This window comes from Pinus tabuliformis, chromosome 2_2, assembly GCF_031772625.1.
Source record: "Pinus tabuliformis cultivar Carrire ecotype Pingquan chromosome 2_2, CPIR1, whole genome shotgun sequence".
In the NCBI taxonomy this organism is placed as follows: Eukaryota; Viridiplantae; Streptophyta; class Pinopsida; order Pinales; family Pinaceae; genus Pinus; species Pinus tabuliformis.
Window position 1 is genome coordinate 597,040,364 of NC_142300.1, and position 72,089 is coordinate 597,112,452.

General features: G+C 38.2%; 1 protein-coding gene across 1 annotated transcript; it reads left to right on the forward strand.

The window, feature by feature from the left end:
* The first annotated feature begins 12,023 nt into the window (after positions 1-12,023).
* On the forward strand, positions 12,024-14,303 carry LOC149194063 (uncharacterized). The gene has a single exon (XM_089407531.1). The coding sequence runs from the start codon at positions 12,024-12,026 to the stop codon at positions 14,301-14,303; it is 2,280 nt and encodes a 759-aa protein (XP_089263657.1).
* Positions 14,304-72,089: the final 57,786 nt, after the last annotated feature.

A 72,089-nucleotide genomic window follows, 5' to 3' on the forward strand; every position in this document is an offset into this window, starting at 1 on the left:
CTTCATCATCAATATTTTTAGCACCTCAATCAAGATAACAACCTCCATTATATCTAGTGCTTCAATATTTCTTCCAAAGCTATGACATACCCTACTACAATATATTTCAAACCCTAGAAGAAATTCAAATGAATATAGTTCTACAATGCATCCAACAACATTAGAACTTATATGTTAGACTTCCAATAGGATTTAGTCTAAGATCCTAGATTTCATACATGAGCCATTAAGTGTCAGCAATCAACACCAATCACAACTCAATTTCATATTACAAAAATATTTCATAAATTTTAGATTATCAAATTGTCATCATATATTAGAGATTTGAACGTCTACTAAGATTTAGTTGCAAAACCCTAGAATTCACAAACATTATCATCCTAGAGAATCAAACTTCGACTAGGGCTTAGTTCCAAACCCTAGGACTTATGACCATCAGCAATTAGGTCAACACATATATCTATGATTCCATCATAATGCACAAACATAACAACATATGTTTGTCATACCCAACGACATAAACACATTCAGATATATAACATATTTGATTACATGGACAAGCATATGCCTATGGTTTTATTCCTATGACATTATCTAAAATGAGGGTCTTTCTCATAAACCCTACCAAACCCTAAAGATATAGGGTTTCAACACATAAGACAACAAACCCTAATTTACCAAAACTTCAAAGGTTTGAGATTTTAGTCATCACCATTCAACCCTAAAAAGTTAGGGTTTTCATAACCCTACCAAAACCCCAAACATGACATCATTAAACATTTTCTTTAGAATTCATCAATAACCCTAAATAGGCTAGGGTTTCACATAGTATCATCGACATACCTTCAAGTTATGCTTCTTACAAAGAATTTTTTTAGGGTTCCATAAGAATAATCAAAGATATGAGGAGGGTAGATTTATCTAAAGATTAATCACCCAATCAAGAATATTTATGATTCGGAAGATCTAGGCACAACAATGTTAATAATGTAGAATAAATTTCCAAAACTAATGAATACATATTTATCATGAAGAGAACAATATTTGTGGTTTAAGGCATACCTTTGTTCCTTAACAAACCTTGTAATTCCAATGCTTTGTCTTGTGAGGTCTTTTTTATAACCCTTGATCATTTAGCAAGTCTTTCCTAAACAAGGAAAATGTGAATATAAATGCGATTAGTATTTAATGCAAACAAACTTAGATAAGTAAGGAAAACCAAAAATAAACGGGTAATACGAGGAATAAGATACTTATATTTGGAATTTTGTGAGAGCTCCCTCCAAGCTCGAGGGATACCTACAACCTTATAAAACAATTCAAAAATGTTTTTCCAAAATATGTTAAACCTACAAATACTAATAATCAAAAATTAAACAACTAAATATTAGAGCAAAGGACTTAGTAGTGTAATTCCCTTATATCTAATTCTTAGGCTTTATTCTTCTTTGGAGATCCTTCTTCAAAAATATTAGCTTGGTCCCTCTCCCTTTTCTTATTCTTGAAATTTTCAAGATAGTCACTTTTATAGTGACCGATTTTATGACATTTGTAGCATTCTATTTTGGGCATGTCTAACTTCCTTCTTGGCCCTTTTGACTTCATGAATTTTCCTTTCTTGTCATAAGCAGAGTATGCATTTGAAACTTTCTCTTCTTCATTGTTGGTTACTAATGATATTCACATCTCTTCTTGGCTGCAGGCATTCCATAAGTGTTCAAATGGTGGAGTTTCTTTCTAGTTGTTGAGTCCTAAAGCAAAAGCACTCCATGTAGGTGGAAATCCTAATAATGCGGTAATCACTAGCTCTTTTTCCGGTACAATTTTGGCTATGTCTATAAGGTCATCTATAATTATATTTATCCTTACAAAGAAGGAAGCTACGGTGTCATCTTTTGTCAGTTTTTGGTCTTTAATTCATTCTTAATACTTGCTAATTGACTGATGTTCTTGATAGTGAACAATTTTGATAAGGCTTCATACATTTCTTGAGCATGGTCTATGTTGGAAATGTATGGGACAAGATTTTCCTTTATACTTTCTACCATTAGTTTCATAGCCAACATTTTTCTCTCTCTAAAATTCACTTTATCTGCATCACTAGATCCTTCAGTTGGTTTCTTCACTTTTCCTTTGACCAAATCTAAGACTTTTTTCTTTTCAATAATGAGGTCAATTATTTTCTTCCATAGCCTGTAATTTGATGCTCCTTCTAAGTTGTTCTCTCCCTTTATTGTGTTAGACATTTTCCTTGAAGGTATTAAGATTCTTTCCTTATAATATCTCCTTTTATGATCCTTTTCTCAACCTTTTGAGGTTTCTTATACTCCTTTTAGGATATCCTTAAACTGCCTTTTTCCTTCTTCACCTTAGCTCTAATACCATGTTACAAAATCAGAAAGGCAGGAATATTTTCTTATATAGATAATTACTTGTGATTCTTTTATCTTTATGTTCTTCTTTTATCTTTTAGTTCATTTAGAAATTATCAAAACAATATCACAAGGACCACAGACACCAGATATAGGCAGACAACCAGGGAAAAACCCATATCTAGGGGAAAACCCAATCAAAAACTCTTCCTTAATAACTTCTTGAGATAATACAAGAATCTTGACATAGACCTAGACTTCCTCCACTCCAATTCAGCCCTTTCTTCCTTCTTGAAAATGATAACCCTTCAATAGCAACTTCGACCTAGCAGCAACAACTTGTAGCAATAGATTTGACCCAAAAAATGGCAACAACAAAAATGTTGACATGATAAGAAATACTTCAATCTTCTAGAGGAATCCACACAGAAGATAGATATATAGCCAAAATTTTCAATTTTCTCTTTTTCTTCTTCTTTCTCCAACTTCGCACTCATTTTTCCTTCCTTTCTTACTTTGCACTTTTCCAAGTCTTTCTTCTAGATATCAAACTTGTGTGTGAGAGAGTGAATGCTCCAAATGAATTCGAACTACTCCAATATATAGGCTTTTAGTGAGGTCGAATTACCTAGTTTGAGGTTGACTTGATCTCCTTGAGGATGACTTGGTGTGGATGGGACAAATAGCATATTTGACTCAATATTAATTCTTATTACATGATTCAAAAGCCCAAAAGGGGTCTCTTTAGATGGACAATGATTCTAATGACTCGGAATAAATCCTAGAAGTCCTCAACAGGGACATTGACCTAAAACATGATGAGCCAAGCATGAAACCCATGCTTTGATAAGTCATATTAATAATAATTATAATAAAATCTTCTTCATTCTTTTGATAAATACATTTCATTATGACAAACACAGTTTATGAAGACTGAACCTAGTTACATTCTTCAACAAGAATAACCCCTTTCTTCAGCGCCAAGAATGGCAATGGTTGTGACCATCATTGCAGTAGGGTTGCACAAGTACCGGGGAAACCAAATGCTCAGTTATTGGACCCCTCCACAAAACACAACAAATGGAAACCCTAAACTTCCCAACTCCCATCAACATCTATTGTAGAATTTCCCAACATGTGGCCATGTGAAATGGAGACGTATCGTACAACCACTGTGGATGTCTACATGCCATTTGGAGGGGTCCAAAGGGGGGCGTTCAACTACTACCGTCCCTCCCCTACTTTGCATTAATTTCAACATTTTCTTCCACATTTTCCATAACTTTGTAGGTGTCGTGAAAAAAATTACTTTCAGAACAACTTCTCCATGACTTTGTACCATATAATACAATGATTTCTTCCTTATTTTCCATATTTATCGACTTTGTACCAATGAATACAATGTATTTAGGCTTTCAACCTACTTTATATCCTCAATGACTCTATAATACCTGGAATATTTATATGTATGTTTGGAAACAAGGGAACTTACATGCAAGTCTTTAAAATTGTTAAATTTGGGATAGAGAGAAAAATGGAGGAAGGTGTTGTGTCTATGATGATACTAGTGTGGATTTTGTGCCTAGAAACTACAACACATTCGACAATGTTACTACAACAACTATTAGTTATTCCATGAAGCCATATCATTCCTCACATGTTCATAGGAACCATGGTTTACACCATGATCATCTTTATGACAACACGATTCGTGGAAGTGCTTCTCTTCAATCCATGATTTTTATTTTAACGAAGATGGAGGCAATGTGGAGAAAGATAAATTCACATCATCATCATCCACGGATGCTGAGGATAGAAGAGATGTATAGGCCCTTTTGTCATTTATACAGGCACTCAAATTTGATCGAGATGGATCATTGCTCAACTGGACCAGAGAAAACTCTGATAGCGTGTGCTCCTGGAATGGAATTTTGTGTAGAAAGCGCAATAAACAAGTGGTTTCCATAATACTACCTAGATTGGGATTGCAAGGTGCCATTTCACCATATCTTGGCAACCTCTCATTATTACACATTCTGAATCTTTCTCAGAATAATTTGACAGGAATAATTCCAACATAATTTGGGTAGTTAAAGGCATTGAGCGTACTCGACCTCAACTTTAATTTGCTCCGTGGTTATCTTCCAAAAGTGGTGTAATTGTACAAAGTTGTAATGGATTGTATTTTCAATAAACATATTGATAGGGACTATACCAACAGAAATTGGTCATCTAGTCCAGTAGGAACAGCTTCGCTTGGAAAATAATAGTCTTAGCAGAAATATTCCAACTTCTCTAAGCAACTGCACTTCTCTCCAAGGTTCGTCCCTTCAATTCAACAATCTCACTAGTCGAATCCCTTCAGTTTTGGGTTTGATCATAAATTTATCTCTCCTATACTTTTAAGAAAACTCACTAAGTGGAACTATTCCAAATTCCCTTAGCAACTACACTTCTCTCCGGGTGTTGTCCATTGGATACAACAATCTCATTGGTCCAATATCTTCAGTTTTTGGTTTGATTAAAAATTTATCTTATCTATACTTTTAAGGATACTCACTAAGGGGTTGCATACCTCCAGATCTTGGTAATTGTCCTCATCTACACTACATTTCTTTTTCTCACAACAAGTTTAGTGGAAAGGTTCTGACTAAATTGGAATTATTACAAGATTTACAGTACTAGTATATACAATAAAAAAAGTTGGAGAGCACCATTCCTCAGTCTCTAGGAAATTTATCTTCTCTTGAAATTTTATTTTTGGGATACAATTGGGAATTATGAGGTAATATCCCAGTTCAATTTGGTCATTTGAGAGAGCTTGGTCAACTATTGATTTATGGCCCGTGTAATATTTTAGGTTCTATCCCTTCTAAGATATGAAACTGCAACAGTATTGCATGGCTGGATTTAGGGGACAATGAAATTCAAAGCTGCCTATTTACGAGTTTATTTGGGCTTCCCCTCTCTACCCCTAAATATACCTTAAAATAGTAGGATAGATAGCATAACTGGAGCTATTGGCAATTTGAGAGGGCTCATCTACCTAAATCTTGGTCAAAATAACTTCATTGATAGCATACCTGAAACCATTCAAAATTGAGAGAGTTGACCACCTTAAATTAAGGGGAAAATAATCTAACTGGAAAATTAGCTTAAGGCATTGCCACATTGAATAATCTTGAACAACGTTTTCTAAATAACAACTATTTTATGTCTACAATTCCAAAAGGTATATGAAAGATTCATTTTCTTACAAAATTATTTTTTAATTCAAACAACATTTTTGGGAGCATTCCTGAAAGTATAAACGATTTGGTTTCATTTCAACAAATATATATATATCAAAACAATCTAGAGGGACCAATCCTGGTCATATTGGCTGATATGTAGGATTATAAATATTAGATCTGTTCAAAAACAAGTTGAGCGGAAATATTCCTCCATTTTTAAGGAATTGTAAATCTATGAGGAATTTATTACTGCAATAGAACTTCTTGTCAGAGATAATACCACCAACTTTAAGTATATGAACTGCTTTACATGGAATTTATTACTGAAGCAGAGCTTCTTATCGGGGATAATACCACCAACTTTAAATAAATGAACTTCTTTACAAAGGTTGAAGGGGTTCGAAAACAAACTCAATAGAACTATAGAAATAAGATTCCCAATTTATATGGAAGTTCTCTTTGCTTATGCTACTAAATTTGTGGGGACAATGCCCACTTGTTTGGCCCAATGTGTCAAGCTTTGACTATTAGATTTAAGTAAGAATAAATTTACAGGTTAGTTACCTAGCTACCTTGTAACTTTATATGAATTGATATTTTTGAGTGTTGGTGGTGGCATTCCTTTTCACATCACAAATCTTGTCAAATTACAAGTATTGTATTTGTCCAACAATAGAATTAGTGGAAGCATACCATCCAATCTAGAGAGACTCATGGGATTCAAAACCCTTGGATCTTCCAAATTCAGTAGTAATACATTGAATGAGGATCTTGAAATTTTCATCAAGGGATATGACTATACAGTAACATATGTTTTGGCTACAAACATGATATTGGACTTGTTTGGAAATAATGTTATAGGAGAAAACCTCAAAGCATAGGGAATTTGACTAGCTTCATATTGTTGAATTTATCAAGTAATTGGAGGGGAAAATACCCGTGTCTCTTGGGCATATATCTACTTGTTTGGAACAATTGGACTTAGCCAAAAATGTTTTGGGTGGAGATATTCCTCAAGAGCTCTTTATCCTATCCATGCTAGCATATTTGGATGTTTCATCCAACAGATTTTATGGGAGAATCCCACTTGGAACACAAGTAAACACTTTCAATGTTACTTCAACTCAAGGAAATGTGTTTATGTGGTTTACCTCTACAAGCATGTAAAGAAAAACAAAAACAAGCCAAGAAAAGCATAGATGGAGGTGTTAGCCAAGGATGGTTGAACCAATTGGAAAAATATATGTCATTGAATGTGGTGGATTGAGGAGTGGGAAATGGATTTTGGGGAGTTGTCAGTGTGATGATATTATGGAAAAAAATTAGAGTCACACTATGAAAAAAATTTAGATATTTGATGATGCCTCCAAGAACAAAACCATTTTATGGATTGTACAAATTTCATAAATAATATGCACTAGGCCAATGTAGCATCAATGGTGTGTACTAATTCGTTCCACCCAATTCAGCATCAATTTTTGGGATGAAAGATAGAGTAAAAGTATAAAAGAAACATTTGTTTGTATTGTTAAACAATGTCCTTAGTATTCTTATATTATAAAGTATTTTTTCTACTCAGGACATTTGTTTGTATTGTTAAACAATGTCCGTGGAAGATCCACTCAATATAAGAAAACATTCCATTTATTTTGGATGATGGAGAGCCTTATGGCTAAAGCCTTGGAGCAATTTCCACCTGACATGCATTTTCCTCCCATGGAAATTTGGATTAAACTAAAGAGTTTCAAAAGATTCAGATTAAATTAAAACAGCAGAATGGATGCCTCAACAGCATAGAGAAGCACATTCCTTGTATTCCCCACACAGAGCTGCCAGGTTCCACAGTGAAGGACCCTACTCCGGTGGATTCAGTTGATGATGAGTAGAGTGGCAATGCACCCCTGGTTATAGTTTTGTATGAAGAAATTTCAATTTTTTAGGCATATTATCAACTATGTTTATAGGTATCTAGCTAGTAGGAAGAACAAAGACTCTCAGACATATATAGTGTGGCTTGTAAGACTTATTATTTTTTGTTTCTGTATGGCTTATTTTGATGTTAGGTGGCCAATAGACTTGGTTTCCCTCAGGGCAGGTTGAGGCCACCTAACCTTTAGTTATATGGATGCAACTTGGTTTTTGATAGAAAATTAATGAAAATGTCCTACCAAGCTTACAAAAAAAAACATAGTAACCATTTATTCAAACCTTGATTATGAGCCTAGATGTGTGATCCAAAAAATTAAATGGTCATTGCTTATGATGCATTGTTGAAGTTGATCAATTTTATTTTTGGGTAAAGTGAACTACACACACAAACTAAACCAGTAAAAACATTCCAAAAACATTTCTAAAACTAAACCCTAGAATCTTATTTCAAATCTTCCCAAAAATATGGGAAAGAAATTTAAAAGGAGAATAAAAAACATAACGAAAAAAAAGTGAAATAATTTGATAAGAAGATTACCTTTTAAATTTTAATGGCTCTAATAATATCTATAAAAATATTTGAAAACATTAATAACCTAAACATAATAATATTATAAAATATTATTTCCATGACCAATTAAAAAGATAATTTTCTCGAGATCTTATACGTAACCACAAGGGTTTCTAGAAGGAGCCGAGAGCATGCAGGGGGTTTTTTTGAAAAAAACATCCCGCACGGCCTTCCATGGCGGCCATGACTGAGTTCCTGGAGTTAGTTGTTGTGGGACCGAAGGCGATAGCATTTAGGGAAGTTGATTTTTCTGTCTGGAAAAGATGGCTTCGTTTTAGGTGAAGCGCGGGTGTGCTTTTTTCAAAAGGAGTCGTTGGACATCAATCCGACACCCGAAGACCTCCTCACCTGTTGGGGTCTGGAAGAATCAGAGGAGAACCTGCATCATTTCTTCCCGATACAGGCAATGATGTCAGTAAGTGTGGAAAGGTCAGCGGATGCGGGAGTTAAGGTAACAGATGTTATCGCCCGGAGCTCTGGGGGAACTATAATGCGGGAAGGGCGGCTATCTAGCTCTGCTCGGCCCTCGACGTTTGAAAAGCCGGGAAGAGATGTAAAAGTTTCAGGAGAAGAAGGTCAAAATCTAAGTTATCTGGTAGGATCGGTGGGTGGGGGTTCCAGGAGGGCTGAGGAGCCAAATGAAGGCATCTATCTACAGACTGATAAGCATTCTGAGTCTTTCGAGGCTGTAGAGGGAGGAGATAAGCCGGAGGATCTGGGTGGAAAGAGGAAGAAGCCCAAAATTTGCAGGAAAAAGGCGGCAAGACCCAGTTGTGTCTTCGGAGTGGATATCCACATAGACAGGGCTTTGGAAGCATCGGAAACCCTTCTTGTCGGCAGAGTTGGTGGAAGGAAGTTCTCGGTGGCCTTCATTAAGAAATGGGCACTGGCAGAATGGAAAGAAGCTCTGGGACAACCAGAAGAGGTCAAGATGCTTGACAGAGGCTGGTTCTGTCTTCGTTTTGGGCAAAAGGAGCATGTCGAATGGGTGTTGTCAAAGCACTGGAGCCTAGGGAAGAGGCCTATCTTATTCAGGAAATGGACGCCTCTCTTTGATGCCCAGAAAGAAACATCAGAGGAGTTTCCAGTCTGGGTCAAACTAATGGGACTTCTTATTCATTTCTGCACTGACTCGGTTTTTTCCTCAATCGGAAATACTCTGCGTAAGTTCCTTGATGCTGAAAAATCCTATTTACATTCTCATGACTGGAGCGCAGCCCTCCTTATGGTAAGTTTAAGTCTAAAAGAAGTTTTGGCGGATGATATACTTTTAAAGTATCGCAGCCAAGAGTTCATCCAGACCCTGGACTACGAAAACCTCTCGTTCAGATGTCACCGGTGCAAAGTATATGGTCACCTGGCTCGGGATTGCCCTCGTGGTCATCGTAGACGTCGAAGGCAGAGGAAAAATGGGTTTAAGACAGAGGAAAAGGAAAAAATGAAGATCACTGCTCAGAAGGAAGAGTTTCAGTCCAAGGAGGCCGAAGCTCTGGCAAATGTCCAGGAGTTAGGACCGGAACCTATGGAGGGCATTGGAATATCTCAGTCTGAGGTGACAACGAGTGCTGTTGTTTCAAATCAGCTCTCTGCAGCTGGTTTCTCAGCAGTCATTGCAATGGAAGAATTGAATCAGGCTTGTCCTCCCCCCCTAAATACTCCTCCCCTCTCTTATCAAGCGCTTTGCATGTGTCGTGTAGTGGTGAGTTAGATCGTTTATGCCAACTCTCAAAAGATATGACAGACACGAAGATGGGACTAAACACAACTGACAGTGTTCTAATGTCGGTTCCATTCCCCCCCTCCTCTTGCTCCTACGCATTCCGGAGATGGAGGACGTGAATCTCATTACAATCTAAGGCCTTTAGCTACCAGAAAAGGAAAAGAGCCGGTAGCAGGCGGTTTGGCAATGGATGAGGTGTCCATAGGTCCAAAGAAGTTAAGAGGGAGGAAGTCGGACTTATCGAAAGCCAAGCTGAAGGCTATCATTGATATTGCTGGAGGAAAACAATTGTCACTGCCAGGGGTGCTTAGAGCAAAGCAATCACCTCCCGAAGATTTTAAATGATCATTTTATCTTTCAATTGCAGGGGTCTTGCTAGTACCCCCAAAAAACTAGCTCTGAAGGATCTGGTCAAGGCTAACAAACCTGATATCCTCTTTCTTCAGGAAATGCTTGGGAAAGGAGATGATATTATAGGCTGTCTGCAAAATCTTTTGCCGGGATGGAGTTTTCACGCAGTGGATGCTAATGGGCATTCTAGAGCTGCGGCTCTGGGGTTTAATGTGAAGGTAGCACGTGAAATCTCATCATGGGGAGCAGAAAACGTTTTGGCAGTGGAACTCTATTCCAATGAACTTTGTATTCATTTTCTTTTTCTGAATATCTATGGTCCTAATTCGGAGCAGGAGAAGTTCTGGAACTCTTTCTTCGCGAAGTCCTTTTTGGCGCATCCAAATCTTATTATTGGTGGAGACTTCAATTTTTCGTTGGGCCTGACTGAATCCTGGGGGGTTAATGCTAGAGCGGATCCCCTCTCTGCTTTCATTCATCAGAAATTGGCCTTGTCGCCTCTTGTCGATGTTAACCCATCAAAGATGCGCCCCTCTTGGAGCAATCGCAGGATTGGCGATGACTGGATTGGGAAGAAATTAGACCGCTTCTTAATAAGCGATATGCTGGCGGAGAAACTACAGGCGTTCAGGCATTGGGTTGGAGATGGTGGCCTCTCTGATCATTTCCCGGTTCTTCTGGAGGTGAAAGGTGATTTAACTAAGCCAGGTATCCCTTTCAAGTTTAACTCCTCTTGGCTTTTGGATGCATCTTACATTAGTCTTTTTCATAAAACTTGGAGGAAAGCCGTGGTAAATGAGAATGAGAACCGAAGTCAGCTGTTTATGGAAAACTTATTAAGGATGAAGGCCGCTTCAAAATGCTGGGCTCTTCAAAAGAAGCTAAAGGAGGAAGAAATAATGCAAGCGGTGATCTCAGAACTTGCCCTTCTCGAGGATCCAGACAGTCAGGGCTATGGCTCAGGTGCATCTCGATCGAGGATACATGAGTTGGAAATGGAAAGAAGGAGAATTCTGCAGCTCAGGGAGCAAAGTTGGCATCTAAAAAGTAGAGCGATCTGGTTACAGGCAGGGGACGAAAATTCCAAGTTTTTCCAAAATTATGACAAAGGGAGAAAAAACACAAATACAATATGGGAAATGAAGAAAGAAAACGGTGACTTAGCGCTCTCTTTCAAAGATTTGGCTATTGAAGGGGTAAACTATTTCAAACACCTCTTTAAAGCCCCAAGTGAAGCCATAATCGCAGAATTTATAAGGGTTGCCCAGATTTTTCCTCGGTTCATAGAGGAGGAAGACAATGAATTTCTCATGGCACCTATTTCTAAAGAGGAGGTTGCAAGTGTCCTCAAATCGATGCAAAAAGAAAAAAGTCCCAGCCTGGATGGCTGGACTGTTGAATTCTTCCAACATTTCTTTGAATTCATTGGTGATGAGTTAGTGGAGGTGGTGGAAGAATCCAGACTTTCAGATTCTATCTATCAACCCTTTAATGCTACATTTTTAACTCTCATTCCCAAGTCTAATATCCTAGGTTCTTTTGCCGATTTCAGGCCCATTTCTTTGTGTACCTGTGTTTACAAACTTATTGCTAAAATCATTGCTGTCAGGCTAAAACCCTTCCTTTCTAAAAAATTTTCCCCGAAATAGTTTGGCTTTTTAGATGGCAGGAAAATACATGAAGCTGTGGGAGTTGCTCAAGAAACGCTCCACAATCTCAAAGTTGGAAAGAAAAAAGGAGTCATTGTTAAGATAGATTTATCGAAATCTTATGATAGAATCAGCTAGCTGTACCTAAGACTCTTGCTAACTCATCTGGGCTTTAGTTTTGAACTTGTAAGAAGGATTATGAGTTGTGTCTCGTCTTCTTCCATAGCTATTCTGATCAATGGAGTAGCCTCCAGTTTCTTCATTCCTGAACATGGCCTGCGCCAAGGCTGCCCTCTATCTCCCCTCTTGTTCTTGCTGGCAGTAGACGGAATCAGTCGTTTGATCCATGAAGCAAAAAGTCAAGGTTTGTTTAAAGGAATAGAAGTTGCTCCAAATTTCTGGGTCACTCACCTTCTCTTTGTGGATGATATTATACTCTTCAGCAATGGCAACCTTGATGATTGCAGGATGCTTAAGAGGATCTTAGACCTCTTTTTGAAAGCGACTAGCCTCTGTATAAATGAGAGAAAATCTACTATTACCTGTTCTGGTCTGGCTAGAGAGGAGGTGCGTAGGGTGACCTTGGTTCTGAACTTTGAAGTTAAATCGCTTGAGGATTCTTTCAAATATCTGGGGTTCTATTTGAAACCAGATAATTACAGGGTAAAATATTGGCAGTGGATCCTTGTAAAATTGGAATCGAAATTGAAACATTGGAGCCACAAGTGGGTCTCCAGGGCAGGTAGGCTTGTTTTAATAAAATCTGTTTTAATGGCAATTCCAATGTATTGGGCGAGCTTGACTTGGGTGCCCAAAGGTATTATAAAATCAATTGAGAAACTTTGCAGCAGCTTTATGTGGGCGGGGTCAAAGTCTGAGAGAGTTACCCCGTGGATCGCATGGGATAAAATTACTTGCCCTAAAGAGTGGGGGGGCTGGGGTATAAAAAACCTTGCTAATTTCTCCCAATCCCTTGCAGCAAAGTTGGCTTGGAGGATCATTACAGCGGAAAATCTATGGACTACAGTGACTAAAAGGAAATATATAGATCCATTATCAACGCTAGATTGGATCAGACTGCCGCAAAAGTCGTCCAAAAATTCCTCGGTGGTCTGGAAAGCAGTGGTCGCTTCCGTTCACATCATTGAGAAGGGGTTGGCATGGTATGTAGGAGATGGAACTCAGATCCGCTTGGGGCGCGATCCTTGGATTGGCTGTTCTGAGGGGTTTAATCTATCTCAAGGTTTGGTTGCAGTTTTAAAAGACAGAGGTTTATTCACTTTAAACCAGGTAGCTGATCCCCGAGCCTCTTCCATTTGGAATCAGGGGTGGCTTAAAGGACGAGACTTAGATTTGACCGAAGACAGGTTGGAGGAATGGGACAGGTACACAAGGGATCTCGTCAACTCTTCGGTGAGACTTTCTGACTCTCTGTATGAGTTAAAATGGGTTTTTGCTCAGAATGGCTTTTATTCCCCAAAGGAAGGTTACAAATGGATGATGTCTCAAAAGGGTTGGGAAATTCCGGACTGGTGGGCTAAACCGTTATGGAAGTTAAAAGGACCAGCTAAAACGAAATTGTTCTTCTGGTGTGTCCTTTTCCAGAAAGTTCCTACGTGGGATTTCCTTCAAAGAAGAGGCAGAATTGGTCCTGGTAGATGTCCTCTGTGTAAAGACAGCGCCGAAACTGTTCAGCATTTATTTCTGTTTTTCCCTTTCAATTCTAGTCTTTGGGCAGCAATGCTAAGCTTAATAAATGTTCCTCATAGATGGGAAGGGCAGGGACTCTTAGAGGCCTGGCAGAGTTGGTGGAACATTTCATTAAACGAAAGGGAACGATCCATTCCTTTACTCATTACATGGGGGACTTGGCTGGCCAGAAATCAAGCTATTTTCAAGGACTCCGCTTTCCCTATTGGAAGACTTGCCGCTGAGGGAGCGGCCATCTATGAAAGCATTCCTATCCCACAAGCTCCTAATTCCTCCAAAGCTGTTTGTGAAGAAGTCATTAGACACTCTATGCCGTGGGCTTATTTTGATGGGGCTTCGGATATTAATGGTCGGTGTGGGGATGGCTTGATCATACATTTTTCAGAAGAGAATATTGTTAAAGCCTTAGTAGGTCTGGGACAGGGTTCAAATAATTTTGCCGAATTGAAAGCACTTCATCTCCTCCTCTGCTGGCTTATTCTCCGTAATGTGCGAGAAGTTCAGCTTTTTGGGGATTCCATGAATGTGTTGCAATGGTTCAACAGAGCTCATCACTGCTACAATCTTACTCCGCTTCCTCTGTTTAGAGAAGTTTCTCGACTCAGGAATCGTTTCATGGAGATTTCTCTTAGTCATATATACCGAGAAAGGAATTATGAAGCGGACCGTCTTTCTAAAGAAGGAGTAGACTGTGAGATGGGGTCGTGGGTTGTCTCAGAGGTTGATAATGGGTTTGTTCGGCCTGTTGAACAACCCATCTTCGCTTAATCTTTCTTCACGTTTCCTCTATTCCTGTAAATAAATGTGTGTGTTTGTGTTTTTTCCATGTCTCCATCTCTCTTATTTTCTCCCCTGCCGAATTTCTTGGGCGTTTTGCCCTTTTTGTGGATGCCCGGGTAGTGGTTCCAGTATTTTCGCAGCGGCTTCCAAATCCTCAATGATATTGTGGATTTTTATTGTGGATCCGCGTGGTCTTTTATTCCAATGTTGCTGGTGGTTTTGGAGGCTTTGTTCCCCTTGCGGTGGCTCTTCTTTGATTATCTGCGGGCCATTAGGGCTATGCTCAAATGTTTTGAGCGGTTTGGGAGGTTTCTTCCCACCTGCGACGAGTGTTCTGTCAGCGAGCAGTTTTGCTAGCTGAGTCTCACCCTGTTTGCTGGCAGTTTCAGGCTTGGCGTCTTACTTACATATTTTATGTAACCCTTTTTATTAATAAAAGGTTGGAATTTTTCTGTGGAAAAAAAAAAGATAATTTTCTCACACTTGAATTTTATATTTAAATTTATAATTTTTTTCTAGGTTGCAGTTCAAAATGGAGACAATTATAAAAACATATAAAATGATAAAAATGTTTAACATTAATTTTTTTTATGTATTGATAACATTCTTCATATATCAATAACACTAAAGTACTAATTGTTATCACTTTGAATGCAAACATAGTCATCATTGATTCAAAATTTGGTCATGAGCCTAGATGCATGGTCCAAAAAGATTAAATAGTCATTATTGATGATGCATTATTGAAAGTGAAATAATATATACACAGACTAAATCCAAAAAACCATTCCACAAATATGCCTATAATTGAACCCTAAATCATATTCCAAATATGCCCAAATATCTAGTAGAAGAAGTCTAAAAGGAGAGTAAAAACATAGAGATCTAATAAACTTGTGCCTATGCAATCATTTCCTCCAGACAACCTGCAAACTTTTTCCATTATGTGTATCCTTTCGAGCTTGACTTTGTGTATTGCTTTTGACTTTGGCCCGTGTTGATGCTTTAAACTTAATATGTAGTTCTTTAACCCTAATTTATAGGTATAAATTATATATTATAATAAAAAATTATATATTAAATAATATTTACCCTAACATAGTTGTAAATTATAAAATATTATATTAAAAAATATATGATGATTTAAACGAAACTTATAGCGCTTTAACCCTAACCTCTGATTATAAATTATACATTACAATAAATGTTTTGTATGTTAAATTAGATTATCCATAAGACACTTGTAAATTATAAAATATTATATTAAAAAATATTAAATTAAGAATATTATAATTTCAACCCGCTTAGAAATATGATAAAAAATGTTGATATACATACTTTCTTATTTTCTTACATTATACTTACACATATCCCTATAAACCAGGTATATATTATATGTAGTTAAACTAAAAATATATGTATATATTATATCAAATAAATAAAAATAAATAAAATGTTATAGTTAAAGCATTTCAAGTAGTCTTACTATTCTACACTTTGGCCCTTTTTGAGGCATAAATTTTGGTCAATTTTCTCTAAAATCTAGGGAAAATTTGTTGCATGGTTGCATCTATAAACTATGCATAAGCCTCCCTTCAATTACCTTTGTAAAGTAGTGCTATGCCATCTCCCTTTGGGTCTCGTCCTCCTTCATTTTGTTGAAAATTGTAACTAGGTTTGGTCTTCATAATTATCATTGTACTTATGTTATTATATATATTTTATGTAAAAAGAAAAAAGAGAAAAAGAAATATTATTTTTCAAGCATGGGTTTCATGCTCAAGTCAAATTATTTTCTAGGTAAAGCATGTTCTTCATGCTTCTAGGGTTTATTGAGTCTAAAGATTATCTTTTCATGAGCCAAAGTTCCTTTTGGGAAAAATTTAATCAAAAGATAATATTATTTTTGAGTCTAAAAGTGTGTTTGTGACACCTAAGACCGTGTTGTCCCTATAAGAAGAATTCATCCTAGAAATGTCTAATTTGACCACAGGAAAGGCTATATAAAGGGAAATACTTTATCCTCATTTGCACATCAAGCAAAAATTCGATCTCTAAGCAAGAAAGGAAGAAGAAAAAAGTGTGGAGGCCAAAGAAGAAGAAGAAAACCAAGGAAGGAAAGAAACTTCTGATTTTTTTCTTGATCTAGTCCACAGGTGTGATCTTCTATGGCAACCATATGAACTGCAGGACCGAAAATTGCAAGGTTAAAATTCTGAGTTGGAGTCGATTTAACTATTGTTGACTTTGTTGAATTTGACCATCTTGAATAAGGTTCAAAGGAAGGCTAACGTTGTGCTTGAGGAGGTCTTGGTCTTGGTCTTTAGGTCTTGGATGTCTCACTTTGATTTGATTCTATAAGAAGAAAAATTATTTCTAGGTTTGCCCTTGGAGGGGTTTTTCTCTGGCTTGGAGCCTATATATATTGTGTTCTTTGTGTTCTTGTGATCTTCATGCATTTTATGCTTTTGGTAATTGTTAGATGAAGAAGATATAATAAAGTAATAAAAGGCCAAAAAATCTCACAATTAATTATCAAGTAAGAGGAATCAACCCTAATCTACAACAACATTGATTTCTCAACATGGTATCAGAGCTAAGGTGAAGGAAGGAAGTTGGAAGATCACATCTTGGTTGGCACTCTTGTTAAAAGGAATTTTTGAATCAGCCATCTATCTTTCCCTCTTCAATTTCAAGCTTTATGAATAAAGGTCTCAAGACTCTTAGGAGTCTCCTTATAACTATCAAAGATTGCATCATGAAGTACATCTCCACACTATCAAAAGAAGTCATGGATAAAATTTCCTTTTTTGCTCTTACAGGTACTTTTGATGATGATAGTATATGAGTAATTGATAGTGGAGCTTCAAGACATATGAAAGGGGAAAGCGGTCAACTCCAAACATTATCAAAAAGAAGCTCTTCTCATTCAGTTGAACTTGGAGACAAGAAAATCTACTCAGTAAAGGGAATGGATCTACTTCTATGGAGCTAGAAATCGGTGGCAACATTCATCTCAACAATATACTCATTGTTCCAGTTTGAAAAAAAAATACTTTCTATTTCTTGTCTAGAAGATAATGGTGATAAGGTTGCTTTCATTGATGGAAAAGTTATGGTATGGGGAAAGGGTTCTTGTATTGAACATGCTTAGACTATTGGGATTCGTGAGGGGAGTTTTTATAGGCTTCTAACACTTCTTCCTCAAGCTCTAATACATCTACAAATCAATCACTGTGAGCTATGGCATAGAATATATGTTCACCTTCATTATAATATATTCCCATCTTTGAATCATATGGTCAATGGTATCCCCAAATTGAAGGAAGATCATGAAGGATTTTGCAAAGGATGTGCTCTAGGAAATAATATGTAGAAACCCTTTGCAAAGAGTGACACTAGATCCAAGGAAATTATGGATCTCATACATTTTTATGTTTGTGGACCCATGGCAGAAAAGTCTCTTGGAGCTCATCAATACTATGTGACATTCATTGATGATCACTCTAGAAATACATGGATATATCTTCTTAAGTCTAAGGATGAAGTGTTTGAGAAATTTTAAGAGTTCAAGTCAGAAGTGGAAAGCTTGACAAAGAGGAAGATAAAAACCCTAAGATTTGATAATGGTGGAGGATACACTTCCAAAGAACTTATAGTTTTTTGTAAGGAAGTTGGAACTAAGAGCGAGCTAATAGCTCCCTACAATCCTCAACAAAATGGTGTGGTTGAAAGGAAAAACTAATCAATCGAAGAATTTGTTAGAGCCATGATACATGACCGAGACCTACCCAAATTATTATGGGGAGAATTAGTTGTAACAATTGTATATATAAAAAATCGAAAACCTCATAGAATTCTCAATGACATGACCCCAGAAGAAGATTTTACAGGGAAAAAGCCAAATGCAGACCAGCTTCGAATCTTTGGATGTCCTATATACATTCACATTCTCAAGGATAAAAGAAGGAAATTGGATCATGCATGTATGGAAAGCATCTTTGTTGCATATAGTACTTCATCAAAATCCCATAGAATTTACATCAAGGAAGATCAAAGAATTTAAGTTAGCGGAGATGTTATCTTTGAAGAAAACATTTCATACAAGAAATCCAAGGGCATTCCTATTGATTTTGATGAACAGGAAGAACCCATATTTTAGGAATTCTCAAAGAATGACAATTTTCAAGAATGTACTTCTAATCTTGAAGAAATGGAAGGACCAAGTGAACCTATGCAAAATATCATCATTCTAGAGAATCAAGGCTAGCTTGGTTGAGGACAACACTATAAGAAGTTGAAGGACATGCAACAGAAAAAAGAAATTTCAAAGAAAATAAGAAGCCTAAAAGATATTCAGGTTATGCAGCTTACATAGCAAAAATTATTGAAGCAAAACCCACCACTTATGACAAGGTAGTAGAAAATCAAGAATGGAAGAAGGCAATGTAGGAATAATATTAGTCTATAATGAAGAATGATGTCTGGGAAATTATTCATAGACCTAAAAACAAATTTGTTGTCAAATCCAAATGGGCATACAAGATCAAACATGTAGCTGATTGAATAATTGATCAATATAAAACAAGATTTGTGGTATGGTGTTTTTCTCAAAAGGAAGGAATCGATTATGAAGAAACATTTTCTGCAATAGCTAGGTATACTACCGTCAAATCACTTATCTCTTTCGTTGCTACTATGGGATGGAAAATTCATCAAATGGATGTTAAAAAACCCTTTCTGAATGGAACATTTGATGAAGAAGTATATATTGAGCAGCCTAAGGGATTCGAAGTTCATAATAAAGAGACACATGTATACATGTTAAAGAAGGCTTTGTATGGCTTAAAACAAGCCCATAAAGCATAGTATGCAAGGATGGATGCATACTTTCTAAGACTTGGTTTCATCAAGAGTTCTGTAGATCATAATATTTATATCAAGATAGTTAAAAATGAACCTGTGATTATACTATTATATGTGGATGACTTACTTGTTACAGGTGTAGAGCATCGTATTCAAGAATGCAAGAAGTAGTTGAAATTCAAATTTGACATGAAGAATCTTGGGCTTATGCACTACTACTTAGGATTGGAGCCGTGGAAAAAACTAGGTGAAATCTATCTTGGTCAAGGGAAATATATAATCAAGATATTGTAGAAGTTTTGCATGATGGAAAAAAAACCAATGACAACAAGGACTATTACTAATTTGAAGAAGTTAGGAAGTTCATAATCAATCCATGTTGACCCTTCTTGATACCAACAACTAATTATCTCCTTAATGTATCCTGTGAACACTCAACCTGATATATATGATGTAGGAAATGTTCTTAGTAAGTTTCAAATAGAACCAAGGCATGATCATTGGATAGCAACAAAACATATTTTAATATATATTTATTGAACCATACATCACTGCCTGAAATATGATAGTAAAGAGATACGGTTATTGGACTATACATTAAAAAATGGATGCAGTGAAACAGATGGAAGGAGCACTATAGGTGCATGTTTCATCTTGGGATCTTCTATGATATCTTGGATAAGTAGAAAGAAATATTCAATTGCATTAATTAGTGTTGAAGCTAAGTATAATATAGTTAGTGAAGTCAGTAGAGAAGTTGTTTGGATTAGGAAATTGTTATCATATTTGTTTGAAGGACCATTGGACCCTACCATCATACATTGTGACAATCAGAGTTGTATAAGATTGGCAGAGAACCCATTGTTTCATGCCAGGATGAAGAATACCAACAAAAAGTATCACTATATTTGAAGTCTAGTGTAGGATGGGATCGTGAAGCTACAATACATTCCCACAGACAAACAAGTATCTGACATATTAACAAAGTCTCTACCAAATAAGAAGCTTGAGTATTTGAGAAACAGGCTTGGATTTGTTGACATTTCCTCCTTGGTTGAGAGAGAGTGATAAGGGACATCGTATTCTCCATGTGTCATTCACTAGACCATGACTAGAAGTCATAAGCCTTAGTGAAGGAACTAGTATGGAGAATGGAGGATTGGATAAGCATCTGAGACCGATAGTTCTAAAGGATTTGGAATCCAACGAAGTAGTAGTCTCACTTACCCATACTCTTTGAGGATGAGGTAGCACATCCAAGATAAGAATAGTCAAAGAGGATACCCTTTAACGATAGATTAATCCAAGATGAGAGTAATACTTAAAGGACATACCTAGTGAACATTTATATGGGGTGTGTGCCTTGTGAGGCAATGATGGTGGTGTCTATAGTCATTGCCTCCCCAACATTGTGCTCTAATCTATGGATAGATAGAGCTTTTTAGTCAAGGCCTTGCTGACAACGTTGGTTATGATGCTTAAGATGGCTTATCAATCTAAATTTTCTTATGAGAATATTTCAAATTGAGTATCCATGTACCTTGTTGTAAAATTATGAATACCTTCCTAGTTAAGACGGAGTGTTGAATATTGTAACTAGGTTCGGTCTTCATAATTATTATTGTACTTATGTTATTATATATATTTTATGTAAAAATAAAAAAGAGAGAAATAAATATTGTTTTTCAAGCATGGGTTTCATGCTCAAGTCAAATTATTTTCTAGGTCAAGCATGTTCTTCATGTTTCTAGGGTTTATTGAGTCTAAAGATTATTTTGTCATGAGTCAACGTCCCTTCTAGGAAAATTGTAATCAAAAGAAAATATTATTTTTGAGTCAGACCTACAAAAAGAGGTCAGCCTAGAGAGGTCTAATTTGACACATGGAAGGCTATATAAAGGGAGATACTTCATTCTAATTTTCACATCAAGCACAAGTTTGATCTCTAAGCAAGAAAGGAAGAAGCAAAAGTGTGAAGGCCAAAGAAGAAGAAGAAAACCAAGAAAGGAACAAAATTTCTGATTTTTGTCTTCATTTGGTCCACACGTGCAACTTTTTGGGGCAACCATGCCAATTGTAGGACTGAAAATTGTAGGACCAATTTATCGATCAAAGTTGCAGGGCCAAAAATCTGAATTGTCGAGCCAAAATTATGAGCTAGAGCATATTTGACTATTGTTGAATTTGACCATCATGAAGAAGGTTCTAATGGAGGGTTGACTTTTTAGGTCCCTATAATACTAGTGATTCCCCATTACTATTGTCATTGTATCCCTTATTTTTATTATTGTGCCCCTATTGTCCCCATATTGTTATTAGTGTGCCCCCATAGACTCCTTAGACTCCTATATATAGAAAGGAGGTTTAGTCATTTGTATCATACAAGAATTGTTCATTTGTGTAATATAAAGGAGGTTTCCCCCTCGAAGAGGCTGATTTTGAAGTTGTTGATCTATCTTTCCTATCTATTTGTGAGCTAGTTTCATAACATTTAGTATCAGAGCTTTGGATTCTACGGTTTCGCTGCTCCAAAATAGTTCATCATGGAATTTTCAGTATAACTTTTTTCTGTGATGTTTCAAAAGATATAAAAAAAAAAAAAAAAAAAAAAAAAAAAAAACATTTGAGAATAAATCTCAATGATCCTCAGGTCTGAATTCTAGATCCTGTATCACTATATTTTCGGAGATATGATCCAAAGAATTTAGGGTTTCTACAGACTCCCGAATTACATCCCAAACAGGTGACCTTCAAAAAATCATCATAACTTTCTCTCTATGTATAAGATTAACATTTCGTAAGAATTTATAGAAATAGGATCTACTATAGTTTTCTCTGCATCGTTTTCAGGTCCTAAGATTGAAACAATGACACATGGAACTTCGTACAAGTTCACTCTACTCAAAATTTGTATAATCAGGCCATCTTGGGAGATTGGGAATAACACTTTCTTGGAGTATCCAATGTCAATAAGATAGTTGGCGTTGGAAAGAGGACTCAGAGGGCTACCACAGTTCGCAATTTCAGACCTTGGAGATCTGAAATTTCATAGATACATCAGATTCAATATCGAGATCCTACAAATTTTGCATAAGTTTGGTTTGAAAAATAGTTTGAAGGAATTCAAAGGGCATAGTGAAGAATAATTATCATTAATTGATGCCCCGAAAAAAGAAAATGGAAACACCTAGTAAGTAGCCTGAAAGCTCCAGCATGACTCATGAAGAAGAGGAAGAGATGCAACATGATATATCAAAATTACGAGATCAAGTGCAACAAATTTCACTCTCACAAAAATTAACAGAAGCTAAGATGGCTGGTTTAAAGAAAGGCGTGCAAGATAAGATGGATGGTTTAAAGAAAGGCATGGAAGCTAAGATGGATGGTATGAAAGACAACATTGAAGATTTGAGGAAGGATATGGAAGGTTTGAAGGAAGGTTTGACAAAGTTCCTACAACAAAGGCTTCCTAATGGCGAAAAGGTAATAGAGGAAACTCATGATGAGAACAAAATAAATGTTAATCATGATTTCATAGACTCTAATGGTGGATTGAAGACCAACCATGTTCCAAAGATTGATATGAGGAAGTTCGATGGCAAGGATCCCGTAACATGGATATTATAGATGGAGCAATATTTTGATCTCCATAATGTGCGAAACACACAAAAGGTATGTATTGCAACTTTATATTTGGAACCAAATTAGTTTGTATGGTATTGATGGATTTTCTCTCATAAACAAATTGCAACTCAGGCAATTTTTACGAAAGAAATGATAGCACATTATGAGGATACAAAAAGAAACACTTTTTTTAACCAATTGATAAATATCAAACAAAAGGGTTCAATGATGGAGCACATTAAGGACTTCCAAAAATTGAATATAATGGTAAAATATATTCTAGAGGAGCATAGGATTGATGTGTTCATAGGTACTTTAAAGGATAACATCCAACAAGAGGTTCGCCTTTGGGAACCTGACAAATTGGAGAAGGCATTTAGGTTGGCAAGAAAAATGGAAAGCAAAATTATGGCAACAAGGAAGCCTACCACTCACAACTATAAAGATGGAAGTGTTGTTGCCCCTAGACTTCCACAATCTACAAGGTTGACACCACAACAATTTAAAGAAAAAGGAGAAAATTGGCTTTGTTACAATTGTGATAGCAAATACACTAAAGGTCATAAGTGTGCTGAGAAGAAATTATTTTACATAGATTGTGAAGAGGAGGAAGAAAACGAATAAGAAACGTCAAAAGAAGAGGATATACACCAAGAAAAAACCCTAGAGAAAGAAGAAATGAATCTGACCATATTTTGTAATGCATTGGTCGTAATTACCACTTCTCAAACTATCAAGATAGAAGGACATATCAAGAAGAAAAAGTTAATAGTGTTAATTGATTCGGGAAGTACCCATAATTTTATTCATTGTAAGATAGCCAAGGAATTGAATTGCTTCATATATCTAGCACCAGAGTTTCAAGTGATGGTAGCAAGTGGAGGAACCATAAATTGCTCTGGAAAGTTCCATAATATCAAGCTATCCATGGGAGAATATGTATTGAATAGCCCAATGCTTTCCATTTCAATGGGTAGTGTTGATGTTGTACTAGGAGTCCAATGGCTACAATCCTTGGTTACAATAGTAAGAACTTTTCATGAATTTTCTTCTAAAGGAAAGGAAGTTGAATTAAGGGGTATCACAAGGAACCCAAGAAAGATAATCAGCTCTAACGGAATGATAAATATTCTAAAGAAAGAATAACGAGGCATAACTGCACAATTATGTTCGCTAGAGGTTCCCACATCGAAATCATTTATTTCTCTAGATCTCCAAAAAGTCTTGGACAATCCTTCCAAGGTATTTGAGACTCTCAAAGTCCTCACACCTATTCGTGATCATGATCATGCTATTCATTTGATTCCAGCAAGTGTTCCTCCAAACATCAGGCCTTACAGATATCCCTATGCCCAAAAGAGTGAAATTGAACGTATGGTTGCAGAAATTCTAGAGGCTGGTATAATTCAACCTAATCAAAGTTCTTTCTCTACTCTAGTAGTATTGGTGCACAAGAAGGATGGGTCATGGTGCATGTGTCCAGATTATAGGGAGCTCAACAAGCTCACTATTAAAGATAAATTTCCCATTCCTATCATTGGTGAATTATTGGATGAATTGCATGGATCAATTTACTTCACCAAGTTGGATCTTCGTTCAAGATATCATCAAATCAGAATGAAGACTGAAGACATTCTAAAAATAGTATTTAGAACTCATGAGGGTCATTATGAATTTTTGGTCATGCCTTTTGGCCTTACCAATGCACCTTCTACATTTCAAGGTTTGATGAATTCCATTTTCAAAACCTTCCATAGAAAATTTGTGTTAGTATTTTTTGATGATATACTAATCTATAGCAAGTCTTGGAAGCATCATGTTCAACATGTTGACAACGTGCTCAAACTATTGGAAGAGATATATTTATATGCAAAAAGCTCCAAATATTTCTTGGGAGTACAAGAGGTGGAATATCTGGGTCATATTGTATCTAATGAAGGTGTTAAGGTAGACCCTAGAAAAATCCATTAAGGAATGGAAAATCCCCACATCCATAAAGCATTTGTGAGGATTTCTCGGGTTGACAGGATATTATCGCAAGTTTGTTAAGAATTATGGGAGAATAGCAACACCTCTAACAACATTATTGAAGAAAGATGCATTTTCATGGACTCTAGAAGAAACGAAGACCTTTGAACATCTTAAAGAGGCAATGCACCAAGCACCGATCTTAGCTACGCCAAACTTCACAAAACCCTTTATTGTAGAATGTGATGCCTCGGGAAATGGAATTGGTGATGTTTTAATGCAAGACAAAAGAACCATTTCTTTCGAAAGTCATCCAATCAAAGGAAAGTATTTACACAAAGCTATTTATGAGAAGGAAATGTTGGAAATACTACAAGCACTTAAGAAATGGCAACCCTACCTAATGGGAAGACACTTCGAGGTAAAAATAGATCATGATAGTCTTAAATACTTTTTATAACAAATATTATCTTTAGAATATCAGCGAAAATGGGTCACAAAGATGCTGGGTTATGACTTTGAGATCATCTACAAAAAAGGGAAGAAAAATTTTGTGGCAGATGCACTCTCAAGAAAGGATAAGGATGTGGAAGCATTGCTTTGCGCCATTTCTATTATCCAACCAGATTAGATAAACGAAGCAAGGGATGAATGGAAGAATGAAGAAGAAGTGTGGGCACTCATTCAAAAGTTACAATAAGATCCCAGTACATCTGATACATTTAGCTGGAAAAATTATTCGTTATGGTACAAAGATCGCTTATACCTAGGTAAGAATTCCCAACTCAAACAAAAGATTCTTATGGAATTGTGCACTTATCCCTTAGGAGGGCACTCTGGGTTTTTAAAAACTTACCATAGGATTAAGAAGGAATTTTCTTGGGATGGCCTTAAATCAGATATTCAAAAGTTTGTGGCAGAATGTTTGGTTTTCCAACAAAAAAAAGTTGAAAGAATTAAAACCCTAGGTCTATTACAAACTTATCCATTCCAAGCCAATGTTTGGAGGAGGTTTCAATGGATTTTATCACAGGTTTACCCAAGTCCGAAGGAAAGAGTGTCATCATGGTGGTAGTTGATAGACTTACCAATTAAGCACACTTTTGTGCATTATCTCATCCATTTAAAGCTAGTACAATTTCTAATGCATTTATGGAAACAATTCAAAAGCTACATGGAAACCCAAAGATTATTGTAAGCGACAGAGATCCCATTTTCATTGAAATTTTTGTACAAAATTATTTTCTTGTCTTGGTACTCAGTTAGCTCATAGCTCATCTTATCGTCCTCTATCTGATGGGAAAACTGAGATAGTAAACAAATGTTAGGAAATATATTTGTGTTGCTTTGTCTCTGATAAAGAGACACAATTGATGAAATGGTTGAATTTGGTTGAATGGTAGTATAACACTTCCTTCCATACTGCAACAAAAATGAACCCATTTATGGCACTTTATGGATATCATCCTCCATCCATCACATCATATTTAAGAGAAAAATCTAAGGGTCAAGCAGTGGAAGATCACATTAAGCATCAATAACAAGTTCTCCAACTCTTAAAGGATAACCTCACTTTGGCACATAATAGAATGAAACAACAAGCAGATCAAAATCCCGTCAAAAGAAGTTTTGATGTAGGTGATTGGGTATTCCTACGGCTATAACCATATAAAAAAATTTCCCTCAAGCAAGCTAAGAAGGGTAATAAATTATCACCAAAGTATTATGGTCAATACAAGGTGTTGCAAAAGATTGGTACTATGCCATACAAATTGGAGCTTCCTGCAGCTTCTAGAGTGCACCTAGTTTTCCATGTTTCATGTTTAAAGAAGGTTATAGGTGAAAAGCTCCCAGTTCAAACAATATTTCTATAACTTGACAATGAAGGAAAAATCATATTGTAACCTGAAGTGTTCATAGAAACAAGAACTTGAAAGCTACGAAATCAATTAATTTCGGAGTATCTCATCAAGTGGAAGAAATTACCCGTTGAGGATTTCACATGGGAGGATGAGAATTTTATACAGAAGCATCCAGAACTACTCAAGCATTGAGGAAAACACTTTTTTGAAGGAGAGGGACATGTTAGGTACCTATAATACTAGTGATTCTTGCATTACTATTGTCATTGTATCCCTTATTGTTATTATTGTGCCCCTATTGTCCCCATATTGTTATTAGTGTGCCCCATAGAAGCCCACTATTGTTATTGTTGTGCCCTTATATTATTATTGTTATGTTGTCTTTGATTATATTGTGACCCCTTAAACTCCTATATATAGAAAGGAGGTTTAGTCATTTGTATCATCCAAGAATTGTTCATTTGTGTAAAGTAAAGGAGGCTTCCCCCTCGAAGAGGCTGATTTTGAAGTCGTTGATCTATATTTTTGTGAGTTAGTTTCATAACAGACTCAGTGCTTGAGGAGGTCTTGGCCTTGGTCTTTGGGTCTTGGATGTCTCACTCTGATCTACTTCTTTAACAAGATAAATTATTTATGGGTTTTCCCCTTAAAGGTTTTTTGTCTTGGCTTGGAGCTTATATCTTGTGTTCTTTGTGTTCTTGTGATCTTCACGCATTTTATGTTTTTGGTAAGTTCTTGATGAAGAAGATATAATAAGTAATAAAAGGCCAAAAAATATTACAAGTAATTATCAAGTAAGGGGAATCAATTCTAATATACAACAGCATTGATTTGTCAACACATTTTCCTTTATCTTCATGGTATTTATAAGTGGTTATCCATCTTTATCATCCCTGTGACCTTCAATAATACACAAAATATCAATTTTAAAAATATGAGACTCTTGAGTCTTTGTTGATGCTTCGAGAATCAATTATTCATATTGATCTCCATTTTCCACACAATCTATGAGACTCTCATTTAGTCTCTTATCAACATCTTCATTCTCATCATCACCATCACCATCCCCAATGATACTTCCTTCCTCTGTTTAACAATAGTGAAATTCCTCTTCCATGTACTCATACTCAATCTCTCTGAGTTCTTCTCCCTTCAACCAAGATCTCGTTATGCACCTCAGCCTCTTCCTCATATTTCTTGCAAACAACTTCTTGACAAGCCACTTTACTTGCTTACTCATTTCCCATGCATATTTCTAGTCTCCTTCAATTTCCTTTAGCATCATCTTCACCATTCTAAGTCTTTCATTTAACTCAACTACTTATTTGTTAAATTCTTCTTGGCTCATTCTTCTTCTCCTTATGCCATTATTTTGGCGTCTTCTCTTACTGTTAGAAATTTGTTTTCATTAATGGAAAAGGTGATTAAGATTAAGGTAGTAGCAGATAAGAATGAAGAACAACTCAAAGAAGGGTAAAGGCAAAGTTGGTGATGATACAAAGACTTTGAAGCCATTTATAACTCATAATATTTTTTCAAACATAGTTGGGACCCACCTAGATGGATAGAACTCTGAAATAGCTTTCCAGTGGTATATAGAATTTCAAAAATGGCCTCTTGAATTGAAAGTTAGATCCAATCAAAAGCAGGACCCAAAAAGTCAAACATTGCAGAGCTAAAGAGGTTAGAGAACCTTTGGATCAAGAAAGTTTGTCATTTTACCAAACATAGCAGGCCTTTTAGTAGCACAAACAAAGTAGAGTGGCTTGGGAGGTCATACCCTGAAAGAAACAAAAATGGCACACGGGAATTTTAACTTGGGAGCTGGGAAGCCTAAACGAGAGGAAAATTACTCAGAAGAAAAAGGAAATGCACACAGGAATTTTAACCGGGGAACTGGGAAGCCTAGATCAGAGGAAACTTCATCAGAAGTGTTAGCCTCCTATACCAATAGGGTTTCATATTTCATGATTGACAGTGGAAATGCTAAAAATGATCATCTTTGATGACACAAAGGTTCCATTTTTGTGGACAAAGCCAAAAGTTAAAAAATGTAAAGAGGGTATGCCCTAAAAGAATAATCAAAGGACAAGAAAATGATTTGGTCAAAAGAAGAAAGAATTGAAATGAACCCCAAAGAAAGACCAGGAAAGTGGCCAATCAAAATTCCACTGCTATCTTGATGTATGGCTCAACAGCTTAATCTGGGCCATGCCATCTTTTAAATTGCTTGTTTTAGAATAGGTAATGAGTACCTGTTCAAACAATTTGAGCTTGACAAATGATTAGTTGATAGAGAAAGAAAGGAGCCCACTAGCTTAATCTGGGCCCTTGGAAGATATAAGGCTAGATTTAGATAGGAGGATAGCAAAAAGAAAAGAGCACATGAGGGTTTGCAAGTCTAAGTGCACCCTCCCTGAAGAAACAAAAAATGCTAGGAAATAAGATGGGTAGGTAGTAAGGTTGCAGAAGCATATCTTCTCTTATATTGCTGGCCTAAGCAAAGGAAACACATGGTGGACATTACAGATCTTCCTATTCAGCATTTTGTGGAAGCAGAGTGAAGCATGTCTAATTTCCCAACCATTCCCTATCAAACTTCTTTCTAACATCCCACTATCACCTTTGTTCACAACAGAAAACAAACTCATTTGCTGATTCTTGTTATATCAAAGAGCCACATTTCTGGTGTAAAGATCTTTTCATTTTGATCTACTCTCAAAACTAAGTTTGTTCCCTAACAACTTAGTGTCTACTACCTATCATCTATATTTCCCTCCCATATTAACTACTAACCACATTATTACTTAATTCCCTATATTCCCCTTTTCCCTATTATTATATCATGATTGTATATAAAAAGCCCCAAAATATGTATATACCCCTTCCCCTAGGCAATATAGCCTTATAACTTCAAAGGTCGGAGCGCTAAGAGATTTAAGCGTAACAGGCAAATTAGCGCCAAAAACAAGGTCTCAGGATTAAACCAAGATCTGCTTGGTTTAACAGCCCTAACCCCACTTTGCGGACAAATATTAATTAACCCATTTGGCTTATAAACCATTGCAAAACCCACTTTCTCTGATTATCCAAAGTTTTTTGTTGCAACGCGCTCACCACAAAAAACAAAATAATATTATTTAAAAACCCCGCCGGGACCCTCCGTATCCATCCCGCACCTCCACAGTCCGTCGACCGTCGGATCTGGGCCCTCCCATCCGACGGCTCATAACAATTTCGGACCGCCTCTGATGCCCGGACGATAGCGCCCGAAATCTGTCAGAGCATGACGTCAGGGCTCGGACGCGTGTCGTTCCCAGGTTGTATCAGGCGGCCTCCTGCCAAAACCGCTACCGTACCATAAGTGGTCCGACGGAACCGTTTACCGCTCTGCCAATTCCACCATACGTCACCCATGTGTCACCCATACGTCACTGCCACTTCAGCGTCGCATCACCACCCCACCCGCCATCGCTCCAAGCTGTCTGCCATGTCACCTGTCCACGTGGGGTCGCCCACCGGCCGCCACGTCATCATTCTGTACCCGACCCCACCCATGACGTCATGCTGACGTCATCCGACAAAAACGCGCCAAAAGCCAAATTTTCACTATTTTGCCCGAAAAACCCGTTTTTTGCGTTATTTGCAATTTTCACTCACTGTACTCCTGCATGAGCGAGTACGTCGTCTACCTGCCAACTTTGAAGACTGCTCCTGGCTGACCGGCGCCCCGAATTCACCTGCATTTCCACCATTGTCCAAGTATACCAGGTACTTATCAGTTTCCCCCCTCCGCGCCTGGTTTTTTACAAAATTCACTGAAGAAACTAAGAAAGGAAGAAAGAACAGTAATAACCAGAAATCCTCATGAACCATCGGTCTTTCTCCACACTGTAAGCCCAATTTCACTCACAGAAGTCCCCATTGTGCCGAATTTCTACAAATTCACAGTTTGTTTGCGCATTCGCAAATTCAAACCTTTGCTACACAAATTCACCGAGAAAGTGACTCTCAAATCCCAGCATTTGCTCAACAAATCTATCCTAGGAGCATTTTGACTCAATTTCACCCCAGTTTGCCTCTTCCCCTCTGCAAATTGTCGTGCTCCTGCAAAATCCATTGTTCTACATTGTTGTGCCCAAGGAAAATTTCAAATACAATCCCAAATTCAGTTGACCATGGAGACTCCAGTGGCATTGGACATTTCCCCATTAAATGCCCCACATAAGGACCTGGAATGGCTAGCCCTGGCAGACCGAGATTATCAGATGAAATACACTATAGAGTTGTGTAACAAATACCATGTAGAAGCAGTGTGTGAGTTAAGGAAGAAGCACAAAGATGGTACAGACCTCCTGGGAATCTGGAATTCCCATTTGCCAATCTACTATCTCCCTCAGGTCAATGAGTTTCCTGACTTGATCCATCAGTGCCGCTCAAACTATGACCCTACTCAAAGAGCTGTTCTGAGTCCTTCAGGCTCTGTCTTGTTCCATATTACTCCTGAAGCCATAAATCAAATGCTGCAGTTTCAACCTACAAAGCCACTGGTCCCTCTGTCCATGCAACTTTTATTAGAGCAGGGTGCCAAGCTCTCTAACTCACAAATTACAAGAATTGGCCAACTGTTTATGATTCCAGAGTTTCAGCCCAAGCAGCCTCCCCCTTATCTACATGTCTGGTTTAATGACATAGGGAGACTATTAGTAGATATGATATCTTCCATCCTAGGGTTCAAGACCAGTGAGTTTGTAGATGAGACAACACTGGTGGTACTATCCATTTTTACCCCAGGACAGCCCCCTGCTGTCCAGTATGACTATGCTTCATTTATATCCAACAAAATGCATGAACAGTTCATGAATCTGGAAAGAGAGAGGGTATTCAAGTACACCTCTTATATATATCATCTGATATTGTACAATCAGCCTGATGCTTTTCCTCTTTTCCTCAAGAAACTAGATCCAAAGGGAAACAGAAGGTCTGTAATGTTCTGGACATCAGTCTGCCATCACATCCATTACTCACCATATACATACTGTGAATTTATTGACCTATTCATTCACCCAGCCTTGTCACTGCTGCAAAGTTCACCTCCTCCTAGACTCACTGATGATATGAAAAAAATCCTTTAGCTGTCCAAGAACTATAGCATAGGGGATTGGTACTTTTACCAACACCATACAGTGATCAGGATATATGGCTGTGAGCTAGCACCATACAGGCTACCAAGTTATGTCCCCATGAGACTCTTTGCTCTAGAGTACTTCAGACAGTTCGGCAATGCAGATATGATTCACTTCCATAGAAAAAACAAGAAGGCACAGCTGAAAATCAAACACCAATTGGGTCCATTCATCTTCAACAAGAGGGAAGAAGCTTGGAATGAGGCAGACCAAATGCTAAAAGCCCTCCAGCTCAAGACAAGCTTCTATTGGGAACCCTATGACCCTAACCATTTCATAAGCCTCAGAAGAATCAAGCATAGGCTTGCCCCATATGACCACATTAGCATTCCAGAGGTTGAAAAATATGCTAATCAAATAGATTGGAAAAAGGGCACATTAGTGGAATATTATAGTGAGGAAGAAATAGCAGTGAAGAAAATTAAAACTTTAGAAAAAGCAGTTGACTTGGAGTATCTTGGACAGGTTTTCTCTCCAGCCCCTCGGCATCTTGGAGAGGCTGCTTCTTCATCTACTGTTCCTCAACAGCCTGCCAAAACAACTAATCCACCAGCAGACATGACTAAAGGCAAAACAGTACAGCAAGAAGAAACACCTCCAATTGTGGAGCAGCAGGTGGAGCAGCAGGAAGAGCAGCAAGAAAGCAGAGCCAAACAACCTGCCCACACAGAACAGCAAACACATGAACAAATTCCTCCAAGGCAGGAGGTAACAGTTGACTCCTCTGTATTACAAACACCTGTTAATGAGGACAGGACAAGGAAGAGGGATAGACAAGAGGACACTCCTCTAACTACCTCTATGGACCAGCAAGGAGAAAAGAGACAAAGGTTAAACCCTTTTTCTGAGGAGGAAGTACCAGAGAGGCCAATTGACAATATGCCCCCTCCTAGTATTGAGACATCCACCAGTTCTTTACAGCAAGGGCAGGACATTCCACATGGGACAGAGGTCAGCTCTTCTAGGCAGAAAACAAAGGCAGATTCCAGCATCAAACAGCAATTTATTGACATAAAGAAAAGGAATGAGCCCCTCAGGCACCAAATCTACAGCCATCTCCTGAAAATGGCGCCAACAAATCAGCAGAGATTAATGTCTGCTTATGATATTCAAGAGAAAAAAATGACTCTCAGTCATTTCAGGCCTACCATGCAGCAACCTCAAACAGCTATAGATTACATTAGAACTAATCTGGAAATTTTTGCCAGAGATATCCACCCCTTGGATCAAATTGAGCTACATAGACAAACAGGGGAAATGATATATTCTACATTGGTTGATAAGACCCTGTTGACACACCAACTACAAAATTCCCTACACAACACTGCAGCTCAATTGGAATTAGAGAAGGCATCATCCCAGGCCAAGGACAACAGAATCAAGTCCTTGGAAGAGATCATCATAGAGTTGGGTCATGATCCAAAGGACCCTAAAGGTGTGCAAGCATTATTGAAGAAAAGGGATGAAGATATAGCAGCAATGAGAAAACAGATCAAGCTGCCAGTTGGCCTTCACCCTCAAACTGGAGAAATAGCAGAGCAGAAGAAGGATCAGGATGTAATGGCTCTACTCCTAAGTTTATACAAGAGGTTAATGGAAACAGAGAGTGCACTAGAGGTGGCACTGAAAACAAGACAAAGTGAGGCACCAATGCAGCCAGCACAAACATCTGCATCTACTGAAGGTGTGCCACTTTCCACTACTACAACAGCTCCTCCCACAGGACAAACATCAGAAGTTGGTCCTTCAACATCAGCACCAGCAACAGCACCAGATCAGGGGCCCAGCCTGAGTATGCAAAACATGATGAAAGAACTAGAAGCCTTGGAAGCACAGATGGCAGAACTGAATGAGACTAAAGAAAAATTGGCCACAGTTAATGAAAAATATGACAAATCCAAGCAAAGTGTAGCTGAAAAAACAAGGGAAGTAAGGGCTCTTGAGAAGAAAATAAAAGAACTAGAGAAAGAGCTCTCTCTTGACAAAGTTGTAGTTGAGATCAAGAAGATCCTGTGGACCAACATTGGTCAATCTATAACAGACCAATGGCAATACATAGAGACTATCCATGAGCATATGGATCTAATAGGCAGGGCCCAAAAAGAAAGTTAGAGAGCAAGAGCATCTCTTGGAAATATGCCTGAAATAGCTAATAGGATGATCAATGTCCTGAATAACCGCACTGGCCCTCAGCTGGTAGTAATGGGTATCACTAACAGGACTGATACCAATTTACTAGTAAAGAGAGTGCTAGCTTTGAGAAGTCATGTGCAAACATTGGACAGAAGGTGTCAGGAGATGCAGACAAAGGTGAACAGATTTATTGAGAAGGTTACAACATTGCATAACAGAGGCCTTCCCAGCTTAGTAACCAGTGCAAGGAGGTTACTTTCTCATGAAAACTATGCCAAGAGGGTAGACACATATGCCACAAATCAAACCACTGCAGCAACAAGTACCTCAGAGGGAACAGGGCCCCCATCTGGGCAGGATCTCTATGACAAAATAGAGAATTTATTCTTCATTGCACATGAAATCAGGCATCTTTTTGAAGTACCTCCAAACTACTACAAATATACTGAGGCAGATGAGACTCTAGGCATAATTTAAGGCACCAATTGCCTACTCAAGAATGGTGGATAGGCATGATACAAACACTGTTGTAGAAAACAGAGTGTCCACCATATTTGTGTATTTTCATCATAGAAGTCAGCAATTTTGAAAAGTTAATACATATTTGTTTTGACTGGGAAAGAGATTAAGGAAAAGGCCAACTCAGCAAACCAGCTTGACCAGCAAAAGCAAATGACGGGGCTGAGATAGTCGCGCATCGACAGAGCAATAAAGAGCGTATCATTCAAAATGAATACAAAGTGCCCAACCGACCCAGTGGCCTCCAAAAGTCAAAGAATTTCTGACAAACTGAAAAGGCATTCATTGTATACTTAAAGTAGCAATAAATTTTGTATATGCTATTTTGAAAGTTGGTGAACGCAGTTATTGAGAAAATGACTCAGCGTTTAGATATTTTGTAAAAACGATTGTATATATATCCCCACGCATGAGCTTGCTGGGGTGGTTGATTTTTCTTCTGGAGAAGTTATGCTGTAAATTTCAGATTTTTTAATACAGGGAGCTAATGGAATTTCTAAAGTTCTGAGTTTCTTTGATGTGTTGTGGTGTGATTGCTTGCTGCTACAGGATTCCTACGCTATTTCATGGCACAATAAGTTTTCTGAACCATCTTGTTATGTATTTCGTTCTTTCATAATCCACTCATGCTCTATATTTCACAGGTTTAATAGCACAGAAAAAGAATAGTTCAGGATTTGTTCATTAAAACACCCTAAACTCAATCTATGCTGTTATGAATGTTTTTCTTCAGTATTAGTTATGAATGTGTAATTCTTAATTGCTCACCTTCATGCTAAAACTTTCACAGTAAATATTGTTCAGGAATTCAAATCTGCTCCTGAGTGATATTTCCTTTCCCCACATCACCAACTTAGTGAAAGATTCTTAGTTGCCTCTCACTGGCTGGACATATTTCATATTCCCAATTTGAAGTTTGTTTCATGATATATCTATATGGCCCTGCAGTTTCATCACTTATACTCAATACCTCAAACAACACATAACCACAGACTCCATAGCCCAATGGACTGAACCTCCTGAAGATCTCATCTTAGCTTCTAGAAGACATCATTCAACCAAAACTTTAAACAAAAATTCAACACATCATAACTAGCATAAAACCTTATCAAAACAAAGCTAAATCCTAAAGAGAGAGCCCTCTCTGATTGCAGGTAGGCTAGGACCTGTGATCCAAAGATTGGTCTGTGGTTACCTCGGTCGTATTCCCTTAGGAGTCAAAGGGAACAACCTGAGTGATAACAGGAAGAAAAACAAAATGTGTGTAGGTGTTAAAGCCAAGAAGCCAAGATCTGGGGATCTGGGGAGCTGGGTAACAAATTTTAAAAGAAATTGAAACTGATGGCCTTTTAATTAAAATTTTAACAAAAGAAAATGGCTACAAACCAAGGCTCGGAACCCTGTCTCTCTCCTCTATAATAGGACATGTGGTAACATCTGATTAATTCTTGATGATTTCAGCATGATGTATATGGAGGACACGTGGAAAACAGTTTCAATATTTTTGAGTACCCTGGTGGGCCAAATTTGAGTGACATGTATTACCACTTAGATGATGCAATGTAGCATTAGTTTGACATCAGCGTCACATAAACTGGAAGATACTTCCCGAGAAGTTTTCACTGGTGCATGCAGGGATTATAGCCAGGAAATTGGTTACCAAAAGAAAAATTAGATGCGCACAAGAGTTGTAGTCGAATATTTTGGATTTGAGAATAAAAGAGACAAGCTCAGAAGAAAAATCTCAAATGGATCGGAAGAAATACCCTAGAAGAAAGATCCAGAAGGAAATCTTGGGAGAAAGAAATAAAACCCGAAAGGATCGACCCTAGAGGAAAAAAAAGGCACAAAAAGGATATTATCTCGGGTGATGGTCCCAAGAGATGAAAAAATTCCGACAAATGATGTTACGTCAAGTAACAATAAAGCACACCCAAGTCATGGGTTGTGTGTGGTTCTATGTGTTGTTGTGATCAAAGGCACATGTGATTTTGGAATTGTTTAAAGCGCTTTGGGGCTTATTGCAAAATAGATATATAGTCTTGATTTAGGTGCTTTAGGCATGTGTTGAAGGCTTAATGATGGATGAGTCAGAAACTATTTTGGGTAGCACTTTTATAAATCCTTTGGGTTGTGGATGAATGAGTCAGCAACTCTTAAATTTGGTAGTTATGTCTAAGATAACTATGAAGTACAAAAATTTTAGAAACAAGAGCATGAATGAATTGGAGTTTTTATGGTGGCATAGACATATTGGTCGAAGACTTGGCATAATAACTAAACTTGGTGATTTTCTAGAAGAACCTCAGCTAAAACCTGTAAAATTCCAAAATAGTAAATTTGAGCAATAAAGCTCAATTTTTCTAGCAGAAACAAGTAAAGGAGAGTTTGAAGACTTGAAGAACACATTGATATGAATCAACTAAACATAGAAAAGGAAAAAAGAAAGATATTAATTCAAAGATCAAAGTGTAAGATTATTGAGTTTTTATTCCAAAAGTTATAGTCCAAATTTCTTTATAAGAAGAGTTGAATTTGCAATTTAGAGTGAGTTATGACAAGTTGTGTGAGCAAGTGTGATGGTGAGTATGGCGAATTTTTCAGTAATAGGAGATTTCTGAAGGTGTTTGTAGATGTGGTTTTGGTGAGTGTTTGAGAGAAAAATTGATTTGTTTTGTAGAAGGGAATGGATTCATGATTTGAGTATGAAAAATGTATGAAACATGAATCATTGAGGTCATGCAAGTTGTAGCTTGCAATTCAAAGGTTATAGCTCCTTCCAGTAATTGTTTGTAAATATTTAGGGGTTGAAGCTCCTTTCAAAATTGGTTGATAAACTGGGGGGTTGTAGTGTAGAAATAGCTCGAAATTTGCAGTTACTAATGGATTTAAACTGAAAACAATAGACACAAATTTCTTCTACTTAATCTGCGGAAAGGAAAACATACATTAGAAACACATGCAATCATTCAATCATAATGAACACAATGTTTTTATGGGGGAACCCAACTGGGAAAATCCCCTCCTTTGTTTTGTATTATATCATATGAGAATATAGATCTATTACAATGACAACTTCAATCCTTGAAGCTCAACCTGCACTGCAATACTGATCTCCTCCTGCTCTAACCAACACTTAGCCAAAATAGGCCTCCAACTTCCTCCTCTTTACTTACGCAATTCCTAAGTAAATTAGCTCCTAAAAAATTAGGAAATCTCCTATTACCTTGCGCAAATATTAGAGAAATTTCTCCTTTTATCCAATGCAAAACATGTACTCTCAATAATATACATTGATAATTACAATGATGCCTTTTTCCTCGACTCAACCAGCCAATTCGAATTGCATGCATAACTAGGGATATTTTTAGTAAATTCACTCATTAACTGAGAGAGAAGTGAGTTAAAAATAGTTACAACTACTCAACTAAACTTCTACTAACTCTATTCATGAATAGAGCTTAGATAACTGAGTATCACTAATTATAATTCCACTAGATTTCTAGATCTTAGCAATCAAATCATGCACAACTTTACTTCTAGCCCATAAAATTGAATTGATTGAATTAACTAATTGATTTGGCCATGCTACTCTTGCTAACTACAACTCAAGTCATCATGTTGATGTGGAAATTCGAATTTCTCCATTTGACTAAGGCACAAATCAAATTAAGCATTTTCTTGCTACAATTTAACACTCCCTCTTAGCAAGAAAAGGGTTCTGAACCAACCCTATCCTATTCATGTGGAACTCAAACTTGCCTCTTGATAAAGACTTTGTCAATATGTCTACATCCTTCTCCTCTATGGGAATGTACTACAACATGATGGTCCTCCTCTTCACATAATATCTTAGGTGATGGTACCTGATGTATGATATGCTTGGACCTATCATGAAACACTAGATTTTCAGAGAATTTGATACAACTAAGATTATCATAGTGAATCAATCTAGGCTCCATCCCATGACTGAAGAGACCAACTAGGATCTTCCTCATCCAAATAGCCTCTCATGTTTCTTGACTAGCAACCATATACATGGCCTTTGCTGAGTTGAGTGCTACAGATCTCTGTTTCCTATTATACCAAGAAAATTTTATGTTATATTTTAAGCTTCTGTGGTAGTTTTTTTTAGTAGAATGATCTGGATTATCACCAGTATCATGTTCATTCTGTCGACGTTTCAAACCCCAAAGGGGGTCCATCTTCAAGACTAAATTTGATAGAAATGAATGATATGTTTTTCCTGAGAAAATGGAGGAATGATTTCATTGTTTCTACATTGTTTCAGGAATTGTAGGTCGGTAGTTCTCCTCTCAATTTTTATCCTTAAGATTTCGAGAAGATAGATCTCATTCCATGTATGCCCTCCGTGTAGGGAAGTTATGTTATATTTTAAGCTTCTGTGGTAGTTTTTTGGAGTAGCATGATCCGGATTATCCACAGTACCATGTTCATTCTGTTGACGTTTCAAACCCCAAAGGGGGTCCATCATCAGGACTAAATTTGATAGAAATGAATGATATTTTTTACCTGAGAAAATGGAGGAATGATTTCATTGTTTCAGGAATTTCAGGTCGACAGTTCTCCTCTCAATTTTTATCCTTAACATTTCGAGAAGACGGATCTCATTCCATGTATCCCCTCTGTATAGGGAAGATATGTTAGATTTTAAGCTTCTGTGGTAGTTTTTTGGAGTAGCATGATCCAGATTATCCACAGTATCATGTTCATTCTATCGACATTTCAAACCCCAAAGGGGGTCCATCATCAGGGGGTCATTGTTTCTACATTGTTTCGGGAATTGCAGGACGAAACAATGTAGAAAAAATTAAATCATTCCTCCATTTTCTCAGGTAAAACATATCATTCATTTCTATCAAATTTAGTCCTGATGATGGACCCCCTTTGGGGTTTGAAACGTCGACAGAATGAACATGATACTGTGGATAATCTGGATCATGCTACTCCAAGAAAATGTTGTTGACCCAACGCTTAAGATATCTCCCGATGTGTTGTTCCTATCTGATGGACTACCTTCCCAATCTACATCTTTTAAGTCACGGAGCTTCACTGCATCAATCCTCTTGTACCATAAGCCAAAATCTATTGTGCCTATGAGGTATCTGAGAACATGTTTTGTTGCTTTCTAGTGAAGCTTGGTAGGCTCCACCATAAACTGACTAAGTTGATTAACTGCAAAACAAATATCAGGCCTTATGTTCACCAAGTACATCAAGGACCCCACCAACTATTTGTAGATAGTGTCATCTATTGCCTCTTCTGTAGAAACATCCTCTTTCCTCGAATTAGTAGCTAGAGGAGTGTCCATGGGGAGTGTACATGGGCTTGAAATCCTGCATATGGAATCTCTGAAGTATTTCAAAATTGTACCTCCCATGACCAACAAATAGCTCTCCATCTCCTTGCCACACCACCAAACCAAGTAAGTAGTGCATCAAACCCATATACTTCATCTCAAACTCTCTTGCAAGGTTCTCCTTGCCAGACTAGATCAACCTCTCTGTTTCCACGAAAACTAGTGTCTTTTCGATCTGCTAGTCCCACTAAGATTGGCAGCTATCTTAGAAACAAACAATCAAAGAAATTTGCGATTTCCTCTGTGTACAATAGATAAGAGAGAAGCAAAGGGACCAACTTGGATCTTCCGCTTGACTCCTTGCTTGATTTCTCTCCCCCTTGATAGAGCTTGCAACTCCTCTCCTACTTGTCCCGCTTAGAGAAAACTTGTCGAGACAAAGTAAGAAAACACCATCAAAGCATCTCGATCTATAATATCATAAACAATGCAGAATTAGAAATAAATTGAACATACAATTGCATTTACAAATAACAAGATTCACAAATACACGATTGTATGGAGGAAAACTCAAAGAAATTTATTAAAATATAAGGGAGAATTACAACCCAGCTGTCTGATCCAACATCATCCTCCCAGCATCAAAGCCCTCTTCACCTCATGAAAAGCAAGATCACCCAACAATACAATGCTCCTTCTCAAAGACAAACTATCAACACTTCCTTACAAATTACAAAATTCCAGCCTCTAGAGCTCTCAGATGAGGGATCCATTTATAGATGTCTACAAGGGCATGAGTCATCTCTGGGTTTTTCATTAGTGTCATTCCACTTGTTGTTCTTGGTTCCACTTGGAGATTTCTCGGATCTCTTACTCATCCCTGGGCAAATTAAAAGAGGCAAGTGTCATAGGAGAAGTTTCTAGAAGATTTCATGAGCATCCACTTAGCAAACTGTCTCGGACATTTGTCAATCCTTGCTCATCGCACCTTATAGAAGGCCTCTTCAGTATGCATCACACCTGCCTAGTGTAGCAGTTAGTATGCATCGCACCTTGACAGTGGAGCAGTCAATTAGGTCCAGTTTTGGCTATTTCTGAGTGGTTTTTCAGGTGGAACTTTTGGGCAATGATGTAATTAGTTGACCATGATCCTTTAGGGTATGAAACAACACTTTTAGGGGTTAAAGATCACTTGGTTTATCGACATATATGATTGGGGTTGAAGTGCCCAAATATGTCTATAACAATTTCCCCCTAAAGCATGAGGTCATAAATATTTTGATGTCGAGTGAATTGCTTTATCATGAGGATCCTAGGTATTCGAACTGGAAGGTGACCTGTATAAGATACAATACAATACATTATCATCATATTATTTTCATGATCTAGCTGAGGCAGGCATTCCCATGCTCATCTTTATAAATTCATTTTCATGTACATAGAACAGATAACCTTCTGCGGTTGCAAACTGGTGATTCTTTATATGTAGAGTCATCATCCCTTAGCTTGGATGATCATCTGTGCAGCTTTTGTGTACATTTGATGTCTTTATATTCCTGAATATATCGCAGCCTGGATAGATGAGACTAGATCAGGAGTCTTCAAACTCATTCAATCTTCGCCCGATGTACAAGTCGACCCATGTGAAAATATCTTCTTAAGTCGAACATGGAAAGACATCACCCGATTACCAGCCAATAATGTAAGTTTTTAATAGACACGAGAGGATAATGACCCTCAAGGTACTGCAGTACAATTCACGTGGTGTGAATATATGATCTGATGTCGAACACCACGTAAAATATTTCGGTCGAAGGCCATTGATGCCAACCTGTCACCAGAAGTGAGAAACTTGCCATTGAGGCATGCAAGCATCAAAGTATTGAAAGGGTTGTTTCTAAGTCAACTTCTTGGATAATGATCTGATGTCGACAAGAAGTGACCCATCGTAGGAGGGCCTTAATGTATCCCACATATAGAACACGAAACGAAGAAAATGATTTTCTGGAGGGGAAAACGATTTGATGATACAAGGTTCAGGAATGGTGGTCATGAAAAATGGAAGGTGAATGTATTGCAGCGGATGAAGCATTAACAGGATGGTGAATTCTCTGAATGACTTCTCTTGAACATATCAGTGACACTGAGATGTATTGGTAGCGTTAACCCCAAAATATGGATGGTACGGAGGACCAATGGTGATATGACCGGTGAACGGAATAACCCAACCCAACTCAATCATGGTGATGGCGTGAAAGTGTAATGTTCAAGAGTGACCTGCTACCAATAAAATTCTTCAAGTTTTCTTCCCTTTTTCCCCAGTCATTACTGAATAGTACCTCTTTATTTTTGTCAAGCTTGAGGAGGATAACATATGCTTGGTCTATAATTTTCCCTTCGGGCAAACCTGTCGCTATGTTTTAGTGAGCCTAGCGATAGCGAAACTAGTTCTTGTCTGGATGGACAAGTTTGTCGCTATTGTTTTAACGAGTTTAACGACAAAGACAACTCGTTCCTTTTCATGTTTAGAGAGTTTGAAAAGGGATGAAAATGAAAGTCCAACATTTTTTTTTCGTAGCATAATCCCTTGAGTCCGAAAAATATTAAAATAATACAAAAGGGATGACTTTTCCAATCACTTTAGTGAGCCGAAAAAGACAAGCGATCGATATTTTTTGTGTTATAATCCCTTAGGTCCAAAAAGATTAAAATACAAGAGGGATGGCACTTCCAACGACTTTAGCAAGCTAGAGAGGCCAATTTCTCGACAATCTTTTCATATTTAGCAAGTCCGAAAAGAGTTTAAAGTAGACTCATTTTTTGAGGAATGAGTGGCGTTTAGGGTAGCAGCTGGTTCCGGGTAATCTTGGAACTTCTCAAAACATGGGGATGTGAAGAGGGTGGCTAACAGGACCACTCATCGCAGTTGTTTCTCAAAATGGTAAACAATCACGTGGAAGCATATGATCGGCCAAAAGACTGGAGGTAATGGTAGTAACACAACCAAGGTTCAAAAGGCAGATAGAATGGCAATCACAAAGGTTATTTAACGAAGATGGGTTCATTTTTTAACGATTTTGAACTCTGGGGGAACATATGTTTATTTGGTAGGTTCATTTTTTAACGAGCTTGAACCTTGTGGAAACATTGCTCATTTTCCTTTTTATGTAAGCTAAGAACGACCAAACTAAAAAGCTAGAAAAACTATAAATCTAAGGAACTACTAAGGTTACGTAGGATGGTTTCGTTCGCGGAACACTTCAAACACTTCCTTTGCTTTGTCTACGTGCTTCCAACAAAGGTGAATGGTGGATCATACCAATTACCTAACCTAAGAAGTTGAAAAACTAAAAAGCTAAAAAGCTAAAAAATGAAATTGGTCATTTTTTGCTTACATAAAAATGGTTTGCATGCCCCCAGGCATCGAGAAAAGGAGAATCTCTAGGTAACCATGTGGAAGTTACTACGGTTAAGCAGGATTGTTTTTATCAGTGGTTAGACAAGAACACTTCCTTGGCTTTGTCTGTAGCATAGACAAAGGTGAATGGTGTTTCAGACTAATCACATAACCTACAGGGAAACCTATCTTTTGAGTTGGGTTCGTTCGCCAAATAGACAAGGGTGCATGCCCCCTAAGCTTTGTTACATTCACCAGACTACTCGCTGCAATCAGATGGATGGAATGAAGGTTGAAGAGACACTCTTGATGCAAAAGGACCATTTAGGGATGATTTCTTTCCTAAAGCTGTGCTTGAACCAAGAAATGAAAGCTGGTCAACAGTGACAATCTTGCCTTCACGCGAGAAACACATCACTCGAAAGAGTGTCGAGACAATAGCTTCCATGTTGTAAACATAGTCACGTCCAAGGATTAGATTGTAATCTAAAGGTTCTTTGACTACCATCACATTCAAGTGAATCATTTTCCTTCTCAAAGTGATCGATAACTTAGGAAGGATCCCTAATGGTTGATTGTTTCCTTTGTTAAAGCCTGAATAATTTTGTGTAACAGGTATAAGCGATGGCAAACCAAGCGCTTTCCAAGCAGTTGAGGAAAGGATACTCACTGAAGCCCCTTCATCTATGATAGTGCCAGACACATAATTTTGTAAACTTGTACTATGATCCGAAATGGCACATTAGAAGGAAGGCGGGATCTTGCTAGTCGATTCCAATCAAAGGAAGTCACTAGACTGCTTGGAGGGGGTACCAAATAAACGATTGAATGAACTCCTTGAGTAGCGAGAACCAGGGGATTTTCTTCCTGTTGTGAAGGAACGGGCAGATTTCCCCTAAGTTCATCGGACTCTGACGTAGCAAAAAGAATTTGAACAGTATCGTTCTCACTCTCTTTGGGAATGGTATCATCTGAAGGTGAACCTGCTGAAGGTAAAACTACGTCGACTGCCATCTCGACCTACTGACTTTGGTCTGGTATGGACTCAGAAGATTCAATCTCAACGATAGGTGTTTCGACTGACGATTGAGTTATGTCAGTTGGATTTTCAACTAGATGCTGCATGGTTTCCCCCTTGCTGAATTGGCTTCTTCTTTTTCTTCTCCTTGCCTTTCTTCTTCTTCTCAGCCACTTGGTTACTAGCATCGCTATTTTTACCAAGCGAAGAGGAAGAAGGGGGGGGGGGGGGGGGGAGAACAAATGAAGAAGAAGGTGAATGGTCAATACCTTGCTGTGATCCATACTATCAAAATGTTCAGAGTTCTTATTAATGTTTGATGATGTAGAAGATATCATACGACAAGTTTCCACTGTGGCCACTTCCGTCGGTCCGGTTGGAGGTGGAAGGGAAAAAGTACCCATTAAAGAAGGGTCTTTTAGGAGACCTACTCCAACATTTTGAAGTGGTTGAGAACTTCCATGGATCAATGGAATGCTTCCAGTAGCTTGTGAACTGTTGGGGAAAAAGGTTAGTTGGTCAACGATTGTAATTCTGCCTTGGAAGGGAAATGCAATCTTTCTAAAATATGTTGACACAATAGTAGCCATAGCATAAATCCATGGCCTTCCCAGTAAGATATTGTAATCGAGTTTCCATCAATGACCTCGACTTCAATTTCTACTGTATTTCCCCCCAGTGCAACTTGAAAGTTACTTAAAATCCCATATGGCGTGTATGTTCTTCCATCGAATGCTTTTGATGTCGTTGATGATTGCGACAAGGATGGTGAACCTAAAGTTTTCGAGCAACTCATTGACATAATACAGGTAGATGCCCCCTCATAAATTATTGTTCGATGAAAAGTTTTGTTGAGGGCTTTTACCTATATAAGGAAAGTGAGTTGGGCCGGTAACTGAGGTTCGTATCCTTTATGGTTAAAGGCCACAAGATTGGAATCCGCTGGATCAATCCCACCTATTGCTGATAATAAAGCCTACTTTTGGGAGGGGAAATTCTGCAGTACTTCAAGTGTTGACATAGCGGATGGCGATTGAGACAGATCCTCCACTATATTATAATTTTGTGCTGCTCGAGCATGAGGATTAAATGTTGATTTATATACTACTCCCTTTGGCAATTTTATAATTAATTCAGAAATGATGGGCAGAACAACTTCTGGCAAAGTTTTTGTCGAACTACTGGGTTGATCTGTAGCCTTGTTGTTCAACGACTTTAGATTCCCATAATCTTTGTTCCTTGTCGATATCAAAGCATAATTTTGTTGTTTCCAGATGGATAGCATAAGCACTTGGGATGGGGAAGCATGATCGATAGCAACCAGATTAGTTTCTGTGTTCAGAAACGGATCAGTCAACACCGTTGAGGTACTTGAAGTCTTTAAAAACTTTGCAACCTCAGGTCGATGTGGACAATCTCTCGTATAATGCTCCTCATTACACATCAAACATGGGAAATGAGGAGGAGGTTTCTTTTGCCCAGCAGGGTTTCCAGAAGATTTCTCAAGATTTGAATCCTCCTATTCCATCATTTTGTCTTTCCATTTCTTCTTGCCCCCTGGTTGCTTTGGATTCTTGCCCTTGTAAGATGACACAAAATTAATCTTAAAGGCAAGAGGTTTGTCATTAGCTTTTTTACTAGAAATTGCAACGGCTTTACAAGATGGGGCCTTTGCATATTGCGTGCTTGAGGTACCAATAACGCCATCACCGGTGTGAGAGTCCTTGTTTGATTTAGGAGGGGGAGGAACGCAAAATTCTGGTCTACGAGCGTCAGGAATTTTTTCGTAGAGTGTGCCAAATTGTGTATAGATCAAGTCTAAATATTGTGCACGAGCAATGACTTTCTCTTCAATGACAACTCCTCCTTTCGCCACATCCTCAGTAATAGAAGGTAATAGTGACTTAATAAACCACTCAGCTAGAAGTTGATCAGGAACATACGTCTTTACCATTCAGTGACGACGCCGCCACTCATGAATATGATCAGATATGTGAGTGGCTGTTGTCTGTTTAAAGTTGGTAAGGAGTTCTGTCCTTGTTTCGTACCTTATTGGTAACTGAAAGTGGGTTAGAAAAGTAGTGGAAAGGATGTTGAAGTTATTCAATGAAGCTTTAGGCAATTCAATATACCATTTTGCTGCCGGACCAGTTAGCATTTGCTAAAAAAGGCAAAGCCTAATCGAATCATCATTTAGGGTGTTAAATTAGCACCACAAATGAAAAGTCATTACGTGATTCAATGGATATTCACCTGGATTTCCATTGAATTTAGGAATATCGGAGGGAAGTTTATGAGGAATTGTTGGCCACCAAGAGGCATAAGCAATTGGATCATTTGTCAGCCCGTTCAAATCTGGTAATTCTAGAGTTGCTACAAAAGGCAACTGTTGATCCAGGTTAGGTGAAGCATACCCAGGATAAGATGGGATCACCTAAGCAGTAGGCCTTTGCATACCAGCATAATGTATCTGATGCTGGTAACTTTGATAAGGTTGTTGGACATAACTAGTATAGTATGGTTGTTGATAACCGTTTTGAAAATGCAGTTGTCCATTACCTACAAAGCCTTGTTGCTGAGGTCCTCGGTAGGTTTGCTAGAATTGTGGTTGTTGGTATTGCACCAGCCATGGTTGTTGGACCACTTGTTGTTGCCCAATACTGGATGATGGACCAAGATGTGGAGTGATAATACCCGTTTGAGCCTGAGTCGTTCCAGGTAAGGAAGCACTAACCTGAGGTTGTGATTGAGCTGTAGAGACAAGAGGCTGTTGTATTGCAACCTGAGAGACTTGAGGTTGACACACAACAGGCAGTTTTTGTACTTGCGACACAATCACAATAGCAGGTGTAGTGAGATCATCCGACACAAGTTGAGCTAGTTGCATTGAATATACAAACCTTGGTTGTTGAGGTAGTATTGGTACCCAACCACAGGATGTAATTCCAGTTTGACTTGAACTTTGTTGTAAACTCTCATATGGTTGTTCTCTAGGAGGGAACAATGAAAAAGCATACTTCCCTCCATATGGTGGCATTCCAGTGGTCAAAGGATATATTGGTCCTTGAAGACTGGTCTGCCCAAATTGGTACTGGCATATAGGATCAATTTCCTGAGTTTCAACATAAGAAATACCAGATGAGACTCCGGATGAACAAATAGGAATAGACCATGTCGTCGAAACAGTCCCTGAGTGGACTCCAGCCAGTGATTGATAACTAGTTGGGACAAATGGTATACCAGAAAACATTATAGGAATGGCAACAGGAAGCTCTACCATAGTTGTATCAGATGACACAGTCCTATATTTTGATGGTTTCTCAGACATATTTAGTCTATCCAAAATATTTCCTAGTGATTCGACAGGAACTCGCGATGAAGCATGATTAAAAGAACTAACTTCAGGAGTAGAAGGATATAAGTGGATCCTAGTCCCAAAATGTAATGGGGTATTGGATGGAAGATCCTCTATTATCTCCTCTATAGCAATCCATCAAGGTGGAAGAGGTAGACCGTCAGGTCCATAAAATATTTCTGGAACCGAAGAAGGTATAACTTCTGCAGTGACAGATACTGGAGGGGTGACACCTTCTGAATTCTGGAACTCAACTTCTATATGTTCAGGTAAGTGAACTTTAGTCTCTGGATCAACTCTAGATGGAGCTGTTTCAGGTATAGAAGTGTCTACCATTACACTAGGATCAGTTATAATGTCCTCTTGTAACTGCGAAACTTCTTTTGTAAAGGCAGAAGTACCAGAAATGATCGGAGTAACTGTAGTCTCTGACGATTTTGAAATAAAAGTTTCAAATAAATCAGGTGAATTGGACTCAGTTAAATGAGACCGTTTTGCCCGGAATGGTTTTGTTTCTGGGGTCAAAGACGGTTGACTCACTAGGCTCCGCGAACGATGGGGTTTTGATTAACTTTCTTCCACAATTGCAGATTACTTGATCAACTCAAAATTAAGGGGAAAATGATGACGCTTTGACACAAATTTGCTTTTTCAATTTTTAAGAGTCGAGAAAAAGTTAAAGATGACTCTATCCCCCTTCGATTTTTAATGAGCCTGAAGTGACAAGTGCTCAGATGGACCTTTTCCTTTAAGGAGTCGAAAAGGAACAAAAGTGACTACTCTAGAAATCTAGACAGAGGGATTACCAAACCAATCGCAAAACTGCAATATACACCTTGGTGGTAAATTATAGATAAATTACCAAGCACTTATGTATGGCAGTCAATCTTCCCGAATGCTGTGTTCAGTGCATTACGATCGATAGGGCGGAAGACATGGATTCCTATGGATAAAGGATATAAGCCTATTGTGGTCTCCCAATATATACTCGACAGTACAGGAAGCACAAGTCTGTGCTAGCACTTTTCGTATCAAAGAGGAGGAATCACCCAACCTTTGATGAAAATGATAGTTACTAGATTTTACGACGCCAGAACACATCTCTAGCCTAGACCTCTAGATGTGTTTCGTTAGGTTCCAAAGCATTGTTAAGTTCATTGAAATTTATTTTAGAGTTGATCTTGTTTAGAAGTTTGTCTTTCAAGGTTCACTGCGTGATGTAGATGTAAAATTCCTAAATATGCAATCTAAAATGATAAACAATCATTGTTTATTTTTAGCAATGAAAATCCTAGCTACTAAGGAAACAAGATTATGATTCTTTCAAAAAAAGAGCAAAGAGCACACACTAAATGCAAATTTTCCTAAATCATTTTTTGCACACAATCTAAATGCAAATTCAAATGCATGTATTTGTTTTTCATTCCCTTAATGTGAGAAATACAAAAAGGAAAACTAAGTATAGATGTAAAATATTTTCTTCAAAGTGACATTTCGAAAATTTCTTTTTCAAAATGAAAGGAAGACATAAACGACACTTTTTGATTTCGAATAGAAAATGCTTTCAACACTTAAAATATCAACAAATCAAATCAAATACATGACAAAAATTTCAATCAACTATCTAGATAAGGAAGACTCAACGACACTTCCCTTTTTGACACAAAACGACAATTATGACACTTTTTGCACCAAAACGACAAATCGATTTAAGCAACTTTTCGACAAAGGATTGCAAATGATGGACAAATACATAAAAACAACTAATCCTAACCAATGGAGGCTGGTCTATGTAATGCAAGGAGGATTCAGCAATGAGATTTTTTCATAAGCAGCAAAATAACTAAATAGAGCTGAAAACAAGGAGAAAAAACCCAAATTTCAAGGAGAGAAATAGGATTACTCAGTCATCGTACCTGTGCTTCACAGAAATAGGGATGCATCTCACCTGATACACACGAGAAGTGTTATGCATACTGGCTTTCAGTGACAGACAGTGCGATGGGCTAGGGAGCGCAACAGAGGTTGGTTTTGGCTCAAATAGCTGATTTTAGTGAGTTAATCTAGGCTATGATGGACAATAAAGACAAAAGTACAGGGGTATGATCTTGGGAGGTTATTGAGATACCAACAAGGCATCTAAAATTCTTGTATGTTGGATGTTCAAATCATAAACTAAACCAGAGATTGACTGAAGCAACATTCATCTACTTTGCAATTGCAGAGCAAGAGCAGTTCGAAGGCTATCTGGCTAACTTCAGGCTTTGTATATAGTTTATAAAACAAACAATCAGCAACAAACAAACAAACTATTCAATCCCTAGCGGAGTCACCATTTTGTTTCCAAAAAAACTAGTGTCTTTTTTATCTGCTAGTCCCACTAAGATTGGCAGCTATCTTAGAAACAAACAATCAAAGCAATTTGTGATTTCCTCTATGTATGATAGATAAGAGAGAAGTAAAGGGACAAACCTGGATCTTTTGCTTGACTCCTTGCTTGATTTCTCTCCCCCTTGATAGAGCTTGCAACTCCTCTCCTGCTTGTCCCGCTTAGAGAATACCTATAGAGACAAAGTAACAAAACACCATCAAAGCATCTCGATCTATAGTATCATAAACAATGTAGAATTAGAAATACATTGAACATACAATTGCATTTACAAATAACAAGATTCACAAATACACGATTGTATGGAGGAAAACTCAAAGAACTTTATTAATATAGAAGGGAGAATTACAACCCAGCTGTCTGATCCAACATCATCCTCCTAGCATCAAAACCCTCTTCACCTCGTGAAAAGCAAGATCACCCAACAATACAATGCTCCTTCTCAAAGACAAACTATCAGCACTTTCTTACAAATTACAAAATTCCAGCCTCTAGATCTCTCAGATGAGGGATCCATTTATAGATGTTTGCAAGCGTGTGAGTCATCTTTGGGTTTTTTATTAGTGTCATTCCACTTGTTTTTCTTGGTTCCACTAAGAGATTTCTTGGATCACTTACTCATCCCTGGGCGAATTCAAAGAGGCAAGTGTCATAGGAGAAGTTTCTAGAAGATTCCATGAGCATCCACTTAGCAAACTGTCTCGAACATTTTTCCACTCTCACTCACCGCACCCCATAGAATGCCTCTTTAGTATGCATCACACCTGGCTAGTGTAGCAATCAGTATGCCTCGCACCTTGACAGTGCAGCAGTCAATATGGTCCAGTTTTGGCCAGTTCTGAGTGGTTTTTTAGGTGGAACTTCTGGGGAATGATGTAATCAGTTGACCATGATCCTTTAGGGTATGAAACAACACTTTTAGGGGTTAAAGATCCCTTGGTTTATCGACATATATGATTGGGTTTGGAGTGCCCAAATATGTCTATAACACTCTCATCTCCTGTAAGTATCAAATCATATACATACAAAACAAAGTTGAGAAAACTATCATCTACCAAAATGTAGTAGACATTGGCATATGCTTCACTCTTAGTGAAGCCCAATCCACTGAGATAGGAATATATGTGAGTGTACCAAGCATGAGGTGCCTTCTTGAGACCATAGAGGGCTCTCCTAAGTCTACACAAATGTGTCTCCATATCAAATGTCTCAAATCCCTCAAGTTGCTCAATGTAGATCTCTTCCTCAACCACTCCATTGAGGAAGGCAGTCTTAACATCCATTTGGTGGATCTTCCACCCAAACTGTGTTGCCAATGCTAGTATGGTCCTAATAGAAAAGTATCTTGCCACAGGGGCAAATGTCTCCTCATAATCAACTCCCCCTACCTTGAGAAAGCCTTTGGCCACAAATTTGTCCTTGTACTTCTCAACACTGACATCAGCTACATGTCTCACCTTATACACCCATCTAAAGCTAATAACAAATTTTCCCTCAGGTCTAGGCACAACCTCCCAAGCATCGTTCTCCATGATGAAGTCATTAGAGAAATTTTGAGGTCAAAATCAAACTCAAAACAAAAATGTACAACCAAAATCAACATTATAAGAACCAATAGGATTCAAGATGGTGATGTCAACCATGCGGGATGATTCACCATTTTTGGAGTAAAAAGGTAAAAATAATAAAAAAATAAAAAATAAAAACTTCTTTTTTCAACTTATCTCCCTACGATTTTACTCAAATTTCGAGTAAGGGCACTTGTTGGATGTACAATTCAATTCCTCGTCCAAGGAGTATCCACATTGCATACCTTCGATGGACACTACTACATGAAGAATGAGAAATACATGTAGCAAGCTCCATCGAAGGTATGAAACATGGATACTCCTTGGATGAGGAATTAAATTATGTATCCTATGAATGCTCCTAGTTGAAATTTGAGTAAAACCATAGGGAGATAAGTTGAAAATACGAGTTGAACAGATTAGTTTTTTTCTTTTTTCACTCTAAAATTTGATGATGTAATGTAATATTATTTTATTATTTCCACTATTGTTTTATAATATTCCTTAGGAGGCCCATTTTAGACCTCAAGATTTATCTAATCATATTCCTCCACCATTGCATCTACCCACACCTTCTAGGAAATTGCCTCATCAAATGAAGAAGGCTTACAATCAATTAGTTATGTCATGAGCGCAATATATTCGGTATATTTGTCTGGTGATCTCCTTTTTCTGCGCAAGGAGATAGGAACTCCAACATGATCTTGAGCATCATACACCAATCTATCTGCCTCCCTATTTATGTTCCTCCCTTCTCTGGAAGGCTCTATTTGAGTGGGCGCCTCCACTCAGTTTCCTCTATGTTCCTCCACATGTGGCTAGTCCAAAACATCATGTGAATCTAACTGGGGCTCCTCATTTGGAGCTAGAAGCTCCTCCTCTAGTGGAATGCCCAACTCTTTCTCTAGAGAGCTTCTCATGGCCTTCTCCTCATCAAATCTGACATCTCTCCTCATCAAAGTCATCCTAAGTGAAGGCATATACACCCAGTAAATATGAGTTGTCTTTGTGTATCCAACAAAGATCCCCCTCCCGATAGTAGGCTCCAACTTTTTCCTGTTATCCTTGGATACATTACAATAGACCATGGATCCAAAAATGTGAAAGTGGGAGACATCAGAATTCCTCCCAGAGAAAGTTACTTCAAGTGTGATCATTCCAAGAATTTTGTGAGGATTCTTGTTCTACAAATAAATAGTTGTATTGCCTGCTTCTGCCCATAGGTATGGTGGCAATCCCTGATCATGCAACATCTCTCTTGCAGCCCCTACAATTCTTCTATTTTTCCTCTCTTCCACCCCATTTTGTTGTGGGTTGTGATGTGTTGTCAACTTCTTCCTAATACCTCCCCTGGCACATAATTCTTTGAATGCATTAGACATATACTCTCCTCCATTATCACTTCTCAGGGATTTAATTTTTTGTCCAGTATCATTTTACACTAAGGCTTTGAATTCAATAAACTTTGAATACACCTCATCTTTCTTCTTCATAAAATAGATCCAAAATTTGCGGGAAAAGACATCTACAAAGATCGCATAATATCTGTGATTTGTAACTAAGATCGTAGAAAATGATCCATGCACATTGTTAAAATATGAAACTATGGTTAAATTCCACTTTGGACAGTTAATTTGATGGATATGATGATTTCATTGAATTCCTCTTTTCTATAGGACCAAAATCAACCTAAAGATCACTCAGATCGGACAAGAGAAAGTGAACTTATGAAGAAAATCCCACATATGCACATTTAAACAAGGTCATCGCTAAAGCAAATTGGACACCCTTAGAATCCTATAAATACAAGTGACTTCAAGCTCATTCATAAATCACCAAGAAACTTCCTCTTCTCTTCTTCATTGATTAGCTCATACAGGTCTGAGCCAGGGATGACAATAGAAGTTCGCAAAAGTCTAAAATTACAGGGTCTGAGGCTTGCATTTGTTTTAGGGTTTTTGGATTATAGTTGCAGGAACTTAACAGAGAAAATTTGACCATAATTGTTGGCTTGCAGACATCAAGGGTACGACTAGAAGCATCTAGTCACTCGCATAGCTCCTCATTCATGCGACTAGGAAATTTCCCTGAAATTAATCGTTGACCGAAGTTGATCGCAAATGGAAAAAGTTTTCTCTGATATATTTTGATGCTGGAAATGTATTTATGAATTTTATTGGGTTTCTTTTTTGATGATATTGTATTGGGCTCATTCTACTCTCTACTAAACATTTTATGACAATCTAATAGAAGAAGAATTTCAAAGGGCTTTCTCCCTTATGGGTTTTTTCTTTGGTCTTTGACCAAACCTGATGTCTCTTGTGGATGTTGTTGGGAAAGGGTCCCCTGGGGTCAATTTTGGGGTAAAAAGCCCAAGTTTTGGGGCTAAAGGCCCAATTTTTATGTAAATAATGTAAAGTCTTTGTGTTTTGTGGTCGCCGAGCACGAAGATATAAACAGTTAAAAAGGGTTTCCACCCTTAGTTTAGATAGTTTTTGTTGGCTTTATGAGATCTGGCCCTGGTCCGCGGGCCTTGGAAATGTATAAAAAGGAGAGTCTTAGAGATTCTAAGGTAGGGGATAAGTTTTGTTAGAGTTTTGAGTAAGTGTATGGGTTTGTAAGAGCTAAGAGCGAAGAGTCTTAGCGTAGGAAGAGGCTCTGCAGCTAAGTGCATAGAGGCCTAGGATAGAAGTTCGCAACTGAGTGCGTGGACCCCTGCAGCTATGTGAGCAAGGTAGTTAGGGTTTGTACTAGAATCTAGATTATCAATAAAGAGAAGTACTCTGGAATTACCTGTGTATTTTACTTCTATCAATTGCATGCGATTATGTTACGTTGAACACTGGGTTTATGTTTTAATGTTATTATGATGCGTAAATCTATATGTTTCTCTTTGTTATATGAACGCAAGTAAGAATATATGTTTACGCGAAGATAATCATAATTACATGTTATTATTGTATGAAACTAAGATAATCTAAGTAAGTACAGAAGTAACAGCAATTACAGAGGCGCGTAAGTGCCTGGTCTAATTATTTAGGGTACATGAAGGACAACGATAGACTTTCACGGAGGCTTAAGGGAGAATAAGAGAAGTACATTGATAAGCCCTAAAGGGCTTATCGATCTGTGCAAAGACAGAGTGAAGGTCTACAATTGACATCAAAACCATCTCAGGGTGCAGAAACTTGGTTCCTCCATCCCCCCATACTGCTTCGAGTGATACTTAAGTCCGCGCTCCGTAGATTGATGCCTAAAGGGCCAGTAGTGTAGGGATTTTCTTGGCTACTTAACGTTGAACCTAGGTCAAGACCCATTGAGCAAAAAAATGGTTCTGTTGCTGGGACCAAGATCTGCATAACGAGATGTGTGATGTCGCATCATTGGAATCCAACTAAGAAATAGAACAAAAATATGTGACACAAAAAAATAGGAATCCGCGATTGATGAAGAACATTGATTCGACATATATGTGTACAAAGAAATACACGATATCTTCTTCTGTTCCTTCCCAGTTGAATTATACAAGTGGATCGCGAATTTTGCAAACAGCTAAGGGAGGTGGAGACTTGACGATTCGATTGTCTGGACCCCATAGTTAGTGCAGAAATTGGAAGCCTCTGAAGATAAGATCGCGCGTGCTGTCAATCATTAGCTTGATCATATCATAGGAGGGTTCATGACAGAGTTCGCGGTTGATACCTCGGTCAGTTACAACGAAGCATAGCACCGCTTCTTCAAGGGATGTGAGGTAAATATTTAAAATTGTTAAATACTTGGATTAAGATGCTCTTGTGTGAAAAGTAGGTTATGCAGCTACCTTGATGTTTGGGGCTACGCAAAGTGGAAGGAATTTTAGGGATGGGGGAAGAAAACGCCCTAAATATAGCCCGTTGATCAAACCTCCTCTGAGTGATAAAGAGGGAGCAGTACAGGATTCTCCGCAGAGCGTTGTTCAGTTGATAAAGCAAGGGTTCCCGTGAATACCTCATCCACCCACACCACCTCCATCTTCACCTCCATCGCTTACACCCTCACCCACACCACCACCACCTCCGCCACCATTCAAAATGGCGAACTCTGTAAAGCTACCTGTGTTCAAGGGCATGGGAAATGAAGATCCGAACCAATTTTGGTTCATCGCGAAGGTTGTATGGGAATCTCATGGTATCACAGATGATTAAATGAAGAAAGCAATGCTAGTTAGTACTTTGCAGGACCACACACTAACATGGTACATTAAGTACTGCACTGATAATCCGATGTCTACGTTGGTAGATATCCAGACTACGTTGAATAAGGAATCAGCAGACTTAAGTCTAGGCGCAATGAATTGTGGGATTAAAAGAGATCATGATGAAGCCTAGTGATACACCCTAGGATTTGGATCAGAGATTGAAGTGTATGATCCATGAGGCTAACATGAATCTGACTGATGAGCAGCACCGTGAATGGTTTGTGGGTTCACTCCTGCCTCATCTAAGGGTTACGCTATCACAATAGAAGATTGGGACCCAGGTGAAAGCCCTGGAAATCATGATGAAGTTGCACAAGACACCAATGTAGGATGCTAATATGGGGGTTCAACAGATTCATGTACAGTTGCAGAACCTCTGCCTAGAAATGTAGAGTCTAAAGAAAGATAGAACAGCTCAGCTCGAGGTGCGTGAAGAAGTTTGGTGCCTAAAGTGCAAAAGCCAGGGGCATGATAAAGATCATTTTCCAGTTTTCGCAAATTGTGTTGTAGGATGGGGACCAATGCCTCTGAGGCTGGAAGCTACAGCATGGCCAAGTACAGGGCCCACGCTATGGTGTGCTATCTGTTAGGTAGCTAGGAAACATGTGACAAAGAATTTCCATTTGCTACATAAATTCGTACATACACAGCAACAGCTCTTCTGCAATTTTTTTCAATCAGTGGGTCATGATGAGCGCAATTGTCAAAGTGATGAATTAATGACGAACAGGACACCTGAATACAGGGTGCAGGAAGAAACACGACCTCCAAACCAAGGCGTTGGAGGAGTGCGAGGTGAATATCAGGGGCGTGGACGAGGCCGAGGTGGAGGAGAACCTGGTAGAGTTCGAGGGAAGCTTATTTTTTACAATTATGGAGGACCAAGAACTACACGCAAGACTGCCCGAATCTAACACGATTGTCATGCCACTATTGTACTTATTTTGACCATATGACGGAAGATTGCCCTATATTGTTAACTAAGATATGTGATAAAGGGGCACAACCTCAACAACAGACTCAAAACCTAGAGATGATGAGGACTGAGCCTTGCAAGGAAGACCCTAAGGTAAATATTGTGCTGCGGAGTGGAGCGACGACTAGTGAGGATAAGGGGAAGCAACCTGAAGAAGGTGAGTGAGTCCGCAAAGGGCAAGAAAAGGAGACCAAGTTTGATCTAGGATGTGCAAAAGAAACATTTATGGATGCGAAGGAAATTTTGTTGAGGCCTCTACCTCAGAGAGTCAGTAGAAGTTGGCTAATGAAATGGACCCATCCATGATTACCACGTTCTTAGAGACCTGTATGAAACTGCTATGTGATAGCAAGGCTGTGAAGGGACTACAGGAGCTAATCAATAGATGTGCTAGAAAGGAAAACGTTACTAACATACCACACGTAATTAGAAATATTGGTAAGCATAAGTCAAGAAATGGACGTGAAATGAGACTCACCATGCACATAGGCGAATATGAGATGGATCAAGTTATTTTAGATTTCGGGTTGGACGCGAACGTTTTGCTGAAAAATACATGGGAGAGAATGGGGAGACATGTGCTGTAGTTGTCTCTGATTCAATTGAGGATGGTGAATCAGTAGAAAATTATCCTAATGGGGAGGTTGTAGGGGGTAACAGTTGATATTGAAGGCGCGATCGCACTAGCTGATTTTGAAGTGATAGAAATTGTGGATGACAACAATCCCTACCCCGTGCTCCTTGGGATCTATTGGGCCACTTACATGAATGGGACAATCAATCCGAAGAACTAGAAGATGATGCTTGAGAAGAAATCGCTCCATGTAGTGGTTCCACTAGACCCTGTAGAAGGACCGCGCTATACTGAACCGGTCCGCGATTATGAAAGTGATGACGATTTGGACCAGATTTACAAGATAACGATGCAAGATCAAGATTGGGTGAATCTGACACCAGATGGACGTATTGCGTGGGACCACAAAATTTCTAGCACATTAGATTCAGACAAATAACTAAAGCACTGGTAGAATCGACTATATGAAGTATTTACGTTGCGTTGTAATATGATGATAAATTCGTTGCATTGTGTATCGTCAAAGATAAGAAATCTGCCTTACTATGATGGTTTAACTGATGTTGATCACTTTTTGGATGCATTTGAGAGAGAAGTGCCAGAGAAGCATCGCTTCCAGGCCTTGGACTGGGCATTGCGCGCTACACCTACGAGATGGTGGGGCACACACAAGGACAATTTTGATGATTGGCGCATATACAGAAAAATGATGAGAGTGCGATTTGGTCACCCACAAGTGTGGCTAACAGAAAAATATGATGGGAGAAATGACCTACGCGACCATTTGGCCAAATGGATTGAAGTGTATGGAGCGAAGCCTCAGCTGGAGTGGGTCCATATTTTTTTCCATACTTTAGATGTGATATCAATGAATTGGTACTTGGAGATGGAACTCCACCATGGCTCTGAAGAATGGGATGTTTTGTGCCAAGGATTTTTGATGATGTTCAGCTTTGAGGATGGGTTTGAATGTATCGATGAAGCATTGCAAGAGGTTACGGCAGCAATCTTCAGGATACCGTTGGATCCTATAGATTTGATTCAACCTAATTGGACTACCTAGCTGAGCCACACACTGAATTGCTACAATGTAACAGCGGAAGAAGAAGATGAAGACCCGAGGAAGATTAATATTCCAAAGACTGAAGGTCACCGTGAAGTTGAGAGACCGCAAGTAGAGAACCCATACATAACCGAGCCACTCAAAACTAGACAGGTGAACATTGGCACGGAGGCAGAGCCAAAGTTTGCAAAAATTGGGGACTACCAGGACGATGTGATAGCAGATAAGGCCACCGAGCTACTCCGTGAATATGAGGATATGTTCCCCACGAAGTTCTTAGATCTGAAAGGGTAATATGGGACTTGGGTGTCATGAATATCACTCTAAAACTAGACGCGAAGCCAACTAGGCAAAGACCTTACCACCTCAATCCGAAGTATAAATAAAGGATTTGCCTAGAGTTGGATAATATGCTCGCAGAAGGTATTATTGAACCAGTGGAAGAATCTGATTGGGTGAGCCCAATAGTAGTTCAAGAAAAGAAGCAGAAGGAAGAAATAAGGATATGTGTAGATCTTAGGAAGTTGAATGATGCCTGCGTGCATGATCACTTCCCAACGTTCACTGATGAGGTCCTGGATAATGTTGGTGGCCAAGAAGCATATTCGTTTATTGATGGGTTTTCAGGGTACCACCAAATCAAGATCGCGCCAGAGGATAGGAGTAAAATGACCTTTGTCACTAAATGGCGATGCTTCCAGTATACGGTGATGCCTTTTGGGCTGAAGAACACGTCGGATATCTTTTCGCACGTAGTCATCATGACATTCAATGTTATGAAACCAGCTCACAAAAAGATAGAAAAGATAGATCAACGCCTTAGAATTCAGCCGCTTCGAGGGGGAAACCTCCTTTACATTACACAAATGAAAAATTCTTTGATGATTCAATTGAAAAACCTCCTTTCTATATATAGGAGTCTAAGGAGTCACAATATAACCCAACCGACCTAACAATAATAATATAAAGGCACAAAAATAACAATAGAGCGATTCTATGGGAAACAGTAATAACAATATGGGGACAATAGGGGCGCAACAATATTAATAAGGGATATAACTACAATAGTAATGGGGTAATCACTAGTATTATAGGACCTAACATGCCCCTCTCCTTTAAAAAAGCGTTTTCCTCTAAGTAGTTCTAGATGCTTCTCTATAAAATTCTCATCCTCCCATGTGGAATGTTCAGTGGATAAGTTCTTCCACTTGATGAGGTACTCTGAAATTGATCGATTTCTTGTCTCTGTGACTGCTTCCGGTTCCAATATAATTTTTCCTTCCTCGTCAAGTTCCGGAAATATTGTTTGAACTGGGAGCTTGTCACCTATAACCTTCTTTAAACATGAAACATGGAAAACTGAGTGCACTAGAGAAGCTGCAAGAAGCTCCAATTTGTATGCCATAGTACCAATCTTTTGCAACACCTTGGATGGACCATAATACTTTGGTCATAATTTATTATCCTTCTTAGCTTGCTTGAGGGACATTTGTTTATATGGTTGTAGCCGTAGGAATACCCAATCACCTACATGAAAACTTCTTTTGATGTGATGTTAATCTGCCTGTTGTTTCATTCTATTCTGCGCCAACACGTGGTTATCCTTTAAGAGTTGGAGGACTTGTTGTTGATGCTTGATGTGATGTTCCACTGCTTGAACCTTAGAATTTTCTCTTAAATATGATGTGATGGATAGTGGCTGATATCCATAAAGTGCCATAAATGGGATCATTTTTTTTACTGTATGGAAGGAAGTGTTATACCACCATTCAGCCAAAGGCAACCATTTGACCCATTGTGTCTGTTTATCGGATACAAAGAAGCGAATATATCATTCCAAACATTTGTTTACTATCTCAGTTTTCCCATCAGATTGAGGATGATAAGATGAGCTATGAGCTGACTGAGTACCAAGACAAGAAAATAATTTTGTCTAAACATTTCCAGTGAAAATGGGATCTCTGTCACTTACAATAATCTTTGGGTTTCCATGTAGCTTTTGAATTGTTTCCATAAATGCAGTAGAAACTGTACTAGCTTTAAATGGATGTGATAATGCAAAAAAGTGTGCATACTTGGTAAGTCTGTCAACTACTACCATGATGACACTCTTTCCCTCAAACTTGGGTAAACCTGTGATAAAATACATTGAAACCTCCTCCCAACGTTGGCTTGGAATGGATAAAGGTTGTAATAGACCTAGGGTCTTAATTGTTTCAACTTTATTTTGTTGGCAAACCAAACATTCTGCCATAAACTTTGGAATATCCGCTTTAAGGCCATCCCAAAAAAATTCCTTCTTAACCCTGTGGTAAGTTTTTAAAAATCCTGAGTGCCCTCCTAAGGGAGAAGTGTGCAATTCCATAAGAATCTTTTGTTTGAGTTGGGAATTCTTACAAAGGTATCAGCGATCTTTGTACCACAATGAATCATTTTGCTAGCTAAATGTATCAGATGTACTGGAATCTTGTTGTAACTTTTGAATAAGTTCCCACACTTCTTCATCATTCTTCCATTCCTCCCTTGCTTTGTTTATCCAATCTGGTTGGATAATAGAAATAGCACACAACAATTCTTCCACATCCTCATCCTTTCTTGAGAGTGCATCTGCCACCACATTTTTCTTCCCTTTTTTGTAGATGATTTCAAAGTCATAACCCAACATCTTTGTGACCCACTTTTGTTGCTCTTCAGAGGATAATATTTGTTCTAAAAAGTATTTAAGGCTATCATGATCCGTTTTTACCTTGAAGTGTCTTCCCATTAGGTAGGGTTGCCATTTCTTAAGTGCATGTAGTATTTCCAACATTTCATTCTCATAAATAGCTTTGTGTACAAACTTTCCCTTGATTGGATGACTTTCAAAAGCAATGGGACTTTCATCTTGCATTAAAACAACACCAATTCCATTTCCTGAAGCATCACATTCCACAATAAAGGTTTTTGTGAAGTCCGGTGTAGCTAAGACTGGTGCTTGGCACATTGCCTCTTTAAGATGTTCAAAGGCCTTATTGCTTCTCGAGTCCATGAAAATGCATCTTTCTTTAATGATGTTCTTAGAGGTGTTGTTATTCTCCCATAATTCTTAACAAACTTGCAATAATACCCTGTCAATTTGAGAAATCCTCGCAGATGCTTTATGGATGTGGGGATTTTCCATTCATTAATGGCTTTAATTTTGCTAGGGTCTACCTTAACTCCTTCATGAGATACAATATGATCCAGATATTCCCCTCTTGTACTCCAAAGAAACATTTGGATCTTTTTGCATATAATTGTTTCTCCTCCAATAGTTGTAGCACCCTGTCAACATGTTCAACATGATCCTTCCAGACTTGTTGTGGATAAGTATATCATCAAAAAATACTAACACAAATTTTCTAAGGAAGGGTTTGAAAATGGAATTCATCAAACCTTGAAATGTAGAAGGTGCATTGGTAAGGCCAAAAGGCATGACCAAAAATTCATAATGACCCTCATGACTTCTAAATGCTGTTTTCGGAATGTGTTCATCTTCATTCTGATTTGATGATATCCTGAATGAAGATCCAACTTGGTGAAGTAAATTGATCCATGCAATTCATCCAGTAATTCATCAATGACAGGAATGGGAAACTTATCTTTAATAGTGAGTTTGTTGAGCTCCCTATAATCCGGACACATGCACCATGATCCATCCTTCTTGTGCACCAATACTACTAGAGCAGAGAAAGAACTTTGACTAGGTTGAATTATACTAGCCTCTAGCATTTCTGCAATCATACGTTTAATTTCACTCTTTTGGGCATAGCGATATCTGTATGGCCTGATGTTTGGAGGAAAACTTCCTGGAATCAAATGAATAGAATGATCATGATCATGAATAGGTGGGAGACCTTTGGGAGTCTCAAATACCTTGGAATGATTGTCCAAGACTTTTTGTAGATCTGGAGAAATAGATGATTTCGATGTGGAAACATCTAGCGAACATAATTGTGCAATTACACCTCTTTGTTCCTTTCTTAGAAGCTTTGTCATACCGTTAGAGCTGATTATCTTTCCTGGTTTCCCTGCAATACCCCTTAATTCGATTTCCTTTCCTTCCACAGAAACTTTCATGAAATGTTCTTGAAAATTAAATGCTATTGTACCCAAGGATTGTAGCTATTGGACTCGTAGTACAACATCAACACCTCCCATTGGAATGGAAAGCATTGGGCTAGTCAATACATATTCTCCCATGGATAGCTTGATATTACGGCACTCTCCAAAGAAATTTATCGTTCCTCCATTTGCAACCATCACTTGACACTTTGGTGCTCGATATAGGAAGAAATTCAATTCTTTTTTTATCTTACAATGAATAAAATTGTGGGTACTTCCTGAATCAATCAACACTATAACCTTTTTCTTCTTGATTTTTCCTTCTATCTTGATGGTTTGAGGAGTGGTAATTCCAACCAATGAATTACAAGATATGGTCGGATTCATTTCTTCTTTATCTAGGCTTTGTTCCTGGAGTATATCCTCTTCTTTTGACCTTTCTTGCTCCTTTTCTTCTTCCTCTTCACAATCTATGTAGAATAATTTCTTCTCAGCACACTTATCACCTTTAGTGTATTTGCTATCACAACTGTAACAAAGCCCTTTTGCTCTTTTTTCTTCCAATTGTCGTGGTGTCAACCTTATAGGTTATGGAAGACTAGGGGCAACAACACTTCCATCTTTATAGTTGTGAGTGGTATGCTTCTGGGTTGCCATAATTTTGCTTTCCATTTTTCTTGCTAACCTGAATGCCTTCTCTAATGAATCAGGTTCCCAAAGGCGAACATCATGTTGGATATTATCTTTTAAAGTCCCTATGAACACATCAATCCTATGCTCCTCTGCAATATTTTTTACCCTTATGTTCAATTTTTGGAACTCCTCAATGTGCTCCATTATTGAACCCTTTTGTTTGAGACTTATCAATTGGCTAAAAAAAGTGTTTCTTTTTGTATCCTCATAATGTGCTGTCAATTCTTCCGTAAAAATTTTCCAAGTGATAATTTGTTTACGAGAGAAAATCCATTGATACCATACAGACTGATTTGGTTCCAAATATAAAGTTGCAATACATACCTTTTGTGTGTTTTTCACATTATTGAGATCGAAAAATTGCTCCATCTGTAATATCCATGTTGCAGGATCCCTGCCATCAAACTTCCTCATATCAATTTTTGGAATATGGTGGGTCTTCGATCCAACATTAGAGTCTACGAAATCATGATTAACATTTCTTTTGTTCTCATCATGAGTTTCCTTTACTACCCTTTCACCAATAGTAAGCATTTCTTCTAGAAACTTTGTCAAATCTGTCTTCAAATCTTCCATCTTGTCTTCAAATCTATCTTCAAATCGTCCATCTAGCTTCCACATCATTCATCTTAGCTTATATGCCTTTCTTCAAACAATCCATCTTAGATTCTATGCCTTTCTTTAAATCATCCATCTTAGCTTCTACATCTTTCTTTAAACCATCCATCTTAGATTCTATTACTTTTTTTGCAAGTAACACTTGTTGCACTTGGTCTCATAATTTTGATATATCATGTTGCATTTCTTCCTCTTCTTCATGATTCATGCTAGAGATTTCAGGTTTCTTACTAGGTTCTTGCATTTTCTTTCCTCGAGGCATCAATTATTGATAATAATGCTTTACTATTCCCTTTGAATTCCTTCAAACTAGTTTTTCAAACCAAGCTTATGCAAAAATTTAAAAAAAAATACACACCTTTTTTCACTTTGTAGGAGCTTGATATTGAATCTGATGCATCTCTATAATTTCGGATCATCTAGTTCTTAAATTTCTCTGCATCCTCTTCCAATTCCACCAGTCTGATCCAAATTGGATTCTCCAGGGAAGAGTTATGCCAAATCTCCCACAGTGACCTGATTATAGACTAGTTCAGTAGAGCGAACTTGTATGACGTGCCACGTATCACTGTTTTGACCTTTGGCCCTGAAAAATATATACAAGAAACTATAGTCCATCCTTTTTCTGTACCTTCTTACGAAATTACAATCTGATGCTCAGAGAGAAAGTTATGACGATTTTCCCGAGGTCACCTGTTTGGAATGTAATTCAGGAGTCTGCAAAAATAGCAACTTCCTCAGATCATATCTCCGCACATATAGTGCGAAAAGATCTGGAATTCGGAGCTGAGGTTCAGTGCGATTTTGTCTCAAATGGGTTTTTTTCTCACTTCTGACGCATTGCAGAAAAAAAGTTATAGCGAAAATTCCACGATGACTATTTGGAGCAACGAAACCCTAGAATCCAAAGCTCTGATACCAAATGTTATGAAACTAGCTCACAAAAAGATAGAAAATATAGATCTATGCCTTAGAATTCAGCCTCTTCGAGGGGGCAACCTCCTTTACATTACGCAAATGAACAATTCTTTGATGATTCAATTTAAAAACATCCTTTCTATATATAGGAGTCTAAGGAGTCACAATATAACCCAGTCGACCTATCAATAATAATATAAAGGCACAAAAATAACAAAAGAGGGATTCTATGGGGCACGGTAATAACAATATGGGGACAATAGGGGCACAACAATATTAATAAGGGATACAACTACAATAGTAATGGAGTAATCAATAGTATTATAGGGACCTAACATTCAAGGACTTCATTCATAAATTTCTAGAGGTATACTTTGATGATTGGACAGTGTTTGGATTGGTAAAGCTCCATGTGGCAAGCCTATGCTTGATGCTATATACATGACGGAGGTACCAGATCATGCTCAATCTGAAGAAATGTTTTTTTTGTGTCCCTTTGGGGATCTTGCTAGGTCATGTGGTATGCAGACAAGGCTTGATGGTAGACCCTTCGAAGATCATGGTCATAATCAATTTGGAGGTGCTAAGGAGTGTGAAACAGTTGCGTGCAATGTTGGGGCATACTGGGTACTATAGGAAATTCATCAAGAGCTATGCCCAAATGATCTGAAATGGGGCACTAAAGGCTTCTTGTCAGCTTACAAGAACCTCTCCCACTCTAAAGCTTAAACAATTTCCAAGATCTATGCTTATGATTGACAATTTGCAGAAGTAAAGGACTTGAAATAGGCATATGCTTGTGTTTGTTTTTAGACTGTTCAAGTGCTTATGTACATTTGCTTATGCTAATGTAAAACACACATAACAGACAATACAATGCAACAAATAAGTAAACACATGAGACAATAATATAATATGGAGTTCACCCAAACCTCTTGGGCTACATCTCCGTGAGCTCTAGTCAACTCAAGTAGGCTCTCTGGGATTATGGTAATCTTTCTTTTACAAGTTCCACACTCAACTCCATTGGTTTACAACTGAACCTATGGGTTTAGAATACCATCTTATCCCTGGTTGTCCTTACTCTGTAGACAGATCTAGGCTTCTCTGGACTAGACTCCTTCAATTAGTGCTCTAAGCTATCTTGAGCTCTAGCTTGCACCAACTCCCTCAGAATTTTTTTAATTGTCTCTGGAACTCCTTCTTCTATCTTCAGCACACATCGGACATCAGCAATAGCTTGATCATTTCGATCTCTTTGTTGTTCTGAACTTCACTGCAGCTTCATGGCTTGTAGAAGTCCATTGAGCCCTCTAGCTCTATGGCTCTGCCTCCAACCTCTGGTGTCTATGCCTCTGTCAGCGCTCTGCCTCTCTGACGAATCACCCCTTTGCCATCGCCCCCAACCTCTGGTGGCTTCTCTGGCTTTCTCTGGGACTGCGGCTCTGCCTCCAACCTCTAGTGGGTCTACCTCTATCAGCCTTTTGCCCCTGAAACTCTCTGGCTTTTTGGCTCTGAACCTAGTTGTGAGCTCCTTGACGAGAGAACTACCTTCTTCGCTTGGCTCTCTGGCCTTTGAGGAACCCTCCGACTCTGCAGCTTCCATCCGTTCCTCTGTCCACAATCATGAGGAATCATTGCTTTGCGGCTCTTCAGCTCTACGTGCTTCATAACGCATCCATGTTTCAGAAACGCCTGCACATAGCATGGCACAGGTGTGACGTCTATTTCCAAGTGGAATTGAACCGATGGGCATAGGAGACCCGGTCGCTTGGACTTTCTGTGCAAAAATCCTGAAGATATCCACATAATGGAATACACAAGCAAATTGACGAAAAAACCCATCATGGAGCGTTTTGCTGGAACTCAAATAATATAGAATTTCCCCTATAATCCTCTCGGGTCCGTCATTCTATCGCATATCGCAATCGCATTGTGTATGGCCAAAAAAACCAATTACACAGAAATACAAAGAAATCCTGTGAATACGGATTTCAAATTATATGAAATCACGCTTATAAATTTATCGGGTCTGTTATCACTTAGAACTAAAAATTTGATGCATATAATTTTCTATCCTAGCCCGATGACAAAGGTCTGTGTTAGTTTAATTTAGTTTTAATTTTCTTCCCTTAGGATTTGGAGTTTTAAAGAGTTTTTAACTCAATTCATTCTCAACTCCCATTGGTTCCCCTCTACCCATCATTGTTTTGTAGCCACCTCTGTGTCTTATGTGAGCCACCGTGTCTTTTAGTAATTTCGCAGCACAATTCCAATTCGCCAGTTTCGCAGCGCAATCATGATTAAGCAGTTTCGCAGCGCATCATGATTAGGCAGTTTCGCATCGCATCATTAAAATTTAAAACTAACAGCGCTGCGAAATCATGGATTCGTACTTCCGCAGCGAATCTTTCCCAAAATGTCATGTCCGTTAGGTGAGTCATCAGCCATGTCTTCTCATGTCAGTTCATATATCTCTCCTATCACGTTTTAATGCTCATTGCCACTATCACCACCACTAGATCTGTTGATACGCATGTATTATCATTCCCAAGAAATTTTACTGTGCATAAACCTTAATGATGGTCATAAGTCTTGCATGAATGACAAATCTGCAAGATTATATCTTGAACGGTTTTAAACGGAAAATTTCAAAATTCAAGCGAGGCTGATAATCAAGCGAGGCCGAGTCACAATTCCAACCGGAGCTGGTAGTCATTGTTTGTGAAGATCTGAAAGAATCAATGGAGAAAAAAGAGCACAGATCCGGTAAACCTATAAGGACTGAACCTGAAGTCCTGGATATAACGCTGAGAAATGAAGAGGTGAAAGAAGCATTTAAAAAGGTCGGATGCTGGAACTTTTGCAAAAAGTTACAAGGAGGACATGCACAGGTAACTAAGGAATTTGCACTTAACTTCACTGGTTTGAATTCAAAGGTAGCTATGTTAGAAGTGCAGGTTTCTCCAGAGGTGATATCTGCTGTGACAGAGATCCCAAGGGGACAAGAGGAATGGTTCAAAAATTTCAAATTTGACATGAATCCTTGCAAAGAGTTTTTGAAGGATGATTATGTAAATGAAGATTTAAGTAGGGGAGTGCCCAGGAATTATGTCAAAGAACATTATGCTCTCTTACTCACCTGCATACAGAAATATTTGACTTGTGAAGGAAGGTATAACAAGGTTTATTCTTACCATTTCAAACTACTTTTGCATTTCACCAGGAAGGTCTCCATAGACTTACCGTTTTATCTTTTCCGTAGTTTGAGTAAGATGTGTGATAAGGTGCAGCTGAGGAAAGAGGATTCTGAAACCTCTTTGTTTCATCATGGTTTGATCAAATTACTGGTTTTAGATGCACTTCAAAAGATAGACAGGGATTGGAGTCCATTCATTTTTATGGCTGGTTTCAAAAGCCAGACTTGCCTCACTCCCCAACCTGCCAGGGATTTTACAATAGCTGAGCTTCAAACAGAAGCAATAGCTAAAAGAGTTACAAAGTCACAAGTAAGATCACAAGTAAGAAAACCAGTGAAGCCACTGAAGCCACTCATCATCCAAGATCAAGCTCAGCAATCAATTAAGGAAAAATCTCAGGGTAAAAAGAATGTACCTGAAACAAGCACATCTGAAGCAGTCTCAAGGGTAAGAACAAGAAGTCAAATAATGAAGGAAAAAGATAAAGCTATAGCAGTTGAAGAAAGTCCATTGTCCAAGGCAAGTTTAAATGATTTATTGCACGCTATTGAAATTGAGCAGTCTCTACCAGTTCAAATCGAATTGATGCAGTCAGAACAAGAAAGCACCAAGAAATCCAAGGTCTCAAAAAGGCTTAGATTTGATGTGCCAGCTGAAGAGTTCGTTTTCAAACCTAGAAGACCTATGACAAGGAGATTCCAGCAAGTATAGGAGACACTGCCAAGAACAGAGGAAACAGGGGAAGAGATACAAAAAGACACGGGCAAAACAACCATTGCATCTCAAGAAGATAATATAGCAGCCATACAGAGACAATTGGAATCAGCTAAGTATGAAATTGCTAAATTGAGGAAAGCCGCTAGAAAACATGCAGCCATACATGCAAAATATTATAAAACCCTATGGAAAGGGAATGCTGCTGTAGAAGCTCAGCTGAATTCAGTGGTTGATGGCCATTCACAATTTCACACCTGGACAGTACCAGCAATCAAAGAAGCCAAGTATATCAGAAGGATTAATATGCAACTGAGAGCTGGGAATAGAGCTATGAGGAAACAAATTGAAGATTTGAAGACACAGCTAAGCCGGCTGCCTGCTAAATGAGTTTTCACTTCAAGTAAGGTTTTCTTTTAAATTTTTGACAAATTTCCTTTATCTTATTTCTCTGAGGAAATATAAATCCCTGTTCAACATGTGGAAAGTCGAAGGGAGTTTTTGGCAATCAAATATTCGATTGATAAAGATCTCGGGTCAAAGCCGAACTGTTTTAAATAACTCAGCAGTTTCGTAGCGCGCTACGAAACTGCTGAAAGTGATGATTTTAACGTAAATCAAACAGTTTGAATTATGAGCGGGAATTTTGAAAAGGAAATGCCTAAAGGGAATGCAAGAGATCATCTGGAGCTGTCAACAGTCAATCAGGTCAAGACAGGTGGATGCTTTAAAAGGTTGAATATTCAAATTCAATTTTAAATTTTTGTTATAAAGTCCCTTGATCACCGTTCAAGATATATCAAACGGTTGGCCTGCAACAAACTTTTTCCTGCACACATGTTCATGGACAAAGCTTACAGCGCATCAAAAACGTGGCAGTCTTCCACATTTTGGGTAATTAAAGGCTAAAAGACATGTTTCTGTGCATTCGAATATTTTGGGGAAAACTGAAGCCGAGAAGCCAGGGAAATCTCCTAATACTTCTGAGCAGTTAAAAGATTCAGCATCCAAGGTCAACATGGGGCATTAAACATCCATCTCAGCTATCTCAGCCAAACTGAAAGAAGACCAGATGTCAAAGAACGAGGAGAAGCCATCATGCATGTAATATGGAGTTAGAGTCATAGTTGATTTAGAACTCTTAAAAAAACTCCAGTCAGCACTTTGTTGTATTTATTAGTTGGTTAAATGGTTGATAGGTGTCATTAGAAGTAGTTTTCGAATTCCCCTCATGCTGGAGGAGGAATCTCGATCAGTTAGAATAAGAATTCTATATATAGTTGAAACAGCAATGTAATGAGGGTTGGAAAACTTTATGACAGAGCATTGTATTTGGCTTATGTAAAGACAGAGTTTCAGTAATATAATTTGTCTTTAATTCTCAGGATTCATGAAGGATTTCTATGTTCAGAATGTGTGATCTTGTTTTTTCCTTAATTTTTTACAGTTGTATAAATGTATCATCACTCAGAATTCACTGATTGTGCTCTGATTTCCTGTATGCATTTATAAACTGTGGTTCCATATGAGTTGTGTTCTGAATATTCAAATTATGAATGCCCTGACATCTATGTAAAGTCAAGATCATTGTTTATTAAGATGTTGTTGACTCCATAGGCCAAATGGAAACTTGTTTAATGTTTTTCCAACATCCATATTTATCTCAGTTATTTTACAAAGAGTTAGCCATCTTATCTTAATCAAAATCATTAACCCATCCAGAGAGAGCCCTCTTAGGTTGAGGAGACTAAGCCTCAGCCTAAAGTAGGTTTGAAATAGTTACTTAGAGTCAACCTGATCAGCAGCCTATCAGGGTCTGATTTTGAGATAACAGGGTCCACACCCTAATCGCAAATCACAATCGCATATGTCATATGTCAACGACCCTTTATATTGGGGATCCAAATATTTCCGATCGCCGATATTGGCACATCTCATATCGCTATCAGCCCCATCGCATCGACATATCGCTATCGGCCCCCTTGCATCGCCGCCATCGCATATCGCAATCGCAACGGCCCAAGGCCTATACAACATCCCATGGAATGCTTCAATGTGATATAGATATATAGATATATATATATATATATATATATATATATATATATATATATATATATCACCGATCTGCTTCGTCGCAATCGCTCTATCGGCTCGCCCGAGTTCCAATATCTCATAGCAGCCTACCTCTGATGCGATATGTCAGAGATCGCAATCAGGGATTCTTAATGCCCGCTGCTTCGCCCTTTATCATTGCGATGTGATTCCTTTAAGGAGCCCTTAAGTCCCATTTATAATAAAATGCCTCCTTTTTTAAGGATAATGGGTAATCTTCTTTTTACAGTAACTTCTTCATCCTAAGTTCGTTTTAGCCTATTCAAATTGCGTTAGATTTAGGATGAAGAGATCTATGCAATGGGACTATTCTGAAGAACATCCTTTGACTTTCATTTTCCGCTGTGAGAAGATTTTGAGACTTAGAAGTCCATTACTAGATCCATTTTGGATCACGCCTTCCTACTAAAAAGCCTTTGGACTCCAAAAGACTGATATACTTATCTGAACAGTAAATGAGAGTACCTCACCCTCTTATTTCAGCCTCCATACACTTTCCTTGCATAGTGCCTCTGAACCAAAGCCTTTGAACACTTCCTTCTTGGATGTGCTTGTCCTCCTAGGAAGAACTATCTTCCTCATTGACTTCCTGCAGAACTCCTGCTGAGAAGGTCACAGAAGGTAGTTTGAACTTCTTTGCCTTGATCATTGATCCAAGGTGGCTCAAACCAATGTGAAGTTATATGGACAAATCGACCTTTCCCAAGTCAAGATGAAATTATATGCATGTTTACAAACAAAGTAATCAACCCGCCAAGTTAATCACACATACATGTTCAAATACAAGGAAATAATCAACATCCCTGTGTTCATGCATATCAAGCTTATGCATGCATTTCATCCTTCAACTTGCACTTAAGTACACTGTAATTTCAAAGCTGAAACGAATATAATGTTGCAGCAATAAAGTGATTTTCCTACTCAACTTTTCCTGTTATAGATCTGATATGAAAATATAAGACAATGCAAATAAACCTAAAAATAACAAGATCTAAATATAGAAATGCTTCTTTATTAATATCAAAACCCTTAAGGTAGGGAAACACCATACATTCACTCCTTAAGGAATGAGAGCACTCCACAAGCCATATGCCTGTTCATACAATATTCCTTGACACCTCTCAATGTGGAGTCTCTAGCCTCTATATAGGCCTCATGCATACAATACCATGGGTCATTACCATGGTTCCCTCAATACCATCTATCTAATACCATGGGCCCATTACATTATTACTAACTAATTGTGGTCCTTTACATGATACGGGTTAACCACCTTATTTATTACTATGGCCCATCCCATTATTACATTATTCCCTTGGGTACCTCCCTTTGTACCCAATATTATCTCCCCTAGGTATATAACATTTCCATTCACCTT

Excerpts from the sequence above, each read along its gene's own strand:
- LOC149194063 (XM_089407531.1), top strand. The coding sequence starts at position 12,024 with ATGAGTTGTGTCTCGTCTTCTTCCATAGCTATTCTGATCAATGGAGTA.